This window comes from Rhinoderma darwinii, chromosome 5, assembly GCF_050947455.1.
Source record: "Rhinoderma darwinii isolate aRhiDar2 chromosome 5, aRhiDar2.hap1, whole genome shotgun sequence".
Lineage (NCBI taxonomy): Eukaryota > Metazoa > Chordata > Amphibia > Anura > Rhinodermatidae > Rhinoderma > Rhinoderma darwinii.
Window position 1 is genome coordinate 212,139,085 of NC_134691.1, and position 72,089 is coordinate 212,211,173.

Genomic DNA, 72,089 nt, shown 5'->3' on the forward strand with positions numbered 1-72,089 from the left:
TCTGGCTCCACAAAGTCCTCCTCACTGCTAGATGGTAGCCTTTGCCCAGGAGTAAGTGACCTATCATCGTCACTTTCCCCTTCTTGACACTCCATATTCTCCCCCTCCCCCACTGCAGGGTCGGGACACACATCTCCAATGCTCTCCTCATCTGATGAATCGTCACTAAGAGTGCTCTGCACCATTCCACTAGCTGTCAACACCCCCAGAAATATACCCTGGTGGGAAGCCTGGAAACCGCCCTCCTGCTCTCTGCCAGTTTCAAGCTCCCCATTACCGGCCAGTAACTCCGTTCCCACTCTCCTATGAGCCTCGTGGCTCCGTTCGGAGGGACATCCTTTTCTGCCACTATCAGTCACTATACCTGGGGTTCTCTCCTGTGTGTCAGCGTGTGACACCGTTCCCCTCGCTCCGGAGCTGCCTATGTTACTAGGGACGCCGTCCTCCCTAGCGACAGCTGTCACACTCACGATGCGCTCTCCACCAGGCACGCGTCTCTCATATATCTGCGCTCTCAGTCCTCTACCTCCTGCCACATCAGCGTAACTTTTTTGCTTTGTACTCCAATGAGTACAGCCTCTTGCTAAATGCTCTTCACTTCCACAAATATCGCATGTCTTTCTTTTGCTACATGACCTCGCATTATGACCGACCTCCCCGCAATTTTTACAGCTTTCTCCCGTTTAAGGGCACCTATCTTGTATATGTCCAAAACCATGACAGCGTTTGCAGTATTCCTCTTGGCCATCATAAAAACAAAAACCTCTTTCACCACCTAGGAAAAAAACGGCAGGAATATGTCTAACTCCTCTTCCGCCCTCCCATTTTCAAACGTACTAGATACTTTCTTTTCCCATTTAGGTATCCATATCTGTTCTTCATTCTCCATTTCCTCACGATCTTCCGCCGCAACGTACAGCCGCACTGAGTCCTCGAGACATCTTGTCGCAATTTTACAGGTCAACTTCTTTGCCAACCCGCGATCACCCCCGAAATAACGCAGGTCCCCCCGCAAGGAAGGCCTGATCACCACCCTCTGACTCCAACCAGCAGAGGTTTCCCACCACTGATCTTTGCCAAAAGGCCGAGAAGCGATAACCCGAAAGTGGCGCGCATTGGCAGAGCCTGCCCAATACAGCTGTTCACCCCTTGAAGCGATTTAGCCTACTCCTAGGCAGCTCCATGGGGCCCTGCCGGCTCAGACACTCACACAAGCAGCCAGGCGGGATGTGAAAAAAGGCCCGAGAGGAAGCTACACATGCTTTGCTTCTTTTGCTTGCACCACAATGCAGTGCAGAAAGAGGAGGAATCTACATAAAACCGCCTTCCTGGCAACGCCCAAATGCCCTCCTGCCATGCAGATAAACACTGGCAGCGGCAGCAAGTGCATGCCCACAGCCACCCCTTGTTCCTTCACGCCTTCAATCACCTGCAATCCAGTGCTGCCTGCTGAGCAGCACTGACCAACACTGCCTGGGCCCAGGCATTTATGTCGGAGGACCCATTATGATGTCATAAAGCTTGCTCTGGCTTCTGAGGGCTCCACTATGACACGCGCAAAGTTCCATCTGAACCTTATATTAGACGTTGCTGCTCAGTCAGTCACTCAGTGTTGCCTAAGAGGGCAACACTGCAACATGTGCCCACCGTGTTGTCTGCACAGCTATCTAGCTGCCTCCAGGAGGCCACAAGAGGGAGACAGCGGACTGCAAAATGGCAAATAGGCATCCACCAACTTTACAGACACCTTCTTGTCCTTCCTCCTACAACCTCCATCCTTGCACAGTTTGTTATTTTTCCAGGTAACATAGTAACAAATCCAAATTGGTGGTGTCTTTGTAGGCAAGGGTTTGTTGCAACTTCAATTCTTACTTCTTTGAAATGTAGGGAGGAGAGCTCATTCCATCACATCAATCTAGTGCACACAGGTAGGTCCATTGTGGCGGCTGATTTAATGGCTGCTTGCTGTTCCCCTACTCCACTATTTGACTGTGCTGCTGGCTGCATCAATCAGTGGCTGTGGGCTGGCTGACAGACAGACTGGCTCATGTGCAGCTCTTTCACTTATTTAGGAAGAGGGAGGGAGAGAGGAAAAGGGAAGGTGAATGAGCTGTTCCAAATTCAAATGCTGGAAACACAGAAACAACACAAGAGGTGACAGGCAATCTATTAATTAATTGCATTTAATAATGAGGTCATTATCACACAATACACAACCTGCATTGTATAAAGGCATTGTACAACAGGCGTTCAAATAATGGGATTAAAGGAGAGATCCCATCAGAAAGACTAAAACAATGGCAAACACAAAAAGTACTTTTGGAATCTGATTTTAGTGAACACATAAGGAAAGGGTGCACCGGTCCTGGAGATACTGCAATACCAGGTCAATGCGTGGAGTGGACAGAGCAAGCTCTATTTCCATCTCCCTGTTCTAAAAATCCATTTAATATATGGTCCCCAGATAGGGGACGTATCAGATATTAAACTGATAAGAACAGATAAGGTTTCAACAAAGTTTTTTATTGGCAAAATAATATATTTTACAGGCTTTTTTTAAAATTGAAACCACAAGATAAAATCAATGGCATAGTACATGGATATTTATACATTTAAATGACTAAAAAAGTAATAATAATAAGACCAGTAATACAGATGTTATAATAAAAGTACAGAACAATAGCAGGATAAAATTTATACAGGGCATAAAAGACATAAAAGAATAAAACCATTTTTATTTACAATATTATGGTATTCCACATTTGCAAACACCACATGGATGTTACTTCTTTTACCCCTAGCTGCTTTTTGTCCCTTTGATAATAAATATACATTTCACTTAGGGCATATTTGACACAATTTTTAATGTCAATAAAATCATGTTTAAAAAGCAGAATGTTCCTAACCTTCCAGATGGCATTCTTAAAACAGTTTAAAATGATCCAACAGACCATTTGCTGTTTAAAACTTGGGCAGTTAAAAAGACCATAAAACACGTATTCAAAATTAAGATCTTTAAGACCGCAGGCCCATTTCAGCAATGGGCCTACCTTCCTCCAAACCTCCTGTGCATATGGGCAGTTCCAAAACAGGTGCATTACCGTCTCGTCGTCACCACACCTGTCTCTCGGCACTTGGCTCTTGCCACCAGTCCTCGCCTATTCTGGAATTCACGGGTAGGGAGGCACTGGTGAACGATTGCCCAGGCAAGGTCCTTGTGCACATTTGCCATAAATTTTCCGAAAACATTTCGCCACACCACCTTGGACCTTGCCTGTGAGAAATTTGAAACTGCCAGTGTATCTTCCTGCCGCCTACAGGAGAGTGACACTTTTTTCTGGTCCCCCAATATGTCAGGCTCTAATTCTTGGAGACCTAGGAGCCTGACCGTTTTTTCGAGCACCACATATTGTTTTGGGGGACACAGAAGCACAGGAGAGTTCAAAGGGACACAAAACCATTGTTTAAAAACCATGCCCGTAGCGTACTTTAAAAAGTAGCTAAAAATACCATCAGGTATTTAATGTAAAAGAAGTTAAAAAGGTTAGGAACATCTCTCCCGCCATTGTCCTTACATCTGTACATAAAATCACGTTTTAGTTTTTCCATTTTGGAACCCCATAAAAACATAAAACAGATCCTGGTCAGTTTTTTAATATATAAAATTGTTGGAGGAAAAACCATAGCTACATAAAGCATTATAGGTAATAAAACAGATTTAATTATTAAAACTTTTCCCCCCATGGTGAGATTTCTCAAATTCCACATTAAAACCTTTTTTTCCATTTTAGCAATTACTGAATCCCAATTGGGTCTCCCATCGTTTTCTTGATTAAAAACAATTCCTAAAATTTGTATCTGATCCTCCTGCATGTTAACTCCTGGTGTCACAGAGGAATCCCATACACCAGTATAAAAACAGTCACATTTATCAACATTTAATTTTAAACCAGAGGCTTCACAAAAAAAGCCGGTGTTCCTCAATGCCCTTCTCATAGAAGCGGCACCTGGGCATAGGACGGTGGCGTCATCCATATAGCCTAGGATTTTTACCTGGTTCCCCCTTCCTCTAGGTATGGGCACGCCTCTGATGACTTTATCATCTCTTATTAGGGTGAACAGAGGTTCTATGGCACAAATAAAAAGGAGCGGAGACAATGGGCACCCCTGTTTCACCCCTGATAAAAGAGGAACACCTTTAGTTAAAAATCCATTGATAGAAATTTGGCTAAAACAGGATCTATATAAAAGATTAAAATAATTTCAGGAACAGCCATCTTTTTAAGAACCATAAAAAGATATTCATGGGAGACCCGGTCAAAAGCCTTCTCGAAATCTAAGGATAAAATAGCAAGGCTTTGACCGCTTTCTTTAAAATACCAAATGATGTCACATAAAATATTCAGGGACTCAGTAATTGACCTCCCAGGTACCCCACATACCTAGTTTGGATGGATTAATTTATGAATAAAAGGTTTCAAACGGGTTGTTATTAGTTTAGCTAAAATTTTACCATCAACGTTTAAAAGAGTAATAGGACGCCAGTTCTTTAACTGGTCCTTCTCACCTTTTAAAAAAATTAAGGACACAATCCCCCTCCTCCAGGAAGGGGGCAGCTCTTCGGTAATAAAAACTTCCTTATACAATAAAAACATGTCATTCTTAAAAATTTCCCAAAAAGCGTGATAAAATTCGATGGGCAGACCATCTTCCCCAGGAGCTTTCCCATTAGAAAAACTTTTAAAAGCAAATAAAATTTCCTCCAAAGTAATATTACGGGATAAAACTTCCTGGTCTAAAATATCTTACTTGACATCAAGGGAATTAAGAACATGTTCTAAAAAGGAAGGATCAATATTTTTCTTATTAAAAAGAGATTGGTAGAAATTAAAAGCAGAATTTAAAATGCCGACCTTAGTGGTTTCTCCTTCAAGGCTTAAAATGACATCTTGTTTATCCATTACCTTTTTGAAAAAGAACCGGGAACACTTCTCGCCATCCTCGAGGTGATTTACATGTGAATTAAAAATTATTTGTTTCCCTTTCTCTTCTATAGCATGTTTTATTTCAGCTTTTAGACTTAAGATGTCATCATCAACATCCATACCAATCTCCTTCAATTTAAAAAGTACATGTAAACGTTTATTAAGAACATAAAACCTGTAAAGGATCTGCCAGAGACCGCTTCTGTGTCGACGCCCGTGGGTAATCAGTCTGCACCTGCTCCTATCTCTGTGAGACTAACTCCATCTTCCACCACTCAGGATGGCAGGCTTAGGAGTGGGAGAGCCTATCACAGCCTGGCCGGACGGAGCTAGCTCCCGCCCTCTGTCTATTTATACCTGCCTTTCCTGTTCCTCCTTTGCCTGTGATTCTGCTCTGCTTGTTTCCTGGCTCTGCTGCTGCTTGAACTACAGATCCTCTGCTTGTTATTGACCTTGGCTTACTGACCACTCTCCTGCTCAGCGTTTTGTACCTCGTGCACTCCTGGTTTGACTCGGCTCGTTCACCACTCTCGTTGCTCACGGTGTCTCCGTGGGCAGCTGCCCCGTTTCCCTAGCTTGTGTGTACCCTTGTCTGTTTGTCTGTCGTGCACTTACTGAGAGTAGGGAGCGTCGCCCAGTTGTACCCTGTCGCCTAGGATGGGTCGTTGTAAGCAGGCAGGGACTGAGTGGCGGATAGATTAGGGCTCACCTGTCTGTCTCCCTAACCCGTCATTACAAAACCATTGTTTTTTCTCTTTTGCTTTCTTCTTACCTTCTCGAATAAAAAAAGCTCTGATTTTGGGTTTAATGCCCTCCCACCAGTGTAGCATAGGCTGACTGGGCGCTCTATGGGACTGCCAACACTGGTAGGTCCGCACAAACTCCTCTTTAATGATGGGGTCCTCCAGGAGCGTGGTGTTTAGTCTCCAGGGACCCCACAAGCTTTTTGCTCCCCTTCTAGCTCCAGGCGCACCGAAAGGAGCTTGTGATCAGATAAAATATTTGTTAAAAGCAAACGTTTTTTGGGAATAAAACTATTAGAAGTGAAAATAAAATCAATTCTGGAGCTCACTCTTCCATTGGACCAGGTGGGGCCTGGGTCCGCAGGCAAGAGTTCCCTCCAGCAATCTTTCAATTTAAAATCACCAATAAAATTCTTGAGCAGGTAAGAAGTACGGTTAATTTTTCGATTAAAATCCCCACCCTGCCGGTGTTCTCCATCTCGTACACAGTTAAAATCACCACCCACCAGCAGGGGGGTAGACCCAACACAAAACAATTGTAAAATCTCTAATAGTTCTTCCCTCTCCTGTTTGGTAGGAGGGGCATAAACGTTTAAAACACAAATTAAAATTCCATTAAAAAGCAAATGTATTAAAATAGCTCTGCCGGGCATCTGGGGGTAAAATAAGAATCCTCGATTCTTCCCAATGGCAAAGTTCTGGCGTGGGTGATGAAAGCCTCCAATGCCATTGGGATCCTGGCGGAACTTCACCCAATATTTCCTTTTCCCATTCAAGAAGCTCTGGGTGTTCAATATTTTGTGTGAGAAGCGGACCTCCCTGCAGTAACGACTCAGGAAGGTTTCAATGTCACACTGGACATATGGACTGAACATGCACATCACCAGCGGGACCTCTTCCTCCCCGTAGAGGAATAAAAATGTCAGTCCATTTAGCCGCTCCTCACTCTGGTCCGCATCAGACAGTCTCTTGTGCATATTATCGCAGCATGCCGCGGCCGTAAAGGATATGGTGTACCGACCGCGGCTTTCCTGGTCGTTGAGACACAGGATGTCCGCCCGCTTGAACCCCAGGAAGTCAAGCAGAATCACCTCTACCATGAAGCGGAGGTTCTTCCGCTGACGTTGGCCGCCTTCCACCTCGATGCGGATGGACTGGCGCAACCGCGTGTTCCCGGATGCGAAACCGAATGCAAATGGCATTTTCAGCGCCCGGGGGCTAAGCCTGTCCCTTATAGCAGCAAGGGCTCAGATCACACTATTAAGTGGAACCGTCACCCAAGGCCAAGGATTAGGGTACCCCAGACGCCTACGATGCCCGACAAACCGCCCTTGGAAAGCTCGTAAATTAACGCCTCAAGGCCGGTTGACCTTTTGGAAAAGGCGCGATCGCCACTCGTTGTCCGGGGGCTAAGCCTACTCCCAAATAGCAGCAAGGAGGTGAAGTCTCTCTGTTAAAAGAGACGATCCCCCAAGGCGAAGGAGCAGGGTACCCCGGACACCTCCCAACAAGACCAGATGCAGAAATTTATTTTATTTTATTTTTTTATTTTTTTAATTTATTTTTTTATTAAACCATTCAGGTTATTTTATTAAAACCGAGAAATATAGCTATCCATTACAGATAACTACTTCTCTATTTTCCAATAACTCATAATGATAGTTCTTTATTTTTTTTTCAAAATTTTACATAATCAATACATCCTATCAAACTGTCACACCAAATGCCTCCACTTCAACATTCTCCATATCCCTTCCGCATCCATACCCCTATCTAAATCCCACTTATAATAAAAAAACAATTTAGCTAACACCATTCTAACCACTTCATCCTCAAATTCTTCTCTTCTATACACATTCAAATTTCTCGTGTCCCACTTGTCCCAGCCAAAACCTCGCCAGAGGGGCAGGAGGAAGTAGCGGGACATGGCCTTGCCCGCAGAGCGGTTTGCTGTCCTCAGAGTCATACGAACACAGTCACGTGCAAAAGTGATCCGCAGCAGAGTGGGAATGTCGGGTATACCCTTCCCACCTTTGCGGGACTCCTTGTACATAACAGTCCGCTTTACTCTGTCCATTTTCGAGCCCCAGATGAAGCGAAACACAGTCCTGGTAATGGCCCTCGAGACGGTGGCAAGAGGGGGCCATGCCTGTGCAGTGTATTGTAGCACAGGCAAGACTTCGTTACGCAGGACCATTGCTTTGCCCTCAATAATGAGTTGTCAAAGGCTCCACAGTCCGATCCTTTAGTTGACTTTGGCCAAGCGTTCTTCCCACGACTTTAGGGCTGCACCTTCCTTACCGAACCAGACTCCCAGAATTTTGATGAAGTCCGGCTTGATAGTAAACGGGACGGAGGCAGGAGAAGGCAGGTACCATTTTCCGAAGAGCATGGCTTCTGACTTCCCACAGTTTACTTTTGCCCCTGAAGCGCGTCCGAACTCCTCGCAGGTCTGGATGAGTGCAGTCACCGAGCTCCGGTCAGCGCAGAAGACGGTCACATCGTCCATATACAGCGAGCACTTGACCCACGCATTTTTTTTTCTTTTTTATAAAACCTTCAGGTTTGGATTAATTATTTTAAAAACACTCGTTCATATTCTGTCGATACTTACTATCAGTATCCTAGACATTCTGAACGGTTCCATCCAATCATCAACAGGCTTTTTCATTTTGTTTTTTAAATTTTCATATAACAAAAGCAAGTACAAAAATAACAAAAAATTCCACCCCTCCACTACACTCTCACCATATACCTCCACTTTAAAACCTTCCAAATCCCTTCTGCATCCACCTCCCCCAACCTTCCCCTATCTACCAAATACGCTGTATACATCCTATCCAATACCATTCTCAAACATCCTTCCACAGTTAAATCTTTCTTTCTAAACACATACAGGTTCCTAACATCCCACAAAACCTCTTTTATAATTGCTAACATGACACATAATACCCTTTTGATTTTTCTCACTTACACTCGCAAGCCCAAACAAAACTATTTCCATACATAACCTATTAATCCCAACCAACTCCTTAAGTAACGGACCCATACCCCTCCAAACTCCCTGTGCCACCCCACAATTCCACAACAGATGCACTATACTTTCACTCCCACCACAATTCTCTCTTGGACACAAATTACTCCTCACAACTCCACAATTTTTCTGAAACTCTCTAACTGACAACCCACCATGCAAACTCTGCCATACAATCTCTCTCTGTCTATTTGTGATACCATCTGTCCTCAATCCCCTCCACACCTTACCAACACACTGACCTCTCACCATATTTATATTACATTGGACTTCCATATCTTTTATACACTTAAACACACTCTTCTTATCTTTCAAACATTCTTTCTTCACCCCTGTCAATCCAGACTTCCTCATAAAATTCTGTAATGGCAGGAAGGAGGTGAAGGGAAGAAGTGAGCCCTAATCTACCCACCGCCCTGTCCCTGCCTACTTGCAACGACCCGCCCTAGGCGACGGGGTACAACTTGGCGGCGGTCCCTACGCTGTCTAAGTGCAAGGGAGTACAAACAGGGAACACGCAAGGGAAGGGGCAGTAGCCCACGGAACGCCGCGAGGAAACGGAGTGGTGAATGAGTCAGTCAGGATCAGGATGTAGTGGAGTATACCAACGAGAGCACGGAGCAGGAAGCAAGCCAGGGGCAAAGCGAAGCAGGATAAGCGGAACTGAAGCAAGGCAGAAGCACGGCAGAAGCAGGCTGGAGCAAGGCAGCAGTGGGGCCAGGAATCCAAGAAGAATAACAAGCACTGAGGAAGAGAACACGGCAGGTATAAATGGACAGGGGGCGGAGCTAACTCCGACTGACCAGGCCGCGATAGGCTCTCCCACTCCTGAGCCTGCCACCCTGGTTGGTGGGAGCCGGTGTCAGTCTAAGAGGTCTGGCTTCAGGTGTCGACTGATTAATCCCGGGAGTATACACAGACGTAGTACCTGGCAGATCCTTTACAGTACTCCCCCTTTTATGAGGGGCCACCGGACCCTTACTAAGAGGACCCGGTTTAGTGGGGAAGAAAAGGTGGAACCTCCTGATCAATACCCCAGCGTGAACATCACGAGCAGGTACCCAAGTCCTCTCCTCCGGCCCGTATCCTCTCCAATGGACCAGGTACTGGAGGGAGCCCTGGATCATCCTACTGTCCATAATCTTGGCCACCTCGAATTCCACCCCCTCAGGGGTGAGAACGGGAACAGGAGGTTTCTTCGAGGGGGACCAGGACGGGGAGCAGCGTTTAAGGAGGGAGGCATGGAAGACGTCATGTATGCGAAAGGATGGAGGCAGCTCCAGACGGAAGGATACAGGGTTGAGGACTTCAATGATCTTATAAGGTCCAATAAATCGGGGAGCAAACTTCCTGGACGGGACCTTAAGGCGCAAGTTCCTGGACGACAACCAGACAAGATCCCCGACGACAAACCGGGGGTTAGCAGAACGTCTACTATCAGCCTGAATCTTTTGTACGCTCTGGGACGCCTCTAGGTTCTTCTGAACCTGGGCCCAGACTGTGCACAGTTCCCGATGAACGTCCTCTACCTCGGGATTATTGGAACAACCAGGAGAAACGGAGGAGAACCTTGGGTTAAACCCGAAATTACAGAAAAACGGGGAGACCCCTGACGAGTTACTGACCCGGTTATTCAGGGAAAATTCGGCAAGGGGAAGGAATGAGACCCAATCAAATTGACAGTCAGAGATGAAACACCTTAAATATTGTTCCAGGGATTGGCTAGTCCTTTCCGTTTGGCCATTAGTTTCGGGATGGAAGGCGGAGGAGAAGGACAGATCAATCTCCAACTTTTTCCAAAAAGCTCTCCAAAATAAGGAAACAAATTGTACCCCTCTGTCAGAAACGATATTGACTGGGGCCCCATGGAGACACAGGATGTGTTCAACAAACAAAGAAGCTAACGTCTTGGCGTTAGGTAGTTTCTTAAGGGGCACAAAGTGGCACATCTTGCTGAAGCGGTCTACTACCACCCACACCACCGACTTGCCCTGAGATGGAGGCAAATCCGTGATAAAATCCATGGAGATATGGGTCCAAGGTCTCTGGGGAATAGGCAAGGAACGTAGTAAGCCCGCAGGTCGGGACCTAGGGGTCTTGGACCTAGCACAAACCTCACAAGCGGCGACGTAAGCCCTAACGTCTTTAGGCAACCCAGGCCACCAATAGTTTCTGGTAATGAGGTGTTTGGTACCCAAGATGCCAGGATGACCAGTTAGTGCGGAGTCATGGTTTTCTCTGAGTACCCTTAGCCGGTATTGCAGGGGGACAAACAGTTTGTCCCCAGGGAGGTTCCCGGGAGCTGAAACTTGATCAGCCGCGATGTCAGAAGCTAAATCAGAATCAGTGGCAGAAACGATTATACCAGGGGGTAAAATACAAGCAGGATCCTTCTCGGAAGGAGGATTGTCCATGAAACTACGTGACAGTGCATCAGCCTTAATATTTTTGGACCCAGCCCTATAGGTAACCAAGAAATTAAATCTGGTAAAGAATAGTGCCCAACGAGCTTGTCTAGGATTAAGCCTCCGGGCAGATTCTAGGAAAACCAGATTCTTGTGGTCAGTAAGGACCGTTACCTGGTGTCTGGCCCCCTCCAGGAAGTGACGCCACTCTTCAAAAGCCCATTTAATGGCTAAGAGTTCGCGGTTGCCAATATCATCTCTCAACAAACAAAGATTCTCACCAATCCTTCTCCCAGGAATTCCACACACTTGATCCTCCCCAATCACCTGATCGATCACATCTCTCATTCTATTGGCAGTCATTTTAGCAAAAATCTTATAATCCACATTCAACAAAGTTATAGGTCTCCAATTCCTTACATCCTTCTCATCCCCTTTCTTATAAATCAGCACAACCACTCCACTCTTCATACTCTCCGCCAATCTACACTTTTCCCGCATAAAAACATATATCTCAATCATATCTAGCTTAATCACATCCCACATTCTCTTATAAAACTCCACTGGCAACCCATCCTCTCCCGGTGTTCTATTCACTGACATGTTTTCAATAACTGATTTAACCTCTTCCTCCCCAACTCCTCATCAGCCTATCATACTCCACTCTCTCCACCTGCTTCTCAATCACAGCCACCACCTCAGACTCCAAATCTCTATCACACTCCTTTACTGCATACAATTCTCTGTAAAACTCTTCAACCACTCCTAACACCACTTTCCCTTTTACCACATTACCATCCTTATCATACACACATACCAAATCCTCTTTCTTCCCAATCACTTTTTTTTAAAAATATCTCGAACATTTCTCATTCTTTTCTAACTTATCAAATCTTGCTTGATACATAATTTCCTTACCCTTCTTCACCATCCATTCTTTCATATTCTTCTTAACTTCCTCAATCGTCTCATCCACCTCCCAACCATTCTTCTTCAAACTTCTCAAAAACCCCAATCTTTTATACAAGCACTCATACTTTCTCCTTCTACCAGCCGCTCTTCTATAACCAGCTTTCTTAAAATATACTTTTGTCTTTTCCTTCACCCAATCCCACCACTCCAACACATCTACAAACTCATTCTTCCTTCTACACCAACTCCCATACAAATTAACATATTTCCCATACACCACCTCATCTTCTAACAAATTAACATTTAATTTCCATAAACCCCTCCCACTTATACATTCCACATCCAAAACCAGTTCACACATCACACACTCATGATCTGAATATATTACCCTCATTTGCATATAATTTTTACCCATGACACCTTTCGACACAAAACACATATCTAGTCTTGAACTATAAATACCCCTGTCTGAAAAATATGTATCTTGGGGGTCTACCCCACATAATTTTATCACATCCTTCAACTGAAAATCAAACAATATATTTTTAACCACATTACCAGACACATCCACATTTTTTCCATCAATCTCACAATTAAAGTCCCCTATCCACACAACCGGATCCTTCCCAGGTAAAAACATTTTCACACAATTCCACTCTTCCATTCTTATTAGCTGGAGCATATATATTAATTATACGAACATTCACTCTATTAAATCTCACCACCACCATCACACACCTTCCCTCCTCAATAACAGTATAACTGCAAATTTCTATTTTTATGTTTTTGAATAGAATCCCTACACCATAATTTCTATTTTTGTTTGACATTGACCATATTGCAGGCCCGTGCACCCACTCCTCCTGCCCCACCACAAACTCTAATCCCCACTCTTGTACACAGATTACATCCACATTTTGGTTTGCTAGAAAATCTAGTATGAGAGCCCTTCTGGCTCTACTTCTAAACATGGGGACATTAGAAGACAAAAATTTCAACAACATAATCAAAAAACAACCCTAAGGAAGAAATTTAAGCAATGTCATTATTTAAGGATTTTTCCCAGGCGTATTTTGGAAGTACCTTCTCCGCCAGCGCTTGTATCCATGTGGGCCTCAAATAGCGATTCGAACGGGTTCTCCAATGAAATCGCTGCTTCCTCCTCCTTTTCAAACCGTGGCTTTTTTGCTGTTTTCCTGGGGGGACGAAAACATTCTGCACCTGTGACAGTCACTTCCCCCGCAGGAGGTTCATCTTCCTCGGAGAGAGACCAGTCTATTCTCAGCGACTCCTCGATCACAGTGCTCATGGGAGATTTCACAGCTGGGCTCATCAACACCTCCCCCATCTCCACCTGCTGCTGCTGCACTTGCACACTTTCATTTTCCTGCCTTTTTTCTGCCTCCTCAGACATTCTCATGAATCTTGCGGCTTCCTCCCTCTTCCTATTAAGATCCATTAGATTTCTTTGCTTTCTAGCCTCCTCTTGCTTCTTCCTTTCTTCCCTCCTCTTTACAACCTCAGGACAGTCTCTATACATATGGCCAGTTAGTCCACACAGGTCACAGGCTCTAGGCTGTGGACACGCCCCAGCCTCATGTCCAGGATTTTTGCAATTCCTGCATAATTTAAAGAGGCTCTGTCACCAGATTTTGCAACCCCTATCTGCTATTGCAGCAGATAGGCGCTGCAATGTAGATTACAGTAACGTTTTTATTTTTTAAAAACGAGCATTTTTGGCCAAGTTATGACCATTTTCGTATTTATGCAAATGAGGCTTGCAAAAGTACAACTGGGCGTGTTGAAAAGTAAAAGTACAACTGGGCGTGTATTATGTGCGTACATCGGGGCGTGTTTACTACTTTTATTAGCTGGGCGTTCTGATGAGAAGTATCATCCACTTCTCTTCAGAACGCCCAGCTTCTGGCAGTGCAGATCTGTGACGTCACTCACAGGTCCTGCATCGTGTCGGCACCAGAGGCTACAGTTGATTCTGCAGCAGCATCAGCATTTGCAGGTAAGTAGCTACATCGACTTACCTGCAAACGCCGATGCTGCTGCAGAATCATCTGTAGCCTCTGGTGCCGATGTGTCCTCGCTCGTCTGACACGATGCAGGACCTGTGAGTGACGACACAGCGTGATTTCTGGAGAACACGGCTGTGTCTGCACTGCCAGAAGCTGGGCGTTGTGAAGAGAAGTGGATGATACTTCTATACACAACGGCCAGCTAGTAAAAGTAGTAAACACGCCCCGATGTACGCACATAATAAACGCCCAGTTGTACTTTTACTTTTCAACACGCCCAGTTGTACTTTTGCAAGCCTCATTTGCATAAATACGAAAATGGTCATAACTTGGCCAAAAATGCTCGTTTTTTAAAAATAAAAACGTTACTGTAATCTACATTGCAGCGCCTATCTGCTGCAATAGCAGATAGGGGTTGCAAAATCTGGTGACAGAGCCTCTTTAACCCCTTGGCAATCCTCCCTTAAATGGCCAAATTTGAAACAGTTCATACAGAAAGATGGCTGCCCTTGGTAGTAGAGGTAGCCTCTATTCCCAGCCACAGCAAAGTTGGCAGGTGGGTGTCTCACTCCCCCAATGCAACTCTCATCCGGTCTTAATTTTACCCAGAATTTATAGGTACCATTAAAAATATTGAGGATACTTCTTTGTTTTACCCCCCCTTTCACACTCAAAACAATACTGTCCAAGAAAATTCTTTAAGACATTGACATCAGTGAAGGAATTGAACACATGGATAAAAACCGTTTTTTCCTCTAATTCAAATAGTGGAACAAAAGTCACATTTCTCAGTACCTGGTTTGCGGCGTTGGTCTTCAGACACTCGTAAAAAAGCAAGCAGGTCCCATCCACATAAAAGGCAACATCATAAATACCTTGCTTTTTAGATTCCTGGATACAAAATACATAGTTTTCCAAGGAAATACCAGCCATTTTTTCCACGATTTCATGACCAACATACGAGATGCAGTTCTTCACACTGTCTGAGATATCCACCTTCAGCCGGACGGTCTTCTGTATACCTGTTGAAAATTCCATACTTGCCATTTTGCCTATCGGTCCAGGACCATAGGAGGATCACCACTCAAGAGGTCTCCTGCTACTGCAGGAACACTCGCACCCCCGACCCAGACCAGAGCAATAACTCTGATATGAGCCAAAAGGCCGAGAAGCAATAACCCGAAAGTGGCGTGTGTTGCCAGAGCCTGCCCAATACTGCTGTTCACCCCTTTTTTTGATTGAAAAATGCTTTATTGACAATCAATCGTCATCATACAAACATTACTGCGACGCAGCGCAAGCCATGAAGCAGCAAATAATAAATAATAACAGTCGTCAAACATAACATGACAGTATAATACACAGTACAGGCTAGCCTATGCTATACATTACACCACATGCTACACTAACATTCTTGCATTCACTAAAGCCAAACAACAAAGCATTACAGACAAGTGATGGGGTAAGGGAGTGGGTAGGAGGGGATAGGGAAGGGGGAAATCACAGGCCCGAAGCTTTATTGAAAGACAACACACAAGAAGGGAGAGTGGGGGGAAGGGGATTATCAGTCCTCTTCCTCATCGACGTCCGGGCTGTCCCAGGTGGAATAGTCTCTGAGCAGGCTGTGGATCAGCCTGCGGCAGTCCTGGACGGACACACTCTCTCTCCGCAAAATCAGACGGTTCCTGGCAAACCATATAGCGTCCTTAAAGCAGTTCATAAGGCGCCAGGCTTCCTGGATTGCTCCATCCGTGGTATTCCCAGGAAATAGTCCATAAAGTACCGAGCGGTACGACAGTCTGTTCCTGGGTACTGAGTCCTTGAGTTCATGTTCCAAGGCTTTCAACAGACCCTGTGCAAAGGGGCACTGCCAGAAAGTGTGCAAAGATGTTTCCTCCGTGAAGGGGCACCTGGGGCAGTACCGGGTCTTGCACAGGTTGCGGGCATGCATGAATGACCTAAGAGGCAGTCCTCCCTGGATGGCCATCCATGAAATGTCCTTGTGCCCGTTGGTCAACCTGCCAGAATACACGTTAGTCCAAACAGTCTCCAACGTGTCGGCATGAAGCCCTGGAACAGACTCCAGTGGGTCCTTTGCTCTGATGTGCTTGTGGATCGTCTTAGGTTTCCACAAGTCGGGCTTAAGACCCTCCAGCTGATGCTCCCTCACAAACCGGACAACATCTCCATAGAACCAGGGAGCGTGCCAGTTGTAAGGGAAGGAGCTGTCCCACTTGTCCCAGCCAAAACCTCGCCAGAGGGGAAGGAGGAAGTAGCGGGACATGGCCTTGCCCGCAGAGCCGTTTGCTGTCCTCAGAGTCCTACGAACACAGTCACATACAAAAGCGATCCACAGCAGAGTGGGAATGTCGGGTATACCCTTCCCACCTTTGCGGGGCTCCTTGTACATAACAGTCCGCTTTACTCTGTCCATTTTCGAGCCCCAGATGAAGCGAAACACAGTCCTGGTAATGGCCCTCGAGACCGTGGCAAGAGGGGGCCATGCCTGTGCAGTGTATTGTAGCACAGGCAAGACTTCGTTACGCAGGACCATTGCTTTGCCCTCAATAGTGAGTTGTCTGAGGCTCCACAGTCCGATCCTTTGGTTGACTTTGGCCAAGCGTTCTTCCCACGACTTTAGGGCTGCACCTTCCTTACCGAACCAGACTCCCAGAATTTTGATGAAGTCCGGCTTGATAGTAAACGGGAAGGAGGCAGGAGAAGGCAGGTACCACTTTCCGAAGAGCATGGCTTCCGACTTCCCGCAGTTGACTTTTGCCCCTGAAGCGTGTCCGAACTCCTCGCAGGTCTGGACGAGTGCAGTCACCGAACTCTGCTCAGCGCAGAAGACGGTCACGTCGTCCATGTACAGCGAGCATTTGACCTCGAAGTGTCCTGGATCTGGTGCGGTGATCCCTCTGATCTCTCCATTCTGCCGGATAGCCTCTGCGAAGAGCTCTATAACACAAACAAAAAGGAGAGGTGAAAGAGGACAGCCTTGTCTAACCCCCGACGATACAGGAAAGGGGTCAGTCTTCCAGCCGTTCACCAGCACCGAGCTGTAAATGTCGCAATACATCAGGTTAACATACAAACAGAACAACCTGCCAAGCCGCAGCCTACGCAGAGCCTTACCCATGAATTCGTGAGAGACCCGGTCAAAAGCCTTCTCCTGATCCAGACTGACCAGGGCCGCGTGTGTACGGCGGCTTTGCATGTAATGCACCGTGTCCCTCACCAGGGCAAGACTGTCGGCCACCCTACGGCCAGGAATGCCGCAGGTTTGGTCCGATCCGATGATCTGTCCGATGACAACCTTCAGTCTGTTGGCCAATACTTTGGCGAGGATCTTGTAGTCCACGTTCAGGAGAGAGATGGGACGCCAGTTTTTCAGGTCACATCTCTCCCCCTTCCGCTTATACAAGATCGTGATCATGCCTTCTCTCAAGGACGGTGGCATTCTACCCTCCACCACCATCTGCTCATAGAGCTCCAGCAGGTCCGGACAGATCAAGTCCCCCAGCGCTACATAGAGCTCTGCTGGGAGACCATCACTGCCCGGGGTCCTGCCGGGTCTGAAGGATTTAGCGGCAGAGAGCAGTTCCTCCACCGTCAGGGGTACATCCATAGCCTCCGTACCTGCAGGATCAAGATGATTAGTGATACTGTAAAGGATCTGCCAGGCACAGCTTCGGGGTTAACTCCCAGAACTAATCAGTCAGCACCTGAGAATACATCCCTGAGACTGACTCCTGCTTCCACCATTCAGGCTGGCAGGCTTAGGAGTGGGAGAGCCTATCGTAACCTGGCCAGACTCAGCTAGCTCCCGCCCTCGGTCTATTTAAGCCTGCACTTCCTGTCCCTCGGTGCTTGTTATTGCTTGTGTTTCCCTCCTTGTGGTTTCCTGGCCCAGCTACAGCTCCTGCTATTTTTGATCCTGCTCCATACAGACCCTGGCTTACCGACTACTCTTCTGCTTTTCGTTTTGTATCTCGCACACTCCTGGCTTGACTCGGCTCGTTCACCACTCTGGTTGCTCACGGTGTTGCCGTGGGCAACGGCCCCTTTTCCTTGCTTGTGTTCCTTTGTATGTTTGTCGTGTTTGTCGTGCACTTACTGAGCGCAGGGACCGCCGCCCAGTTGTACCCCGTCGCCTAGGGCGGGTCGTTGCAAGTAGGCAGGGTCAGAGTGGCGGGTAGATTAGGGCTCACTTGTCCGTCTCCCTACCCCCTGCCATTACAGATACCTGACAGGAATTTATCGGCGGCTTCGGGGTCAGTGGTTTTCCGGGAGTAGAGGCTTCGGTAGTAGTCTGTGACGACTCCCATCACCTCCTTCTTCCCAGAATGCATGTTTCCGGTCTCATCTCGAAGTTCCTTCAGGGGCGTGTGGCCGGCATGGAGTTTCCTGAAAAAGAACGAGTTACATTTCTCACCCTTCTCCAGGTTCTCCACCTTGGAACGAAAGACAATTCGCTTGGATTCCTCCTCAAAGTGCCTTTTCAGGCCCTTTTTGGCTTCCTCCAGCTCCTTCCTGACGTCCCAGCCGCATTGAAGGAGGTCTTGCAGGGATCGCAGCTGACGCTGCATCTCTCTGAAGTCTCTCTTCCTCTCACACGCCTGTTGGCGACTTTTTGCCTGAAAGAAACAACGAAGTTCAACTTTAACATATTCCCACCAGTCACAGGTTTTGTCAAAGAAAACTTTATCATTCCTCCAAACAATATAGGCGTCTCTAAGTTCCGCCAGTACCTCCTCTCTTTCCAGCAGGGCACAATTCAACTTCCAGGAGCCAGGGCCGGGAGGAAAACCGTGGCCGATGGCACCCTGGAAGAGAATGGCCCTGTGGTCAGAGAAGAAGCAGGGGACCATGGAGTGCCCATGCTGCTTGACTGCCCGGGAGGTGAACACAAAGTCAATCCGAGAACGAAGTGAGCCATCGGGTCGGCTCCATGAATAGTTCACAGAGCCGATCCCCATGGAGCCCACAACATCCTGCAAGGATGCTTCGGTTACCATCTCGATAAGCAGTTTGGAACTTACATCCAGCTTGATTGAAGTGCCGGAACTTCGTCCATCCTCTTCGATGGGGCAGTTGAAGTCCCCGGCCATCACCACTGCCCTAGTGGTGGCGAGCTGGGTCCGCAGGGTCTGGAATAGTTCCAGGCGCTCAGCCTTCATAGGGGGGGCGTACACGTTGATGAGCCTAATCGGCTCTCCTGCCCAGGAACTGTCTACGACCAACAAGCGGCCGCAGACGAGCTCCTGGACAGAGTCAACAGTAAATACGCCTCCCCTAATCACCTGCCTGGCCAGGTGATGATATGACCTGGAAGAGGGGAGAGTACATTCCTGCAGCATAAATATATCACTCGACTGCTTGGAAAGAAAAGTTAGCACCATCTGACATCTAGTCCTATCTCTAACACTCCTCACATTGAGGCTAAAGATGTTAAGTTTAGCAGCCATGGGGGAGAATAAAGAAGGTTAGTGCAAACGATACACCTTAGTTACCAGTCCGGTCGGGCGGGTCCTCCTCGCCTGGCGGGTCCGAAAGATCCAGCAGGCCCTCTGACAAAAATTGTTCCAGGATTGTAGCCACCTGGATGTCTGTTGTGAAGTCGATGACCTCAGGTTCAGACACGAGTTCCTCCACCATCTGCTCCATTTCCTCCTGCTGCGCAAGGGAATCTTCGCAGATTTCCACGACTTGTCGCTTTGAGGACTCAGCAGCTGGGCTGTCCCTCACCTTTCTCTTCCTCTGGATGGCACCTGAGGAGACAAGAGGGGGAAAATCCTCCAGGGAGAGGACTCCAGCAGCTGGAGGGGAAGATGTTAGTGCTGCTGGAGCTGGGGAGAAGGGAGGCTGGGTTGGGAGAGGTGCAGGTGACAGGACCCCTGAGATGGGTGGGTAGGAGAAGGTGAGAGCCTCAGTGGGGGTGACAGGGGTTGGGGACGGGGGGGTGGGGAGGGCCGGGCGAGGGAGGGTGGGAGGGGTAGGGCGAGGGAGGGCCGGGAGAGGGGGGGGAGGGACTGTCGTCTTCTTACCATCCTTCTTATTCCCGGTCTTCTGTGCTGCTGGAGCTCTGGCTGGGGCGGGGTTCCCTCTGGCCGGAGCTTTCGCCGCTACAGTTGCCCAGGATCGATCCCTCCTCGGGCAGTCCTTGTAGGAGTGGGCTGCTTGTCCGCAGAGGTTGCACATTGTCCGTTTCGGGCAGTCTTTGGTCTCGTGTCCTGTTACCCGGCAGTTCTTGCAGGCGTCCTCCTTGCAGTCCTTCACCGAATGACCCTTCTTGCTGCATCTCCTGCAGATCTGCGGCATGTCCGGGTAGTAGATGAGGCCGTAGGAGTTGCCCAGCGAGAATGACTGGGGCAGGTGCTGGAGGCCGTCTTCCGTGCTCGAATCCTTGTTCAGTCGGACGATTACCGACCACTTGCCAGTCCAGAAGCCGAGTCCGTTCAGGATGTGGGTGGGTTCCCTCACCACTGTGCAGAACCGCTTCAGGAGCGTGGTGATGTCTTTGCCGGGGGTGTGTGGGTTCCGCATTGAGACCGTCACCCGCCTTTCCTCTCTTTGGACAGGGCAGTTGCCCACAAAGCGAGAGAAAGGGGATTCAGGCCTCGCCGCTTCTGCACCTTCTGTACCACCTGTACCTTCTGCAGATGTTGATCGATGCGAAGGTCACGAATAACATCCCGGTCATGAAGGCCTGGATGCTGAAGGTCTCCGGCTTAGCGAAGCCCTGCTGTTCACCCCTTGCAGCGATTCAGCCTACACCTAGGCAATTCCATGGGGCCCAGCCGGCTCACACACTCACAAAAGCACAGCCAGGCGGGAAGTGAATAAAGGCCGGAGAGGAAGCTAGACAGGATTTGCTTCTTTTGCTTGCACCACAATGCTGTGCAGAAAGCGGAGGAATCTACATAAAAACGCCTTCCTGGCAACGCCCAAATGCCCTCCTGCCGTGAAGACAAACACTGGCAGCAGCAGCAAGTGCATGCCCACAGCCACCCCTTCTCCCTTGAAACCTTGGATCAGCTGCAATCCAGTGCTGCCTGCTGAGCAGCACTGACCAACACTGCCTGTGGCCAGGCTTTTATCTCTGAGGCCCCATTATGATGTTATAAAGCTGGCTCTGGCTCCTGAGGGCTCCACTATGACACGCGCAAAGTTCCATCTGAACCTTATATTAGACGGTGCTGCTCAGTCAGTCACTCAGTGTTGCCTGAGAGGGCAACACTGCAAAAGGTGGCCCCCGGGTTGTCTGTCTGCACAGCTAGTTGCCTCCAGGAGGCCTCAAGAGGGAGACAGGGGACTGCAAAATGGAATATAGGCATCCAACAACTTTACAGACAACTTCTTCTCCTTGCTCCTACAACCTCCATCCTTGCACAGTTTGTTATTCTTCCAGGTAACATAGTAACAAATCCAAATTGCTGGTCTCTTTGTAGGCAAGCAAGGGTGTGTTGCAACTGCAATTCTTACTTCTCTGAAATGTAGGGAGGACACTTCATTCCATAACATCCATCTAGTGTACACAGGTAGGTCCATTGTGGCGGCTGCTTTAATGGCTGCTTGCTGTTCCCCTACTCCACTATTTGACTGTGGTGCTGCATCAATCAGTGGCTGGCTGGCTGGCTGGCTCAGGTGCAGATCTTTAACTTACCTAGGAGGGACGGCGGAGAGAAGACAAGGAAGGTGAATGAGCTGTTCCAAATTGAAATGCTGGAAACACAGAAGACACAAAACAAGAGGTGACAATCTATTAATTAATTACATTTAATAAATTAGGCCATTATCACACATTCCAAAAATGCATTGTCCAACAGGTGTTGAAATAATGGGATTAAAGGAGAGATCCAAGGTGCAAGAAAAAAAACAATGGCAAAAACAAAAAGCAGTTTTGAAATCTGATTTTAGTGAACACATAAGGAAAGGGTGCACCGGTCCTGGAAATACTGCAATATCAGGTCAATGCGTGGAGTGGACAGAGCAAGCTCTATTTCCATCTCCCTTTTCTAAAAATCCATTTAATATATGGTCCCCAGATAGGGGACGTATCAGATATTAAACTGATAAGAACAGATTTTTTTTCAGTTGTCAATGATTTATTAATAAAAATTTCAATTTTACAATAAAATAAATTTTAGTTACATAAAAATAATTTTTCAAATTGTAACAATAGTAAAATCTAATTTTCATAAAATTTATGTAGGCAAATCTTTATTTATTTGGAGTTCCAGTCTGTCACAAACCATTTATTTAGAAAGATGGCATTCCTTTTTTTGTCTAATAAAAAGTAAATATACATTTCAATAAAACAAAGACCTAAAACATCATCAACCGATAAAACGTCGTGCTTAAAAAGAAGGATGTTCCTGGCCTTCCATAGAGCTTCTTTGGCGCAATTCATCGTCTTCCATGCTATTATTTTCTGATTCACGGTTGGGCATCCAAAAAGTCTGTATAAAATATCTTCATAGTTTAAGTCCTTTAGGTCTGCCATCTTCATCAAAAGAGGGAATATTTTTTTCCAAAATTCTTTTGCAAAGTCCAATAACCAAAAAATATGTCTTATAGTCTCCTCGGCCTGGCAGCCTTCCCTCGGGCAGACGGCAGACCTCGCGAATCTTCTTCTGTACTGGAATGCCCGGCATGGAAGACATTGATGAACGCAGCTCCAGGCCAGGTCCATCTGTGTATTAAAAAGATAAAACACATTAATCATTTTGAAAATAAAAGCACATTGCTGACCGTTTCACTCTCTCTCAGGTCTTTCATTAGTCTCTTGCTGTTTTTAAGTTCGTTCACGGTCTTCCCTTTTAAATTGGAGAACCACTATCTTTTCTAAAATTACGTAGTTAGCTGGTAATTTAAAAGCGTATGGTGAGGATAAAATTATGCTAAACCAACCAAACCTCCGCATAAAAAACCCAGTATTAAAACGTAAAAAGTAAGACCAATAGTGCTCTTTAAAAAGGGAATTAAAACAGAAACTAAAGAACTTAATTAAAAGAAACCTATTAAAATCAGGAAAATCTTTGCCACCCTTTGGTTTGGATTTTATTACCGTTTCTCGTTTCAATTTCTCCATCCTGGAACTCCAAAAGAAGGTAAAACATGCTTTTGTTATTTTTCGTAATAAAACTGTTGGGGGAGGGAACACCATGCTTGTATATAAAAGAAGGGGTAAAATGACCATTTTTATGATTAAAATTTTTCCCTCCATAGTGAGTTTCCTCATATTCCACATACAAATTTTATTGTTTACCTTCTGCGCCACCATGTCCCAACTTATAAAACCATTGTCGTGCTCACTGAAGGAGATACCTAAAACTTTAATAGTTTCTGACACAGGAACGGGTATGTGTCTAAAAACCATGCTTCCTATTCTTAAAATATTACTTTTGCTGAAATGTATTCTAAAACCGGAAGCACAGCAATAAAACTCAATTTGTTTTAGGGCTTTCTGAAGCGACAGGGTGTCCCTACAAAGTATCGCCACATCATCCATGTACCCCACTGCTTTAGCTTCTATGCCGCTACCCCCTGGCAGGGGGACTCCACGTATCTGTTTATCACGGCATATTGCGCATAGCAGAGGCTCTAGTGCACATATGAAAAGCAGTGGAGACAAGGGACACCCCTGCTTCACCCCAGAGTTTAAAAGAACGTCATGTGTCTTGAAACCATTTACTAAAATTTTGCTTGTGCAATCTTTATAAAAGGCTTTAATAGATAATAAAAAACCTTCAGGTATACCCATCCGCTCTAAAACCTTAAAAAGATAAAAGTGCGATACTCGGTCAAAAGCTTTTTGGAAATCTATGGATAAAATGGCTAATTTTCAGTTTCTAGATTTCGTGTCTTCTATCGCATCCTTTATTAAATTAATATTGTCCCAGATGCTGCGGCCTGGCACCCCACACACCTGGTTAGAGTGTATAATGTGGGGTACTATGGCTTTTAAACGGTTCGCACATAGTTTTGCCATTATTTTGTAGTCACTATTCAGAAGGGTTATTGGTCTCCAATTCTCTAAATTTGCAATGTCACCTTTTTTGTATAACAAGGAGACCTCACCCTTCCGCCAGGACTTAGGCAGCATCTTGGAATGAAAGACTTCGGTAAAAAGGTTTAAGAGATCATCTTTTAAAATGTCATAAAATTTGACATAAAACTCACTGGGTATACCGTCCGGTCCAGGAACTTTACCTGCTTTAAAACTCTTCACTGTCTCTAAAATCTCCTGCTCCGACAGTTCCTGCAATAAAAAATTCTGGGAGACAGGGTCTAAAACAGTGGTAATCTCCTTCAGCGAGTCACGCTATCTCTTTTTTTAAGTTGGTGATGTCTTTTACATCTATCTCATGCTCTCTCATCTTGTACAGGGTCTGTAGGCGGGTGTTGAGAATTTAAAAAAAGCTTGCTTCTCTCTGGCTTTCGCCACGCTTTTTTTAATAAAAAATTCTTTTATTTTCCTTTTCATTTTCTCCCACCATTCAGTGATGGGAGCCCGCGTGTCTCTCACCCGCCTACTCTCTTTGTAAAATTCAATAAAATCTGTAAAAACCTGTGGATCATCTAAAAGGGAAACATTTAACTTCCAGGACTTTTTACTAATAATGTTATTAAAATCACGCTTTACATAAAATCATAAAAGCTTGTGATCAGAAAAAACATTGGTTAAAACATCGCATTTAAAAGGCAGCAGATTCTCGTTACAAAAAAATAAAACCTATCCTGGAGCTACAGGTGGCGTTGCTCCAGGTAACGCCGGCTTCCTCTGGACTGCTCCTGTTACAGTCTTTGTAAACGTCTTTTAACTTAAAATCACTCACCATATCTTTGAGCAGTCCAGAGGTCTTATCGTAGTTCCTGCTTGTAGCGCTGGTAAGCCGGCGTTCCCCTCTCAGGATACAATTAAAATCACCTGCGAGGATCAAAACCACAAAAAAGGCCATACTTACTAGGTAGGTGGGTGGGTGAAAACCCGTTCCCAGCAGGACACAGACAGATCAAAAAATGCTGCAGAAGGAGTGTGCATTAAATAGTGATAGCCACTCCCACTAGTCTTGAGGGGAGTGGCGAACTAAGTGCTCAAAGGTGTGCGATAAATGAGTGTCAGTGTTAGTGTAGTGCTATTTGTAAAAAGCTGAAGAGAGCAACCCTTCTAACTTTGGACTTGGCGCCCCTCGCGTTGAGGGAGATTCCCTTTACTTCTGACATCGTGGAGATTTTAAGAACGTCTTGATTTTAAAATAATAAATAATCGTGGTACTTAATATCAGACATTTCCTCCACCAGCATTACCAGAATTCTCATTTGCGCTCATATCCCCACCCTCGTCCGAATCCCAAAGAGGGACGAAAGGGGAAAGAGGAACTTCCTTCACTGAGAGCCATGCCAGCAACTCTTATCTCATATAAGGGGAGCCCACTCTCGCTTAGCGTCACCTGGGTCTCAACTGGATGACCACGTAGGTCCATTTCGGGTGGGTCCCCCAAGGGCCCCGCCTCTCCCCCCAGGCTCTGTTAAAGCCGTCTTAGAGGGGGAGGTTGCGCTCACTTTTCTTTACGGATGTGTCCATCTTCTCCCCTGATTCCCTCCTACCAGCACGCTCCTGTTTTCCTTTTTTTCGGGGACCCACCGCTACCCAGTTCTCCTGCTCGGAGTCAGACTCCTGAGACCCAGGTACAGGAGCAGGCCCGACACCCACTGGACAACCAGCCCTCTGGGATGCCCCAGTATCATTGGTGGCCTGCTCCTTTTCCGCCTTACTCTTTGCTTGCCTTTTTTCTTTGGCATTGGGCTCCTTCCTTTCCTCAGAGGTTGCTGGCTGCGAGGTACCTGCTTCGGCTCCATTACTCCGCACCTTTGAAGCCCAAGTGCCTCGCTGCTCCTTCGCAGCCCTGGCATGCTCCTCTCCCAGGGGATGGGACTGGTTTGCTGGTGGAGCACGTGGGGGCGCCTCGGGTTGCTCATTTTCTTCGCCTCGGTACCTATGGGGACAAGAATAGTACAGATGACCAGTTTTTTTACAAAAATTAAATTTTTTCTCTTGTGTGCATTCTCTCATATTGTGCTCTTTGCTTCCACAGTTTCTACAGGTGACATCGCAGTTAAAACTGGTATGTCCATATGTACCGCAGGCCCTGCAGAAGTTTGGCATCCCTGAAAAATAGAGGTCGCCATTCACATTTCCAATTTTAAAACGAGCCGGTGGTAATCTCGCTTCTTGGATGGAGGGGTCTTTTATCAATGTCACTAAAAACTTCCACTTGACGGTCCACACTCCACACTCGTTCATAACTCTCCCCAACAGTTTGACATTCTTGAAGTAGGCAGCTAGAAATGCTGCCACTTCCATATCCTTCACATATGGGGAATACATTTTAATCACAACAAGTTTGGTAATTTCAAAGGCATGTTCTACTACCTGGACTCCCGCTACCACAAGTTCACCTTTTCTCCTCTCAGCTCGATCCATGGCATCACGGAGGATTCCTTCTCCCATAAATGTAACATCAAAGATTCCTCGTTTCGGGTAGTCCTGGATAGCCAAAATCTCGTTCTTGTGGACCGCCAGTAGTTCTTCCAAGATCTTGTAGACCAAAAACTTCACGCCACGTGGACCACCTCCACCCTCTGCCACGATAAATCGGGCAGAGATCATTAGCCGGGCATACACCGGCACCACATCAGGCTCGCCTGCCATTTCCGTGGCCAGGCCGAACCGCACAACTATCGCTTCGCCCTATGGGGTCCTGGGACGTACCAAAGGGCTGGGGGGGTTCGCAACTCGTTGCTCCGGGGCTAGGCCTACACCCAAAATAGCAGCAGGGGGGGGTGAAGTCCAGGCTATAAACCTGGACGATCCCCCCAGGCCAAGGCGAGGGTACCCGGAGCACCTTCTGACTAAAAACCTCCTGCACAAGTACACTTGATCTTAGCCAAAAGGCCGAGAAGCGATAACCCGAAAGTGGCGCGCGTTGCCAGAGCCTGCCCAATACTGCTGTTCACCCCTTGCTGCGATTCAACCTACTCCTAGGCAATTCCATGGGGCCCTGCCGGCTCACACACTCACACAAGCACAGCCAGGCGGGAGGTGAATAAAGGCCGGAGAGGAAGCTAGACAGGATTTGCTTCTTTTGCTTGCACCACAATGCTGTGCAGAAAGCGGAGGAATCTACATAAAAATGCCTTCCTGGCAACGCCCAAATGCCCTCCTGCCGTGCAGACAAACGCTGGCAGCAGCAGCAAGTGCATGCCCACAGCCACCCCTTCTCCCTTCACGCCTTGGATCAGCTGCAATCCAGTGCTGCCTGCTGAGCAGCACTGACCAACACTGCCTGTGCCCAGGCTTTTATGTCTGAGGCCCCATTATGATGTCATAAAGCTGGCTCTGGCTCCTGAGGGCTCCACTATGACACGCGCAAAGTTCCGTCTGAACCTTATATTAGACGGTGCTGCTCAGTCAGTCACTCAGTGTTGCCTAAGAGGGCAACACTGCAACAGGTGGCCCCCCGGTTGTCTGTCTGCACAGCTAGTTGCCTCCAGGAGGCCACAAGAGGGAGACAGGGGACTGCAAAATGGAAAATAGGCATCCACAAATTTACAGACAGCTTCTTCTCCTTGCTCCTACAACCTCCATCCTTGCACAGTTTGTTACTCTTCCAGGTAACATAGTAACAAATCCAAATTGCTGGTCTCTTTGTAGGCAAGCAAGGGTTCGTTGCAACTGCAATTCTTACTACTTTGAAATGTAGGGAGGACACTTCATTCCATCACATCCATCTAGTGTACACAGGTAGGTCCATTGTGGCGGCTGCTTTAATGGCTGCTTGCTGTTCCCCTACTCCACTATTGCACTATTTGACTGTGGTGCTGCATCAATCAGTGGCTGGCTTGATGGCTGGCTCAGGTGCAGCTCTTTAACTTACCTAGGAGGGCGGAGAGAAGACAAGGAAGGTGAATGAGCTGTTCCAAATTGAAATGCTGGAAATACAGAAACAAAGGCGACACAAAACAAGAGGTGGCAATCAATTAATTACATTTAATAAATTAGGCCATTATCACACATGACAAAAATGCATTGTCCAACAGGTGTTGAAATAATGGGATTAAAGCAGAGATCCAAGGTGCAAGAAAAAAACAATGGCAAAAACAAAAAGCACTTTTGGAATCTGATTTTAGTAAACACATAAGGAAAGGGTGCACCGGTCCTGGAAATACTGCAATACCAGGTCAATGCGTGGAGTGGACAGAGCAAGCTCTATTTCCATCTCCCTGTTCTAAAAATCCATTTAATATATGGTCCCCAGATAGGGGACACTATCAGATATTAAACTGATAACAAATGTTTTATTTTTTTTTTATTTTTTAAAACCATTTCAGTTAGTTATAAGCAACTTATAATGTTTCTCAAAACTTGAAAATCAAATCCACGTTGCTTCAAACTTAGCATCATTCTGGTTTGTTCTTTATTCATAGTCAATTCACATAAACAATCACAAGAAAACCAATATTACCTACATCGTATCAGGAATTTCAATATTTTGAACTTCCATATCCCCTCTGAATCTAAGCCACCACCATGCAGTCTATCCCACAAATATATAACGTAAAGTCTGGACAAAATCATCCTAATACACTTGTTCACAGGCACTAATTTCCTTTTAACCCCTTAAGGATGCAGCCTAGTTTTGGCCTTAAGGCTCAGAGCCCATTTTTCAAATCTGACATATTTCACTTTATGTGGTAATAACGTCGGAATGCTTAAACCTATCCAAGCGATTCTGAGATTATTTTCTCGTGACACTTTGGGCTTCATGTTCGTGGTAAAATTTGGTCGATATATTCAGTCTTTATTTGTGAAAAATTGCAAAATTTAGAGAAAATTTTGAAAAAATTGCATTTTTCAGAATTTAAATGCATCTGCTTGTAAAACAGACGGTTATACCACCCAAAATAGTTACTAGTTCACATTTCCCATATGTCTACTTTAGATTGGCATCGTTTTTTGAACATTCTTTTTTTTTTCTTGGACGTTACAAGGCTTAGAACATAAACAGCAATTTCTCATATTTTTAAGAAAATTTCAAAAGCCTTTTTTTTAAGGTACCTCTTGAGTTCTGAAGTGGCTTTGTGGGGCCTATGTATTAGAAACCCTGATAAAACACCCCATTTTAAAAACTAGACCCCTCAAAGTATTCAAAACAGCAGTTAGAAAGTTTTTTAACCCTTCAGGCATTTCACAGGAATTAAAGCAAAGTGGAGGTGAAATTTGCAAATTTCATTTTTCTTGCTGAATTTCAATTTTATTCATTTTTTTTCTGAAACACAGAAGGTTTTACCAGAGAAACACTACTAAATATGTATTGTCCAGATTCTGCAGTTTTTAGAAATGTCCCACATGTGGCCCTACTGCGCTCGTGGACTAAAACACAAGCCCTAGAAGCAAAGAAGCACCTAGCGCATTTTGAGTCCTCTTTTTTATTAGAATATATTTTAGGCAGCATGCCAGGTTTGAAGAGGTGTTGAGGTGTCAAAACAGTAGGAATCCCCAAATAGTGACCCCATTTTGGAAACTACACCCCTCAAGGAATTCATTTAGGGTTGTTGTTACCATTTTGACCGCACAGTTTTTTCACAGCACGTATTTGAATTGGGCTCTGAAATGAAAAAAATGTCATTTTTTCAAATAAAATGTCATTTGTGATCAAAATTTCTTATTTTCACAGGGAACAAAATACCCCATTTTGTTGCCCAATTTGTCCTTAGTGTGGCAATACCCCATTTGTGGGAATAAACTGCCGTTTGGGCCCATGGGAGGGCTCAGAAGGAAAGGAGCGCTATATGTTTGTTGGAGTCCAGATTTTGTTGGATTGGTTTTCGGGTGCCATGTCGCATTTGCAGAGCCTCAGAGGTATCAAAGCAATGGAAACCCAACAAAAGTGACCCCATTTTGGAAACTACACCCCTCAAGGATTTCATTTATGGTTGTTGTTAGCATTTTGACCACACAGTTTTTTCACAGCACCTATTTCAATTGGGCTGTGACATAAAAAAAATGACATTTTTTCCAATAAGATGTAATTTTTTACCAAAATTTCTTATTTTCACAGGAAACAAAATACTCAATTTTGTTGCCCAATTTCTCCTGAGTGCATCAATACCCCATTTGTGGCAATAAACTGCCGTTTGGGCCCATGGGAGGCCTCAGAAGGGAAGGAGCGCTGTGTGTTCTTTGGAGTACAGATTTTGCTGGTTTGGTTTTCGGGTGCCATGTCGCATTTGCAGAGCCCCAGAGGTATCAAAGCAATGGAAACCCACCAGAAGTGACCCCATTTTGGAAACTACACCCCTCAAGGAATTCATTTCTGGGTGTTGTGACCATTTTTACACCATAGTTTTTTCACAGAACTTATTTGAATTGGGCTGGGAATGAAAACAAAATTATTTTTTTCAAATAATATGTAGTTTTGGCTGAAAATTTCTTATTTTCACAAGAAACAAAATACCCCATTCTGTTGCGCAATTTGTTCTGAGTGCCGCAATACCCCATTTGTTGTGATAAACTGCCGTTTGGGCCCATGGGAGGGCTCAGAAGGAAAGGACCACCATTTGGCCTACTGGGGATTTTCTAGTGCGAAGTCATGTATGCAGAAGCCCCTGAGGTACCAGTACAGTTGAAACCCGCAAGAAGTGACCCCGTTTTAAAAACTACACCCTTAAGGCATTCATTTAGAGGTGTAGTGAGCATTTTGACCGGAGACCTACACCCCATAAACTGTAATGTGGGTTCTCCCGGGTATGGCAATACCCTACATGTGGCTGTTATCAGCTGCCTGGACACACAGAAGGGCTCAGAGGGGAAAGACGAGGGGGGATAAGCTGTGCGGAGTGCATCAGGGTAAGTAAAACTGGGGTAAATTATAAACCAAGGGATGTATGATAAATTTTAAAACACTTTCATACAGAGCTCTGGTTATTCGGGACACGTGTCACATTGATATATTGTGTCATCCATTATCGCCCTCTTATAGCAGACTTTGCACCTCTTTTGACTTTTTCCCTTCTTGCCAGTTTGGGGAACTTCTCCTGGAAAGTGTTGCCCTGGTACGATGCGTGTGGCCCCGCTTCCAGAAGTACTGGGTGCCCCCCCTTCTTGGTCCCTAAAGATTAGGTTCTTGATAATCACCTCTTGAAATTCCAGGAAAGTTCCCGTCTGGCCTGCACATCGACGTAGCATGTACGCATTGTACAAAGCCATCGGTATGATGTTCCCGGCCAGCTTCTTATACCACACCGCATGGCGCTGTAGGGCTTCAGGGCTTGATCTTACAAGTCCATCCCTCCCATGTACCTATTGTAGTCCAGGATGCAGTCTGGTTTGGGGGTGGCCTTTCCTTCATATATCCTAAACCTGTAGGTATACCCTGATGCACTCTCACAGCTTATACATCTTCACGCCATACCTTGCCCTCTTACCCGGCAGGTACTCGCGGAATTGAACCCTCCCTTTAAAATGTACCAGGGACTCATCAATAGAAATACACTTCTCGGGGGTGTATGCTTGGGAAAACCGGGCACTGGAACGGTCTAATAGGGGTCTCCGTTTATACAAACGGTCAAAACTGGGGTCATCTCGGGGTGGGCACGGCTCATTATCAGTATAATGTAAGAAGCGAAGTATTGCCTCATTTATTTATTTTTTTAGGTTCCTGTTCAGTTCTGAAGTTGCTTTGAGGGGCCCATATATTAGAAACCCCTATCAAATACCCCATTTTAGAAACTAGAACCCTCAAAGTATTCTCAACAGCATGTAGAAAGTTTATGAACCCTTTAGGTGTTTCACAAAAATTTAGAGCAAAGTAGAGGTGAAATTTAAATTTTTTTTTTGTCAGAAAATCCTCTTTATACCATTTTTTTTTATAACACAAAAGGATTTATCAGTGAAACGCAACATAATACGTATTGCCCAGATTCTGCAGTTTAGAGAAATATCCCACATGTGGCCCTCGGGCGGTAATGGACTGAAGCGCCGGCCTCCGAAGCAAAGGAGCACGTAGTGGATTTTGAAGCCTCTTTTTTATTAGGCACCATGTCCGGTTTGAAGAGGTCTTGTGGTGCCAAAACTTTGGGAACCCCCCAAAAGTGACCCCAATTTGGAAACTAGACCCCTTGAGGAATCCATTGTAGTTTTCTTGGGGTGCATGCGGCTTTTTGATTAGTTTTTATTCTATTTTTAGGTGGCGTGGTGACTAAAAAACAGCAATTGTACTATTGTTTTTTTTTTCGTTTTTTTTTACAGCGTTCACCGTGCGCTATAAATGACATATTCACTTTATTCTGCGGGGCGATACGATTACGGCGATACCAGATGTTTATAGTTTTTTTTAATGTCTTATGGCGTTTGCACAATAAAATACGTTTTGTAAACAATCATTTACTTTTTGTGTTACCTTATTCTAAGAGCCATAACTGTTTTATTTTTCAATCAATAAAGCCGTGCGAGGACTTATTTTTTGCGTAACGAACTGTAGTTTCGATCAGTACCATTTTTCGGTACATGCGACTTTTTGATCTCTTTTTGTTCCATTTTTTGGGAGGTGAAGTGACCAAAGAATTATGATTGTGGTTCGGTTTATTATTATTTTATTTTACGGCGTTCACCGTGCGGGATAAATAATGAAATAATTTTGTAGTTCAGGCCGCTACGGACGCGGCGATACCAATTATGTATAGTTTATTTGTTTGTTTATATATTTTTATTAATAATAAAGGACTGATAAGGGAAAAAGGGGGATTTTTACTTTTATTACTTTTAAATCTTTTATTTTCTTATTTTTACACATCTTTTTTTAACTTTTTTTTTACTTTATTACTTTGTCCCATTAGGGGACATGAGAGCAGGAGGCCCTGATCGCTATTCTAATACACTGCACTACATGCGTAGTGCAGTGTATTAGAACTGTCAGCTACTCACTGACAGCAAGCATAGTGGGTCCTGACGTTGTCAGGACCCACTAGGCTTCCGTCTATGGCATAGCCGGACGCCATTGTTTGGTGTCCGGTTGCCATAGTCACCATCGCCGGCCGCTATCATGTAGCAGGCCGGCGATGGCAGCTTAACCCCTAAAAAGCCGCGATCTCTATAGAACGCGGCTTTTAAGGGGTTAATCAGCGGGGACACAGCGATCGGTCCCCGCTGTAGGAGCTGTGACAGCTGCTGAACAAGACAGCAGCGTCACAGCTCCTGTATGTGTCGGGAGGACGGCCGAAACGGCCGTTACTCCCGAGACGAACTACTACGGCATGGAGCGCGAACGATACAGCTGCCATGACGTAATAGTACGTCAAGGAGCGGGAAGGGGTTAAACACTAACAGATTCCTTACATCCCACAGACTTTCCATCACACATGCCATAATTAACCACATAATTCTATCTTTCATACGACTACTTGCACCCATTCCAAACATTGCTACTTTCCAATTTGCACATTTTACCCCCGCCAGTTCTTTATACAAACCACCCACCCCTTTCCATACTTCATACGAATAGTCACAATCCCACAACATATGTCTCACACTCTCACTTGCTCCACATCCATCCCTCGGGCAAACCTCAGACCTAATAAGATCCCTTCTTTTCTGCACTTGCCTAACAGGTAGGATATTATGCAGCGACATCCACACAATATCACGCTGTCTGTTTGACATACCACTTTTGTGGGTAGCAAAAGGGAAAACAACTGCACAAAAAAGTAAAATTGGTAATATAACAGCTTTAACTCTCAGAATTTTTCCCGTCAGTGTCAAACTTCTCAGGCTCCAAAAGTTCAGCTTTCGTTCTATTCTCATACCACATTCATCCCAACTTTCAGTCCCTCTCAAATCCTCATTAAAGTGCACACCCAATATTTTAATAGCATCCATCTCACAATTAACCCCATCCATCCTCACACTCCTGTCACCAAAACACTTAAAACTACATTTACCCCAATTCACTTTAAACGCAGACGCACTACAAAACAAACTCAACAACAATCTCGCTCTATTTATCTCCGCCTCTCTTTCACTAACAATCACCACATCGTCCATATAACCCAAAACTTTCACAAATTTTCCATTACTCCCAGGAATTAATAACCCCCTCATAAATTTTTCCCTTCTAACCATACACAACAATACTTCAATCGCACTAATGAACAGGACAGGGGACATAGGGCAACCCTGCCTGACACCTGACCTTATCCCCACTTTTCCACTCAGCAACCCATTTACGAGAAACTCACTTGTTACGTTCCTATACAAACCTTTCACTGCATACACAAACTTTCTCGGAAACCCCATTTTACACAGCACACTAAACATAAACACATGCGACACCCTATCAAACGCCTTTTCAAAATCCACAGATAGGACCATACATTTCTGCTTTCTATCCATACAGTCCCCAATCATATCCCTTAGTAACAACAAATTATCAGTCATACTTCTACCAGGCACTGCACACACTTGATCTTCATTCACCACTTCACCAACAACCTCACGCATCCTATTGGCCAATACTTTACTAAAACACTTATAATCAGAAGCCAACAAAGTAATTGGCCTCCAGTTTGCCAAGTTTTTCTTCTCACCTTTTTTATATATCAGCACAACCACACCTTCTTTCATAGATTCGCTCAGCACACCATGCTTCCACATATACTGACATACCGCAAGCAAATCCCCACCCATTATATCCCACATCCTCACATATAATTCAATTGGGATCCCATCCTTCCCAGGTGTTTTATTTTTATTTGCACTCATCACCACATTTCTCACTTCATCCATGGTAATATCACCACACAAAGACTCACGATCTTCCTCTCCAAGTTTATTTTCCAAACCATTCAAAACCTCATTCATCAAATCCTTATCATACCACTTCTCTCCATACAACTGGGTATAAAAACCTTCAACTTCCCTCATCACATCCTTTCCAGAAACACACTCACCCCTATGATTCAATAATTCATCCATATCATCCTTTTTACCACATATTTTTTTGGAAAAGAATCGTGTGCATTTTTCGTCTTTGTCTAAGTTTTCCACTTTTGATGTATATATAATTTTCTTCCCTTTTTCCTCTAATAAACGTCTACTTTCACTCCTTGCGTCCCTCATCAAATCACTCACATCCACACCAAGCTTGCTAAGTTTTCTTAACCATTCTATTCTAACATTCAACTCATTATATTGGTTTCTTAGCATAGCTGCTTTTTTATAGCCCCATTTTTAAAAAAAAAAATTAATATTCATTCTTCAACCAAAAAACAAAGGGGACATCGCACCCACTATTATACCTATGAATGTATAACTGACACGTATTTTCATAAAATATTATAATCTTTATTAGTACATAATGAATAGCAATATGTGATATCAGAAATAATGACAATGATAAAAATAAGTCTGATTCCAAAGAACAGCATCAGAGTGGTATAGATGAAATTATACCTAAGGGTATACAGAAACAACCCATCTAGAGACAAAAGATGTCAAATCATGCAAACCCCATGAAATATACAGGACATGTGTAGCTGTAAAAGACAGCAAAAAATACACAGCCCGAACAAAAAATTGTAACTATAGGTAAATAAGAAAGTGAATAGCCATATATGTATAACCCTGAATAGAGTACTAACTAGTAGAAGAAAGGCATTACACTATCGAAAATAAACCATACCTATAGACATGGTGGCAGGAGATGAACATCAGCCTAGATGTGGCACAGAAAAAAGAGCACCTCGACGCGCGTTTCGCCTGACGAAGCCGGTCCCAGGCGAAACGCGCGTCGAGGTGCTCTTTTACAATTTTTTGTTCGGGCTGTGTATTGTTTGCTGTCTTTTACAGCTACACATGTCCTGTATATTTCATGGGGCTTGCATGATTTGACATCTTTTGTCTCTAGATGGGTTGTTTCTGTATACCCTTAGGTATAATTTCATCTATACCACTCTGATGCTGTTCTTTGGAATCCGACTTATTTTTATCATTGTCATTATTTCTGATATCACGTATTGCTATTCATTATGTACTAATAGTTGATTCTGCAGCAGCATCATCGTTTGCAGGTAAGTAGCTACATCGACTTACCCTCAAATGCCGATGCTGCTGCAGAATCAAATGTAGCCTCTGGTGCCGATGTGTCCTCGCTCATCTGGCACGATGCAGGACCTGTGAGTGACGACACATCTCTCGAGAACACGGCTGTGTCTGCACTGCCAGAAGCTGGGCGTTCTGAAGAGAAGTGGATGATACTTCTCGTCAGAACGCCCAGCTAGTAAAAGTAGTAAAAACGCCCCGATGTACACACATAATACACGCCCAGTTGTACTTTTACTGTAAACACGCCCAGTTGTACTTTTGCAAGCCTCATTTGCATAAATACAAAAATGGTCATAACTTGGCCAAAAATGCTCGTTTTTTAAAAATAAAAACGTTACTGTAATCTACATTGCAGCGCCTATCTGCTGCAATAGCAGATAGGGGTTGCAAAATCTGGTGACAGAGCCTCTTTAAGGATACGACATTACATTAAGTTTTGGTGCCGATACTTTGATTTTAGCAACCAAATATCCACAAACTGCCCATTTATATCTCAGCCTTTGCCTTCTGGAGGCAGGCAATTTAAGGTGAAGAAATGAGTCCCTTGACCTTCTTCCAAAAAAGGCTCATCTAAGGATATCATGGATGAAGGATATTCAACATCTCTTCCAGGGGTTACAGGAGGTGAGGTGACACAGTCAACTTGGCCCTCTTGGCTCCCATGTCCAGAATCTCATCAGCAGGTCTGGTAACTGCAGTAAAGTCCCCTTGCTCTCCAAATTCCTCTGGGAACAGCTCAGCCAGACTCCAAGAGACAGGGGGAGTCACAGGCACATCATCCTCAATTTCACCCTCACCCTGCAGCCCAGTCTGGACATCAGTTGGGTGAGGGAGATCTTCCTCGACCGGGGCTGCCTCCATACCTGCCCCTTCCTCCACTGGTACTTCTGCGGGAGTTGCAACTCCAGAGGCATGATGGACAGTAGTTGCCTCATTTGCATATCCCATCAGCCCCGCCATCCCAGGCATCTCAGACACTGATTCTGGCTGCACCTGCATATGATTTTTTTCGCAGAGGGCAGTCTTTGAAGGCGCGACCTTCCACTTCACACAGGTTACAGACAATGCGATTAACACATTCCTTTGCTGCATGCCCCTCCTGATTGCACTTGGAGTACCTGCCCGTTTTCTGACACCCTTCTTTTATATGGCCAAAAACCTTGCAGTTTCTACAAAAGGGTGGACACCTGGGAAAGAACAAATATCCCCTATCTCTTCCAATGGAGAAATTTGAAGGAGGGAAATAAAAACCTCCTGGTACCTCGATACTTTGGCGAAAACGGACACAAAATTTATATTTCCCGGTCCATAGCAATTCAGAATTCAGGATTTTGTTCTCATATTTGACATAGGCACAAAGTCTGGACAAAAAGGCCACAATATCCTGCAGTGGTACATGTGCATTATACAAAAAAAACACCAAGAAGACTTCTCCTTCATCATAGAGTAAGACAAAAGAGAGTCCAGCAAACTCAGGGTTATTGACAGTGTCCATCAAGTTATAATGCAGAGTATGGCAAGCAGGTAAATCCGTCAAGATCAAAGTATAATGACCAACCTTGTGCTCCTGCAGACAGAGAATCTTCGTCCGTTTCACCTTCAAAATTCCGAAAATAACATTGCGCACCAAATATCGCATGTCCAGGGTTTTCTCCAATCTGGCATCCACTTCAATACGAACTCCATATTTTACCCGGGTTTCCCCGGCCATAGCATGGCGCACAATTACGCCCATTGTCGATCGCCTTCCTGACACTGGCTGTCTCCCTATAGCAACAAGCAGCTTAAAGAGGCTCTGTCACCAGATTTTGCAACCCCTATCTGCTATTTCAGCAGATAGGCGCTGCAATGTAGATTACAGTAACATTTTTATTTTTAAAAAACGAGCATTTTTGGCCAAGTTATGACCATTTTTGTATTTATGCAAATGAGGCTTGCAAAAGTACAACTGGGCGTGTTGAAAAGTAAAAGTACAACTGGGCGTGTATTATGTGCGTACATCGGGGCGTGTTTACTACTTTTACTAGCTGGGCGTTCTGATGAGAAGTATCATCCACTTCTCTTCAGAACGCCCAGCTTCTGGCAGTGCAGATCTGTGACGTCACTCACAGGTCCTGCATCGTGTCGGCCACATCGGCACCAGAGGCTACTGTTGATTCTGCAGCAGCATCACCGTTTGCAGGTAAGTAGCTACATCGATTTACCTGCAAACGCCGATGCTGCTGCAGAATCATCTGTAGCCTCTGGTGCCGATGTGTCCTCGCTCGTCTGACACGATGCAGGACCTGGGGAAGTGACGTCACAGCGTGATCTCTCGAGAACACGGCTGTGTCTGCACTGCCAGAAGCTGGGCGTTCTGAAGAGAAGTGGATGATACTTCTCATCAGAACGCCCAGCTAGTAAAAGTAGTAAACACGCCCCGATGTACGCACATAATACACGCCCACTTGGACTTTTACTTTTCAACACGCCCAGTTGTACTTTTGCAAGCCTCATTTGCATAAATACAAAAATGGTCATAACTTGGCCAAAAATGCTCGTTTTTTAAAAATAAAAACGTTACTGTAATCTACATTGCAGCGCCTTTCTGCTGCAATAGCAGATAGGGGTTGCAAAATCTGGTGACAGAGCCTCTTCAAGCCCCAAAGGGCGATGCTGCAGAGCCGAGAGTTCAGCACTGGACGCCTCTGGTTGATTGAAAAATACTTTATTGACAATCAATCGTCATCATACAAACATTACTGCGATGCAGCGCAAGCCATGAAGCAGCAAATAATAAATAATAACAGTCGTCAAACATAACATGACAGGATAATACACAGTACAGTACTATGCTATACATTACACCACATGCTACACTAACATTCTTGCATTCACTAAAGCCAAACAACAAAGCATTACAGACAAGTTATGGGGTGGGGGGAGTGGGTAGGAGGGGGTAGGGGAAGGGGGGGAATCACAGGCCCGAAGCTTTATTGAAAGACAACACACAAGAAGGGAGAGTGGGGAGAAAGGGAGTATCAGTACTCTTCCTCATCGACGTCCGAGGTGTCCCAGGTGGAATAGTCTCTGAGCAGGCTGTGGATCAGCCTGCGGCAGTCCTGGACAGACACACTCTCTCTCCGCAAAATCAGATGATTCCTGGCAAACCATATAGCGTCCTTAAAACAGTTCATAAGGCGCCAGGCCTCGTGATTGCTCCATCCGTGTTACTCCCAGGAAATAGTCCATAAAGTACCGAGCAGTACGACAGTCTGTTCCTGGGAACTGAGTCCTTGAGTTCATGTTCCAAGGCTTTCAACAGACCCTGTGCAAAGGGGCACTGCCAGAAAGTGTGCAAAGATGTTTCCTCCGTGAAGGGGCACCTGGGGCAGTACGGGGTCTTGCAGAGGTTACGGGCATGCATGAATGACCTAAGAGGCAGTCCTCCCTGGATGTCCATCCATGAAATGTCCTTGTGCACGTTGATCAACCTGCCAGATGACACGTTAGTCCAAACAGTCTCCAACGTGTCGGCATGAAGCCCTGGAACAGACTCCAGTGAGTCCTTTGCTCTGATGTGCTTGTGGATCGTCTTAGGTTTCCACAAGTCGGGCTTAAGACCCTCCAGCTGATGCTCCCTCACAAACCGGACAACATCTCCGTAGAACCAGGGAGCGTGCCAGTTGTAAGGGAAGGAGCTGTCCCACTTGTCCCAGCCAAAACCTCGCCACAGGGGAAGGAGGAAGTAGCGGGAAATGGCCTTGCCCGCAGAGCCATTTGCTGTCCTCAGAGTCCTACGAACACAGTCACATACAAAAGCGATCGGCAGCAGAGTGGGAATGTCGGGTATACACTTCCCACCTTTGCGGGGCTCCTTGTACATAACAGTCCGCTTTACTCTGTCCATTTTCGAGCCCCAGATGAAGCGAAACACAGTCCTGGTAATGGCCCTCGAGACGGTGGCAAGAGGGGGCCATGCCTGTGCAGTGTATTGTAGCACAGGCAAGACTTCGTTACGCAGGACCATTGCTTTGCCCTCAATAGTGAGTTGTCTGAGGCTCCACAGTCCGATCCTTTGGTTGACTTTGGCCAAGCGTTCTTCCCACGACTTTAGGGCTGCACCTTCTTTACCGAACCAGACTCCCAGAATTTTGATGAAGTCCGGCTTGATAGTAAACGGGAAGGAGGCAGGAGAAGGCAGGTACCATTTTCCAAAGAGCATGGCTTCTGACTTCCCGCAGTTTACTTTTGCCCCTGAAGTGCGTCCGAACTCCTCGCAGGTCTGGACGAGTGCAGTCACCGAGCTCTGGTCAGCGCAGAAGACGGTCACATCGTCCATGTACAGCGAGCATTTGACCTTGAAGTGTCCTGGACCTGGTGCGGTGATCCCTCTGATCTCTCCATTCTGCCGGATAGCCTCTGCGAAGAGCTCTATAACACAAACAAAAAGGAGAGGTGAAAGAGGACAGCCTTGTCTAACCCCCGACAATACAGGAAAGGGGTCAGTCTTCCAGCCGTTCACCAGCACCGAGCTGTAAATGTCACAATACATCAGGTTAACATACAAACAGAACAACCTGCCAAGCCGCAGCCTACGCAGAGCCATACCCATGAATTCGTGAGAGACCCGGTCAAAAGCCTTCTCCTGATTAAGACTGACCAGGGCCGCGTGTGTACGGCGGCTTTGCATGTAATGCACCGTGTCCCTCACCAGGGCAAGACTGTCGGCCACCCTACGGCCAGGAATGCCGCAGGTTTGGTCAGCTACGATGATCTGTCCGATGACAACGTTCAGTCTGTTGGCCAATACTTTGGCGAGGATCTTGTAGTCCACGTTCAGGAGAGAGATGGGACGCCAGTTTTTCAGGTCACATCTCTTCCCCCTTCCGCTTATACAAGATCGTGATCATGCCTTTTCTCAAGGACGGTGGCATTCTACCCTCCACTACCACCTCCTCATAGAGCTCCAGCAGGTCCGGACAGATCAAGTCCCCCAGCGCTACATAGAGCTCTGCTGGAAGACCATCACTGCCCGGGGTCCTGCCGGGTCTGAAGGATTTAGCGGCAGAGAGCAGTTCCTCCACCGTCAGGGGTACATCCATAGCCTCCGTACCTGCAGGATCAAGATGATTAGTGATACCTGACAGGAATTTATCGGCGGCTTCGGGGTCAGTGGTTTTCGGGGAGTAGAGGCTTCGGTAGTAGTCTGTGACGACTCCCATCACCTCCTTCTTCTCAGAATGCATGTTTCCGGTCTCATCTCGGAATTCCTTCAGGGGCGTGTGGCCAGCATGGAGTTTCCTGAAATAAAACGAGTTACATTTCTCACCCTTCTCCAGGTTCTCCACCTTGGAACGAAAGACAATTCGATTGGATTCCTCCTCAAAGTGCCTTTTCAGGCCCTTTTTGGCTTCCTCCAGCTCCTTCCTGACGTCCCAGCCACATTGAAGGAGGTCTTGCAGGGATCGCAGCTGACGCTGCATCTCCCTGAAGTCTCTCTTCCTCTCACACGCCTTGTTGACGACTTTTTGCCTGAAAGAAACAACGAAATTCAACTTTAACATATTCCCACCAGTCACAGGTTTTGTCAAAGAAAACTTTATCATTCCTCCAAACAATATACAGTGAAGGAAATAAGTATTTGATCCCTTGCTGATTTTGTTAGTTTGCCCACTGTCAAAGACATGAACAGTCTAGAATTTTTACGCTAGGTTAATTTTACCAGTGAGAGATAGATAATATAAAAAAAAAAAAAAGAAAATCACATAATCAAAATTATATACATTTATTTGCATTGTGCACAGAGAAATAAATATTTGATCCCTTTGGCAAACAAGACTTAATACTTGGTGGCAAAACCCTTGTTGGCAAGCACAGCAGTCAGACGTTTTTTGTAGTTCATGATGAGGTTTGCACACATGTTAAATGGAATTTTGGCCCACTCCTGTTTGCAGATCATCTGTAAATCATTAAGATTTCGAGGCTGTCGGTTGGCAACTTGGATCTTCACCTCCCTCCATAAGTTTTCGATGGGATTAAGGTCTGGAGACTGGCTAGGCCACTCCATGACCTTAATGTGCTTCTTTTTGAGCCACTCCTTTGTTGCCTTGGCTGTATGTTTCGGGTCATTGTCATGCTGGAAGACCCAGCCACGAGCCATTTTTAATGTCCTGGTGGAGGGAAGGAGGTTGTCACTCAGGATTTGACGGTACATGGCTCCATCCATTCTCCCATTGATGTGGTGAAGTAGTCCTATGCCCTTAGCAGAGAAACACCCCCAAAACATAATGTTTCCACCTCCATGCTTGACAGTGGGGACGGTGTTCTTTGGGTCATAGGCAGCATTTATCTTCCTCCAAACACGGCGAGTTGAGTTAATGCCAAAGAGCTCAATTTTAGTCTCATCTGACCACAGCACCTTCTCCCAATCACTCTCAGAATCATCCAGATGTTCATTTGCAAACTTCAGATGGGCCTGTACATGTGCCTTCTTGAGCAGGGGGACCTTGCGGGCACTGCAGGATTTTAATCCATTACGGCGTAATGTGTTACCAATGGTTTTCTTGGTGACTGTGGTCCCAGCTGCCTTGAGATCATTAACAAGTTCCCCCTGTGTAGTTTTTGGCTGAGCTCTCACCTTCCTCAGGATCAAGGATACCCCACGAGGTGAGATTTTGCATGGAGCCCCAGATCGATGTAGATTGACAGTCATTTTGTATGTCTTCCATTTTCTCATTATTGCACCAACAGTTGTCTCCTTCTCACCCAGCGTCTTACTTATGGTTTTGTAGCTCACTCCAGCCTTGTGCAGGTCTATGATCTTGTCCCTGACATCCTTAGAAAGCTCTTTGGTCTTGCCCATGTTGTAGAGGTTAGAGTCAGACTGATTAATTGAGTCTATGGACATGAGTCTTTTATACAGGTGACCATTTAAGACAGCTGTCTTTAATGCAGGCACCAAGTTGATTTGGAGCGTGTAACTGGTCTGGAGGAGGCTGAACTCTTAATGGTTGGTAGGGGATCAAATACTTATTTCTCTGTGCACAATGCAAATAAATATATATAATTCTGACTGTGATTTTCAGTTTTTCTTTTTATAAAATTAACCTAGCCTAAAAATTCTAGACTTTTCATGACTTTGACAGTGGGCAAGCTTACAAAATCAGCAAGGGATCAAATACTTATTTCCTTCACTGTAGGCGTCTCTAAGTTCCGCCAGTACCTGCTCTTTTTCCAGCAGGGCACAATTCAGCTTCCAGGAGCCAGGGCCGGGAGGAAAACCGTGGCCGATGGCACCCTGGAAGAGAATGGCCCTGTGGTCAGAGAAGAAGCAGGGGACCATGGAGTGCCCATGCTGCTTGACTGCCCGGGAGGTGAACACAAAGTCAATCCGAGAACGAAGTGAGCCATCGGGTTGGCTCCATGAATAGTTCACAGAGCCGTTCCCCATGGAGCCCACAACGTCCTGCAAGGATGCTTCGGTTACCATCTCGATAAGCAGTTTGGAACTGACTTCCAGCTTGCTTGAAGTGCCGGAACTTCATCCATCCTCTTCGATGGGGCAGTTGAAGTCCCCGGCCATCACCACTGCCCTAGTGGTGGCGAGCTGGGTCTGCAGGGTCTGGAATAGTTCCAGGCGCTCAGCCTTCATAGGGGGAGCGTACACGTTGATGAGCCTAATCGGCTCTCCCGCCCAGGAACCGTCTACGACCAACAAGCGGCCGCAGACGAGCTCCTGGACAGAGTCAACAGTAAATACGCTTCCCCTAATCAGGATGGCAAACCCTGCAGACTTACAGTCGCCCCCACCAGACCAGTAGGACGGGCCATGGGTCCACTGCCTGGCCAGATGATGGTATGACCTGGAAGAGGGGAGAGTACATTCCTGCAGCATAAAAACATCACTCGACTGCTTGGAAAGAAAAGTTAGCACCATCTGACATCTAGTCCTATCTCTAACACTCCTCACATTGGGGCCAAAGATGTTAAGTTTAGCAGCCATGGGGGAGAATAAAGAAGGTTAGTGCAAACGATACACCTTAGTTACCAGTCTGGTCGGGCGGATCCTCCTCTCTGGAGCCTGGCAGGTCCGGAAGATCCAGCAGGCTCTCTGCCAAATATTGTTCCAGGATTGAAACAACCTGTATGTCTGTTGTGAAGTCGATGACCTTAGGTTCAGACACGAGTTCCTCCACCATCTGCTCCATTTCCTCCTGCTGCGCAAGGGAATCTTCGCAGATTTCCACAACTTTTCGCTTTGAGGAATCAGCAGCTGGGCTGTCCCTCACCTTTCCCTTCCTCTGGATGGCACCTGAGGAGACAAGAGGGGGAAAATCCTCCAGGGAGAGGACTCCAGCAGCTGGAGGGGAAGATGTTAGTGCTGCTGGAGCTGGGGAGAAGGGAGGCTGGGTTGGGAGAGGTGCAGGTGACAGGACCACTGAGATGGGTGCGTAGGAGAAGGTGAGAGCCTCAGTGGGGGTGCAGGGGTTGGGGACGGGGGTGTGGGGAGGGCCGGACGAGGGAGGGTGGGAAGGGTAGGGCGAGGGAGGGCCGGGAGAGGGGGGGGAGGGACTGTCGTCATCTTACCATCCTTCTTTTTCCCGGTCTTCTGCGCCGCTGGAGCTCTGGCTGGGGCGGGGTTCCCTCTGGCTGGAGCTTTCGCCGCTACAGTTGCCCAGGATCGATCCCTCTTCGGGCAGTCCTTGTAGGAGTGGGCTGCTTGTCCGCAGAGGTTGCACATTGTCCGTTTCGGGCAGTCTTTGGTCTCGTGTCCTGTTACCCGGCAGTTCTTGCAGGCGTCCTCCTTGCAGTCCTTCACCGAATGACCCTTCTTGCTGCATCTCCTGCAGATCTGCGGCATGTCCGGGTAATAGATGAGGCCGTAGGAGTTGCCCAGCGAGAATGACTGGGGCAGGTGCTGGAGGCCGTCTTCCGCGCTCGAATCTTTGTTCAGTCGGACGATTACCGACCACTTGCCAGTCCAGAAGCCGAGTCCGTTCAGGATGTGGGTGGGTTCCCTCACCACTGTGCAGAACCGCCTCAGGAGCGTGGTGATGTCTTTGCCGGGGGTGTGTGGGTTCCGCATTGAGACCGTCACCCGCCTTTCCTCTCTTTGGACAGGGCAGTTGCCCACAAAGCGAGAGAAAGGGGATTCAGGCCTCGCCGCTTTCACCATCTCCCAGTACCTTCTGCAGATGTTGATCGATGCGAAGGTCACGAAGAACATCCCGGTCATGAAGGCCTGGATGCTGATGGTCTCCGGCTTAGCGAAGCCCTGGTCCAGGAGCATCTTCTGGCAGAACACTTCTTCCGTCATGTCCGGCACCGTCTGCTTCATCCAGGGCTCTAGGGTTGGAGCAGCCTGGTTCGGCTTCCTGGTGGCCTGTTGGCTTGAGGAGGCTTCAGGAGGAGATGTCCTGGCCTGGGTCTGCTCACCTGGTCCATCAGCCTTCTCCTTCCGGGTGGCAGGGTTGCTGGTTGAGGCCATGGCTTCTTCCAGATGTTCTTGTCGATTTGGGGAGGATCTTCGATAGCTCTTTCCCGAAGGGGGCGGAGCTATGCAAATCTTCTCCTTGCTGGCCGAGGTTCTTCCACGAAATTTCTTCCGCAGCGGTTCCTCATCGAGCTTCTTATTCTACGGCCGAGCTTCTTCGAAGATCCCCTTCAGCAGCAGCTCTTCTCCGAAGTTCTCTGTCGCAGTTCTCCTTCTTCTTCCCGGCAGCGATCTCCCGGAGCTTCTTCCCCGATGGCGGCTTCTCCCTTCTGGATCGTCGTCTTTGCTGGTTCTTTTCCGCAGTTCGTCGTCGGCTTCGTCTGGAACGCTCTTGGATCGCTAAGCTAGTGTTAATAGCCCCCAGTGGTTCTCCGAGCTATCTATCCTTACAAGGACTGATAAGAACAGATACTACACTTGATCTTAGCCAAAAGGCCGAGAAGCGATTATTATAATTATTGATAATTATTAAAAATTTTCCCTCCATGGTAAGCTTCCTCATGTTCCACATGCATATTTTTTGATTTACCTTCTGCGCCACCATGTCCCAACTGATAAAACCATTATCGCACTCACTGAAGGAGACACCTAAAATTTTAATATTATTACACACAGGAACCTGTATATCTCTAAGAGCCATGCTTCCTATGTTTAAAATATGACTCTTGCTGAAGTTTACTTTAAAACCGGAAGCACAGCAATAAAACTCAATTTGCTTAAGGGTTCTCTGAAGCGACAGGGCGTCCCTACCTAAAACCGCCACATCATCCATGTATCCCACTGCTTTGGCCTCTACGCCGCCTCCCCCGGGCAGGGGGACTCCACGGATACACTTATCGCGGCGAATTGCGCATAACAGAGGCTCCAATGCACATATAAAAAGCAGTGGGGACAAGGGACACCCCTGCTTCACCCCAGAGTTTAAAAATACGTCCTGTGACTTAAAACCATTCACTAAAATTTTGCTGGTACATTCTCTGTAAAAGGCTTTAATAGATAATAAAAATCCTTCAGGTATACCCATACGTTCTAAAACCTTAAAAAGATAAAAATGAGAGACACGGTCGAACGCCTTCTCAAAGTCTATGGATAAAATGGCTAATTTACCTTTTCTAGACCTTGTGTCCTCAATCACGTCTTTTATTAGGTTTAAATTATCCCAGATGCTGCGGCCTGGCACCCCACACACCTGGTCAGAGTGTATAATGTGGGGTATTATGGCTTTTAATCTATTTGCACATATTTTTGCCATAAATTTATAGTCGCTATTTAGAAGGGTTATTGGTCTCCAATTCTTTAAAACTGCGATGTCACCCGTCTTATACAGCAGGGAGACCTCACCCTTCCGCCAGGACTTAGGCAGCATCTTGGAATTAAAAACATCAGAAAAAGGTTAAAAAGATCCTCTTTTAAAATGTCATAAAATTTTACATAAAACTCACTGGGTATACCGTCCGGTCCAGGAACTTTCCCGGTTTTAAAACTCTTAACAGTTTCTAAAACCTCCTGCTCCGTCAGCTCCTGTAATAAAAAATTCTGGGAGACAGGGTCTAAAACAGTAGTAATCTCCTTCAGTGAGTCACGCATAAAATTATGATCCACAGTCTTAACATTAAAAAGGTCAGTGTAAAACTCATGAACTTTACTTAAAAGACCCTGTACATCTGACACACCTTCTATATTTTTGATAATAGCCTTTTTGTTATTTTTTTTTTTTTAAAAGTACCTGGAGCAGGTCTCGTTCTCCTCCACATGCTGTATTTTCGAACGGAATATAATCTCTTTACCTTTCTGCTCCAGGCACTGGGCTATCTCCTTTTTCAAATTGGTGATGTCATCTTTAACGTCTATGTCATGATCTTGCATTTTGTACAGGGTCTGCAGACGGGTATTGAGAATTTTAAAAAAAGCGTATTTCTCTGGCTTTCGCCACGCTTTTCTTAATAAAAAAATCTTTAATTTTCTTTTTCATTTTCTCCCACCATGCACTGATGGGAGTACGTGTGTCTCTTACCCGCCTGCTTTCTTGGTAAAATTCAATAAAATCTGCTAAAACCTATGGATCTTCTAAAAGGGAAACATTCATCTTCCAGGACTTTTTACATACAATATTATTAAGATCATGCTTTACTTTAAAAGATAAAAGCCTGTGATCTGAAAACACATTGGTTAAAACTTCACAATTAAAAGGCAGTAAATTTTCAGAACAAAAGATAAAATCAATCCTGGAGCAACAGGTGGCGTTGCTCCAGGTAATGCCGGCTTCCTCTGGACTGCTCCTCTTACATTCTTTGTATATGTCTTTTAATTTAAAATCAGTCACGATATCCTTGAGCAGTCCAGAGGTCTTATCATAGTTCCTACTCGTACTGTTGGTAAGCCGACGTTCTCCTCTCAGGATACAATTAAAATCACCTGCGAGGATAAAAGGCTCAGATGTGTTAATAAAAAGCAGTAAAATCTCCAGCATCCTCGCTCTTTCGTTCTTTTCTCGTGATCCGTAAAAATTTCAAAACTGCCACTTTACACCATCAATAAAAGCTTTAACCATTAAAATACGTCCTGGTAAGATTTCTTGAATAAAATCAATTAAAACGTTTCCCTTAAAAAGAATGGCGACCCCTGCTGATCTGGACTTGTTGGATCCAGACCAGACGGATGGACCATACTTCCAATCCTTTTTGTAATTTTCATATCTCATTGTATGGGGAATGCCGCACTCCTGCAGGAAAAATACAGAGGCTGCCAGGCAAGATAAAAAATTGAAGAGAGCAACCCTTCTCACTTTTGACTTGGCGCCCCTCACGTTGAGGGAGATTCCCATGAGCTCAGACATCGTGGAGAGGAAAAAGCAAAATTCTGATTTTAAAATAATAAATAATAGGCGTACTTAAAATCAGATTGCTCCTCCACCAGCAATACCCCGAAACCTCACTTGAACTCATGGCCCTGCCCTCATCCGACTCAACTGAAAAGAGGGACGAGGCAGGAGAAGAACTACTGTCACTGAGAGCTGAGCCAGCAACTCTCACCTCATACACGGGGAGCCCAGACTCGCACAGCCTCACCTGGGTCTATCTCGGTTGACCGAATGGGTCTATGTCTGGTGGGTCCCCCAAGGGCCCGGCCTCTCCCCCCTGGGCCTGTGAATGCCGGTCTAGAGGGGGAGGTTGTGCGCATGGCGGGGTTTCCAATAATACAGAGGGTGCAGTGCCCGTCCTCCTCACCAGTCCAGGCGAGGAGGGGGTCCCAGGAGGAGCCACATCTTTCCACACAGATGTATCCATCTGCTCCTCCCCTGTCTCTCTCCTACTGGCACGCTCTTGCTTCCCCTTTTTACGGGGACCCACCTGTACCCAGTTTTCTCCTTCCGAGTCGGTCTCTAGAGACCCAGGATTAGGAGCAGGCCCGGCACCGCCTAAGCAACCAGCCGTCTGGGATGCCACAGATTTATCGATGGCCTGCTCCTTTTCTGCCTTCCTCTTGGCCTGCCGTTTTTCCTTGGCGCTGGGCTCCTTTTTATCCCCTGAGGTTGCTGGCTGAGAGGCACCTGTTTTGGCTTCGGCTGGCCGTACTCTTGAAGCCCAGGTACCTCTCTGCTCCTTCGCCGCAACAGCTTGTTCTCCTCCTTGAGGACGGGACTGCTCTGCTGGTGGAGCACGTGGGGGCACCTCGGGTTGCTCATCTTCTTCGCCTCGGTACCTATGTGGACAAACATAATAAAGATGACCAGGTTTTTGACAAAAATTGCATTTTTTCCCTTCTGTACATTCTCTCATTGTGTGTTGTGTACTTCCACAGTTCCTGCAGGTGACATCGCAGTTAAAACTGGTATGTCCATAGGTACCGCAGGCCCTGCAGAATTTTGGCATTCCTGAGAAATAGAGGTCGCCATTCACATTCCCAAGTTTAAAACGAGCAGGTGGTAGCTTCGTTTCTTGGGTGGAGGGGTCCTTTATTAGCGTAACAATAAATTTCCATTTGACGGTCCACACACCGCACTCGTTCATAACTCTCCCCAGCAGCTTAACGTTCTTGAAGTATGTAGCAAGAAACCCCGCCACTTCCTGATCTTTCACGTATGGGGAATACATTTTAATCACTACGAGTTTGGTTACTTCAAAAGCGTGTTCAATCACCTGTACTCCCAAGGCCATGAGTTCACCTTGTTGCCTCTCAGCTTTTCCCATGGCATCACGGAGGATTCCTTCTCCCATAAAGGTGACATCGTATACTCCACGTCCTGGATCGCCAAAATCTCGTTCTTGTGGACCGCCAACCGCTTTTCCAAAATATCGTGGACAAGGAACTTGACACCACGAGGACCGCCTTCACCCTCTGCCAAGATAAATCTTGCAGTATTCCTCAACCGGGCGTATACCGTCACCGCATCAGGTCCGCCTGCCATTTGCGTGGCCAGGTCGGTACCGCACAGCTTGCGCTGCGCCCTTTGGGTTCAAGGAGACACACCAAAGGGCTGGGGGGATCGCAACTCGGTGCTACGGACTAAGCCTCTCTCCCAAATAGCAGCACGGGGGTGAAGTCCAGGCGAACCTGGACGATCCCCCGAGGCCGAGAGACAGGGTACCGGAGCACCTCCCAACCAAGACCAAGGCAGCACTGATACGAATAAACAGTACTACACTTGATCTCAGCCAGAAGGCCGAGAAGCGATAACCCGAAAGTGCCGCGCGTTGCCCGAGCCTGCCCAATACTGCTGTTCAGCCCTTGCAGCGATTCAGCTTAGTCCTAGGCAATTTCATGGGGCCCAGCCGGCTCACACACTCACACAAGCACAGCTAGGCACTCGGGAGGTGAATAAAGGCCGGAGAGGAAGCTACACAGGATTTGCTTCTTTTGCTTGCACCACAATGCAGTGCTGAAAGCGGAGGAATCTACATAAAAACGCCTTCCTGGCAACGCCCAAATGCCCTCCTGCCGTGCAGACAAACACTGGCAGCGGCAGCAGCGGCAGCAAGTGCATGCCCACAGCCACCCCTTCTCTCTCCCTTCACACCTTGTATCAGCTGCAATCCAGTCCAGTCGAGTGCTGCCTGCTGAGCAGCACTGACCAACACTGCCTGTGCCCAGGCTTTTATGTCTGAGGCCCCATTATGATGTCATGAAGCTGGCTCTGGCTGGCTGCTCCTGAGGGCTCCACTATGACACGCGCAAAGTTCCGTCTGAACTTTATATAAGACGGTGCTGCTCAGTCAGTCACTCAGTGTTGCCTGAGAGGGCAACACTGCAACAGGCGGCCCCCGGGCTTTTTTTTATCACAGCTAGTTGCCTCAAGGAGGCCACAAGAGGGAGACAAGGGACTGCAAAATGGAAAACAGGCATCTACCAACTTTACAGACAACTTCTTCTCCTTGCTCCTACAACCTCCATCCTTGCACAGTTTGTTATTCTTCCAGGTAACATAGTAACAAATTCAAATTGCTGCTCTCTTTGTAGGCAAGCAAGGGTTTGTTGCAACTGCAATTCTTACTTCTTTGAAATGTAGGGAGGACAGTTCATTCCATCACATCCATCTAGTGTACACAGGTAGTTCCATTGTGGCGGGCGGCTGCTTTAATGGATGCTTGCTGTTCCCCTACTCCACTCCACTATTTGACTGTGGTGCTGCATCAATCAGTGGCTGGCTTGATGGCTGGCTCAGGTGCAGCTCTTTAACTTACCTAGGAGGGAGGGCGGAGAGAAGACAAGGAAGGTGAATGAGCTGTTCCAAATTGAAATGCTGGAAACACAGAAACACAGGCGACACAAAACAAGAGGTGGCAATCTAGTAATTAATTGAATTTAATAAATTAGGTCATTATCACACATGACTGTAAAAATGCATTGTCCAACAGGTGTTGAAATAATGGGATTAAAAGGAGAGATCCCATCAGAGACACAAAAACAATGGCAAATACAAAAAACACTTTTGGAATCTGATTTTAGTGAACACATAAGGAAAGGGTGCACCGGTCCTGGAAATACTGCAATACCAGGTCAATGCGTGGAGTGGACAGAGCAAGCTCTATTTCCATCTCCCTGTTCTAAAAATCCATTTAATATATGGTCCCCAGATAGGGGACGTATCAGATATTAAACTGATAAGAACAGATTTTTTATTTATTTTTTTGCTTTCCCTCAGATGGGAATGAATACGATCAACCCCAACCATATCCGTTCTATGACAATTTCACGAAAAAACTGTCCCATCATCATCCAGAAAACATTCTAAATATATTTTTCCAAAGGTCAACAACAAAACCAGCAACATCTTTGCATAAAACATTACAGAAAAAAGAAATCATGATGAACAATCAACAATATCAATCCATTTTTTAACCTTCCACACCCCCTCTGCATCCATTTCCCCTTTTCTCTTTTTATCCCACAAAAAACAAACATATAGCTTTCCCAATGCCATTCTCACACTATCTCTAACAGCCAGTTCTTTCCTTTTAAACACATATACATTCCTTACATCCCATAATACTTCTTTTATACATGCAAGCAACAACCACAACACTCTCTCTTTTTCTCCATTACACGCACACAACCCAAACACAAACATTTCAAAAGACAACAAACTCACCCCAGTCAACTCCTTACATAACGGTCCCATTCTCTTTATCACTTCTCTTGCATACTTACAATTCCAGAACAAATGAATAACACTCTCCCTTCCATTACAATCAGACCTTGGACACATATCACTCCTGATTAGCCCACGATTCCTCTGGAATTCTCTTACTGGTAACACTCCATGCAAACTTTGCCACACCAATTCACTCTGCTTATTAGTCAAACCATCCATTCTTACTTTCTTCCATACTTTCCCCACATCTCTTCCTCTCACCATATTTATACCACACTCAGTCTCCGCACACTCAATCATCCTATACACCAAACTCTTATTGCGCAACATCCTAACATCCACACCATGCAACTTATATTTCACAAGAAACTTATACATCCACACATACCATACAGGCACAACAAACGCAACTGGACTACGTAAATCTCTCGCACACCACTTCATCCGAATCAGGTAAGTCCCAAACAAATATTTACACATAACAGAATATTTTAAGTCTGCCCCAACTACTCTTAGAAGAAAAATACACATATTTACCCCAAAGAATACTTCTAAGTTAGGAAAACCCAATCCACCATTCCTCACAGATTTAATTACCACCTCCCTCCTCGCTCGCTCCATTTTTGATCCCCACAAGAAAACAAACAAAATCCTATTTAAGCTCCTCAAACACATATAATTAGGTGGAAACACAAAAGCAATATACAAGTATATTGGCAAAACAACACTCTTAATAATCAAAATCTTCCCAGTAAAAGATAAACTTCTCATCCTCCAAAAACATAATTTACTTTCCACTTTCTTCTTCACATCATCCCAACATTCTTTCCCATCTAATTTTTCTGTAAATTTCACCCCCAACACCTTAATTGGTCCATCCACAATGTTCACCCCTATATCCCCCCTCAACTTACTGCTCCCAAAACTTTTACATTCACTCTTACTCCAGTTAACACGAAAAGCAGACGCGCCACAAAAAAAGGACACTAACAGTTTCACACGTTTTATAGCACATGCTGCTAGTGAGATTCTTCATCAAGCACACACTAAGCACATGTCTACAAAGTATAAGACCAGTCTCATCACCCCATCTAACCGAACCATACATTGGTGTACAGTGCTACAGTGTTAAACCCTACTACATTGCTTCAGCAGGGTTCAACAGAGGAGGAAGAGAAGGATATATGGTCAATGGGAGACTTGAGGGAATGGGATAAGTCGCAGGAAATAGCAGACAGTAAATTTCCAGCCTGGTGGGAAGTTGATTTCTCAGCACATTTGATTCCCCAGTACACAGGTCACCAACATAATTGTCTTGAATGACAACAGAGATAAAAAACATTAGAAAATGTAATAGAGGATCCAATATCTAATCCAGCTTTTGAGTTTCTCTTGTAGATGGTTCCAGGTACCACCATGAAGTAGGCTACAAGACTGGGTATATACTGTCACTACTGAAACAGAGGTAATAAAGCAACAACCACTCCCATCCTCCGTTTCAGCACAGGAGGTGGAGGTGAAGGTACTCGCTGAGGTGTGTAGACTGGCTGAAGGTAAAACCGCAAATATATATATACTGACTCTAGATATGCTTTTGGTATTGCACATGATTATGGCCTAATCTGGAGGAGCAGAGATTTTGCTGGATCCACGGGTAAACTCATAATGTTGAGAGAGTGAGAGAACTGTTTGAGGCTCTGACACTGCCAAAGCAGGCAGGTATATGCAAAGTGCAAGCTCTTACTAAAGTGCAAGCTGCCCCCGAAGCGAGGGGAAACAGACTAGTAGACAAGGCTGCAAAAGCTGCGGCTCTCATGTCCCTCATAGAGGAGGACGTAGTATTCTTGACCAGCATAGTATCTGGTCCCATAGACATGATAATATTAAGTAGACTACAAAGTCAAGCCACATAAGAGGAAAAAGGACATTGGCAGACAAAAGGTGCCAGTGAAGGGGAGGATGGAATATGGAAGGTGGGTAACAGGATGTGCCTACCCAGAGTCCTCTTCCCCATGATAACCCAACTAATGCACGGACCAATGCAGGTGTCAAGAGAAGGAATGAGTGCAATGGTGACCAAATGGTGGGTACCCCCGAGGGTTCAGCAAGTGCTGTTGCCAGATTTGTCCAGAGGTGCAGGATATGTGTCTGCCATAACATAGGCAAAACTGTGCGGGTTGCAAAAAGGCATATGGTAAAGGCGGCCTACCCATATCAGCGATTGCAGATTGACTCAGTTACCAAAGGTGGGACAGTGTGAACATGTACCGGTCTGTGTAGATCTGTTCTCTGGGTGGCCTGAGGCGTGGCCAGTAACGTAGGCCACCCCAAAAGTAAAAGATGGCTCTCAGAAGTGGTATGTAGATATGGGCTCCCTGAGACAATAGAAAGTGATAGAGGAACTCACTTTACTGGAGAGGTACTCCAAGAAATCGTGCATGTCCTGGGCACAGAGCAGCTTTTCACACCCCATATCCCCAGAGCAGTGGGAAGGTAGAAAGGTGGAATGGGACTTTTAAGTTAAAAATCCAGAAGGTCATGGCTGAAACCCATAAACCATGGACTGAGCGCCTGCCCATTGCCCTCTGACCTCACCAGTTATGTGGGAGCTCTGGAGAAACAGCTCACACAGATGTATAAATATGTTTATGATTTCATTCCAGATCCTAAGTGATAGGAGGACATTGTATACAGCCGGGGGACTGGGCCTATTTAAAGAGACACCGTAAAGCACTAGAGCCGCACTGTGACGTCCGCACCAAGTCCGACTCACAACTTCCACATCCGTTACATTGGAAGGAAAGAACTTGGACACGCTAGTCACTGCTGAAAGGTCCTCAATCACGATGATGAACTGTGGGTCTCGTCAAGCTCCAGCTGACCGCCATCTTCTCTGTCATCTCTACTTTACCTACTGTCTAAATGATGAGCTAGAAGAAGAGTTTAATGACACGTTTATCAAACATCAAGTGATATCAGTATTGACTAAATTACTGGACTATTGTATATGTCTCCATTCAGAAACGATGCCATTTGTGAAGATAGATGATGTTATTGCCTTGGCCTTGCGGTCCCATCTCTTTTCCCTAGCGCTTAACCCTTACACTCCTGGAGTTGTTCCTCTTGTAATAGCAGCGGGGGTATTGGTTCCCTGTCTGTTTAACCGTGTAAGATATTCAAAGAGGGAAGCGCTGCGGAAAACAGATCTCAGGCCAGGAATACTGCCGTCCATGATTACATGTTACCCCAATGATACTGTGTGATGTGTAAACATAGGACAGGTTAATAAAAATTACATGTTGTTTGATGCTGTAAACCTCACCGGCTGTGAGGGAAGAGACACAGAATATGTATCTTGTGTGGGGGGTAAAAGCAACTGGCAGCTCCCAGTTCTCAGACAGCTATAAAATGGTTAACGCAGGGCCTAGAAGATGCAACACGAGGTAATTTAACTAATAAAGGGGGTGGCATCGATGAATGCCACCGGACGGGACATAATCTTGTTCTCCTGGATTGCAGGAGTGTTAAATCACTCCAGGGATGTGCTTCAACCCAACATATGCTGCATAGATGTGGGTATAAAGCATATAAGTAGTTGCCACCCAGGAGACCAGGAGTATGCACCCGAGCCAGACTACAACCAGCTACTTAGATAGAGACATATTATGTTTAAACTTGTAACATGTTTTATTGCAAGAGTATCAGCAGTCAAGAAAACAGCACAGGATATAAAGTGCATGAGATCCAGACCACCAACCACCCTAAGAACCGAGGTGGGAGGAAACATTCAGAGCCACCTGTTTATGTGACACTAAATGCTTCCATACCTGATAAAGTTATCTGTAAAGCCGTAGAAAACCACCAAGATAGATGGTATTGCCCGAATTGTGAAACCTGTAATTCCCTAAATCTTCAGGTGTGTACAATATGTAACACTGTACGCGCACCTATTGCTAGACACGTATCCTGAGTATTCATCTCTAGGTGAATGGCACACGGTGCCCTGGATTAGGGGAGCTAACCAGAACATAATCTCGGATGAATATTCTAATACATTGCTAAGCAATTTTATGTTCAAAAGAAGGGAATTGTCAAAAATATTTTTAATTATCTTTGTGTGAACATATATTGCTTTACATGATGGACAGTTGTAACTCTGAAACAGCCTACAGAGGGGGATGAGTATTCTATTCTAAGACTGACATGACAATGACAAAACCCAAAAACACTTGCAATCCATTTTAACTAAATACATATGTTAAGATAAGCTTGGAACTCTATGTTTTACCATATGTGGTATGTATATGTGTAAGCATGAGGTAACACCTTCTCTCTCTCTTCATTATAAATAAAGATGCATCTGCCCCCCATGGCAGAGACTGTTTGAACACTGAAGCTGCGTGTCATGGTCTCTCTCCGGCCGGCCTCTATCAGATCCACCATTGAGAGAGCATTCATTAATTTGGAACTCATAGACAAATGCAGATAATGTCCAACGTTAATGGACAATGTAAATTCTGCAGCGACATATGTGACATAAAACTCTATGGGTATACCGTCAGGGCCAGGGAGTTTACCTGTTTTAAAACTTTTGATGGTATCTAAAATCTCCTGTTCTGAGATCTCCTGCAATAAAAAATCTTGTGAAACAGGACCTAAAACAGTGCCAACTTCCTTCAATGAGTCATTCATAAAATCAATATTAATATTTTTAATATTAAAAAGATCCGCATAAAAACCATGCACCTTTTTTAAAATATTTTGTGTGTCTGTCTCACCATCAATATTTTCTAACAGGGTATGCTTATCGTTTATTTTCTTTAAAAAGTACCTGGAGCAGGTCTCATTTTCCTCGAGGTGTTTTATTTTGGAACGGAAGACAATTTCCTTACCTCTCTGCTCCAGGCACTGGGAGATCTTCCTAATTTCCATAATCTCCTTCTCCACCTGCATACCCTGTTCTCTGAATTTGTATTGGGTCTGCAGACGGGTATTCAAATTAGCATAAAATTCATGTTTTTCTCTTGCTTTCATCCTCCAAATTTAATAAAATAGTCTCTAATTTTTATTTTCATCTTCTCCCACCTAGAGACTATGGGCATGTTAGGAAGTCTTACCCGTCTGCAGCCTTTATAAAAGGTGATAAAATCAGATAAAATTTGCGGATCTTCTAAAAGGGAAACGTTCATTTTCCAGGTCTTTTTACCGGTAATTTTGTGATTATTAACTTTAAAATACAATAATTTATGATCTGAAAACACATTAGAATTAATATCACATTTAAAAGGCAGTACTTGATAAAAGCAGAATATAAAATCGATCCTGGAGCTACAATTCACACTGCTCCAGGTGACGCCGGCCTCTTCAGATAAGTCACTATTGCATTTTTTTAAAACATCAGTAAGTCTAAAATCGGTAACAATATTTTTTAATAATGTAGAGGTTTTATCGTAGTTTCTATTTACTGAGTTAGAGAACCGGCTTTCCCCCTTTAAAATACAATTAAAATCACCTGCTAAAACCAGTGGCTCTGAATCGTTAATAAAACGGGGTAAAATTCCTAGCATTCTAGCTCTTTCGTTTTTGTCCGTGGACCCATAGAAATTTAAAAACTGCCATCTAATACCGTTTATAAAAGCTTTAACAATTAGGCTGGGTTCACACGACCATGTAACGTCCTTAATGTACGGAACGTATTTCGGCCGGAAGACCCGGACCGAACACAGTGCAGGGAGCCGGGCTCCTAGCATCATAGTGATGTACGATGCTAGGAGTCCCTGCCTCTGCGTGGAACTACTGTCCCGTGTGTAATGATGCTAGGAGCCCGGCTCCCTGCCCTGTGTTCGGTCCTGGTCTTCCGGCCGAAATACGTTCCGTACATTACGGACGAAACATGGTCGTGTGAACCCAGCCTTAAAAGTCTGCCTGGTAAAATTTCATAAAAACTGTCAATTAAAACGTTCCCTTTGAATAAAATAGCGACACCTCTAGATTCGTTAGACCCGGACCACACTGAAGGTCTGAGTCTCCAGTCTTCCTTGTATTTTTTATAGTTCATGCGATGTGGGATGCAGCATTCCTGTAGGAAAAAAACAGTGGCGGTAAAAGCAGATAGATAATTAAAAAGGGCAGCTCTTCTCGTTTGCGAATGCACGCTTCTCACGTTCAAAGAAAGACCAGATAACTCAGCCATGAGGAAAAGGGAGAGACAGTCTTTATAATCTTACCCGAGGTGGCCTTAGCAGTCCTCAGCATCGCCTGAAACCTGACTGGGACTCTCATATCCTTCCGCTCTTGAGTCCACCGAAAATATGGAGAAGGTAGGAGAGGAACTCCCATCACTCAGCTGACCCCCCGCCATACCTGAGGCACTTATTGTAAAGGGGTCCCATATGGACCCTACGGGCATAATCTCGTATTCTGGAGCCTTTTGAGCAGCGTCCTCCCCTTCTATAGGGGCAGGAATCCCGCATCCTGACGTTTCAGGGACTTCCGTCACCTCGGAGGCAGCTGTTCCTGCTTCCCCCAACTGACTAGAAGGGGGGGGGAACTTCAGCTGGTGCTTTCGGGGGCAAGTCAACTGGTGTCCCTGCCCTTGCCTTGGCAGGTACTCCCATCGGCACCCCCGCTGCCACCTCCGAGTATGCCCTATGCCTTTTCGATCGCGCTGCAGCTCCGCCCGCTCCGCCCGGGTCCTTTGCCTCAGGTACAGGCAGACCCAGCATCTCTTGCGGCCCAGGCGGATCAGCTTCATCCGAACTACCCATCTCCTCAGTTTCCTGAGGGGGCTTTTTCGTCTGCTGATTACGATTACTGGCTCTTCGCTTCTGCCGCCTCTGCTCTTTGGGGTTACCTGTTTGGGGGGGTCTGCTGAAGGTATCCATCTCATCATTCACATCTCCTTGGGGTTCCTCTCCTTGTGGGGCCATGGTCTGGCCTGCTGGCTGCTTTGGACGCCTCGGCCGGGCCTCGGGTTGTTCCGACTCTTGTAATCTGTGGGGACAAGTAGCAAAAAGATGACCAACTCGGCTGCAAAATCGACACCTTTTCCCCAGAGGGCAATTTTTGGCCTCGTGCTCAGAGCTGCCGCAGTTCCTACAGGTGCTATCGCAGAACTCATTGGTGTGACCGTACTCTTGACATTTTCTACAGAATGGAGGCATTCCTGAAAAATAAGTCTCCTGCCATATCTCCTCATTTAAAACGTGCTAGCGGCAACATTATCCCTCCTGTAAAACTGGCATCTTTAAAACAAGTGACTAGGAATCTCCACTTGGAGGTCCATACTCCGACCTCATTCATTACTTTGCCAGTACATTTTATGGTTTTAAAACAGGGGGATAAGAAGGACATCACATCTTTTATATCGGCAAAAGGGCAGTACATCTTAATTACAATCATTTTATTGATGTCCAACACATGCTCATAAAAATTAACACCGTCCAGTCTCGGGTCAGTTTTTACCATATAAGCCGCCAGCAGATCTCGGAATACTCCATTCTGTACAAATGTGATGTTGTAAGTTCTTCTCCTCGGATAATCTTGCAATCGCCAAAATCTCTCTCTTCTGGATGTTGAAAATGTCAACAAGCACGGTCTCCGCCACAAATTTTAAGCCGCAGGTCGTTGCTTTATCCTCTGATAGGATAATTCTGATTGTGTTTTTAATTCGGGCATACGCCGGTATATCACCTGGATCTGTATCCATGGTGATTTTTGGAAAATAGTTGCGCCACCCGTCGGTAACGCAACGTCTACGCTCAAATCCTCTTTTCAGCCGGATCCTACTCAGAGGTATGTGGATCGCCGCCCGTTGCTCCGGACTAAGCCTCTCTCCCAAATAGCAGCATGGGGGTGAAGTCCAGGCGAACCTGGACTATCCCCCGAGGCCGAGAGAGAGGGTACCAGAGCACCTCCCAACCAAGACCAAGGCAGTACTGACTACACGTAAACCGCACTACACTTGATCTCCGCCAGAAGGCCGAGAAGCGATAACCTGAAAAAGGCGCGCGTTGGCAGAGCCTGGCCAATTTTTTGAAAGCCCGAGTCGTGCTTTCTATCACCCAAGTGCATAAAAAGTGCAGAGGTGCCACACAAAAAGTGCACAAGGATGCGGTCTATCGCAGCGCTTCTCTTAAAAGAGAGAGGCCCCGCATAACCATTCCTCGACCCTCCAAGCCTTAGGCCTAGAGAATCAAGGATCGATGATCCCCCCTCGCCGAAGCTTAGGGAGACCCAACAACACTCCAAGGCTTCTACCTGGGCTGCCACCCCAGTGTCCACCCTGGAGCCTGCATCAAAAGTGCACCTCCCCTCCGAAGAAGGGAGGCCGGGTTGCAGGGTAAAACGGAACCAGATGGCCACACATTTTCCCCCTAGAACTCAGGAGGGTCCCAAAAGGGCACCGCATCCCAAAATCCTTGTGACAAAACGTGACAAACACACAGTGAAAAACAAAATTAAATAAGTGGATTTGCGCTGTGATACAGCCTGGACATCCGCCAGGTATAAAAAAATCCTCATCTCCCAGCCAGAAGAAAAAAGGTGTGTGCTTAGAAGTGTGAAAGAAGAGTGCGTGCAAATGTGCCTTCACTCAGTGGGATCCCACCCCCAGTGAGTTAGGGCACCCCAGGGTCACCAGCCCTGGGGCACATAGCAACTCGGGCTTTCATACTACCCGACCTCCTGACCTCGATCCGGCGGTCGCCTGGTCACCTACAAATGGTACCTTTAAACCAAATGCGTACACCAGAGCGATGACCGTTGTGGTTCCCTGCCCTCTCCTCAGCGTTCTGTCATCCCCCTACGATGGCCCTACAACCACCGGCAGGGATGATTACTAACTTCAGCTTGAGCAGGTACTACACTTGATCTTAGTCAAAAGGCTGAGAAGCGATAACCTGAAAGTGGCGCTCGTTGGCAGAGCCTGGCCAATACTGCAGTTAACCCCTTGCAGCGATTCAGCCTACTCCTAGGCACCTCCATGGGGCCCTGCCGACTCACACAGGCAGCCAGCCCAAATGCCCTCCTGCCATGCAGACAAACTCTGGCAGCAGCAAGTGCATGCCCACAGCCACCCCTTCTCCCTTCACGCCTTCGATCACCTGCAATACAGTGCCTGCTGACAAACACTGACCAACACTGCCTGGGCCCAGGCTTGTCTGTCTGAGGTCCCATTATGATGTCTTAAAGCTTGCTCTCACTTCTTAGGGCCCCACTATGACACGCCCAAAGTTCCGTCAGAACCTTATATTAGACATTGCTGCTCAGTCAGTCACTTAGTGTTGCCTAGGAGGGCAACACTTCAACATGTGCCCCCCGTATTGTCTGCACAGCTTGCTAGCTGCTTCCAGGAGGCCACAAGAGGGACACAGGATTGCTAAATGGCAAATAGGCATCCTCTTCAAACTTTACTGACACCTTCTTGTCCTTCCTCCTACAACCTCCATCCTTGCACAGTTTGTTATTCTTCCAGGTAACATAGTAACAAATCCAAATTGGTGGTCTCTTTGTAGGCAAGGATTTGTTGCAACTTCAATTCTTACTTCTTTCAAATGTAGGGAGGAGAGCTCATTCCATTACATCCATCTAGTGCACACACACAGGTCCATTGTGACGGATGCAATGGCTGTTCCCCTACTCCACTATGTCACTATTCCACTACTTGATGCAGCCAGCACCACAGTCAATCAGTGGCTGTGGGCTGGCTGACAGACTGGCTCAGGTGCATCTCTTTCACTTACCTAGGAGGAGGGAGAGAGGAAAAGGAAGGTGAATGAGCTGTACCAAATTAAAATGCTGGAAACACAGAAACACTTACACAACACAGCCAACACAAGAGGTGGCAATCTATTAATGAAGTCATTTAATAATGAGGTCATTATCACACATTACACAACATGCATTGTATCAAGGCATTGTACTGGAACAGGCTTTCAAATAATCGTATTAAAGGAGAGATCCAATGTGCAAGAAAAAAACAATGGCAAAAGCAAAAAACACTTTTGAAATCTGATTTTAGTCAACACATAAGGAAAGGGTGCACCGGTCCTGGAGATACTGCAATACCAGGTCAATGCGTGGAGTGGACAGAGCAAGCTCTATTTCCATCTCCCTGTTCTAAAAATCCATTTAATATATGGTCCCCTGATAGGGGACGTATCAGATATTAAACTGATAAGAACAGATTTTTTTTTTTTTTTAAATCAAACAACTGTTTATTGAAAATACACAATATACATCTGTCATCTGCTATAAATCCACTTTCAGCAGAGAAATAAAATTTACATTACACATATCATCTTTTCGTATAAATTCTGTGTATACATTACATATTTCCCATTTGGTTCTTTAATAACATCCCCACCCCCCAACCTTAACCCCCTTCCACACCCCTTCCCCCCCTGCGCGTCCATGTCTCTATCCCTTGATATATCTCACTCCACTTTTATTGACCTCCCAATCCATAGTATTGTGCCCATTTACCCCATTGCTTATCATATTTATGAATCGCTCCACGTTTCATATATATTCTTCGCTCCAAAGCCACCGTATAAGTAACATAACTCACTAGTTCAGAAACCTCCGGGGGATACCCCTGCAGCCAGTATTTAGCAATCAATTTTCTTGCGTGATATAGTACTTTTTTAATGGATAGCAATTCAGCCCTATCTTCTTCCACCCCTCCCATGCAGCCCAACAGGTATATCTTAGGATCCAGTGGGAATTCCCTGCCATATATCCGAGACACCATTTCTTTAATCTCTCCCCAGTATCCGTGCAACCTTGGACAACTCCAGAACATGTGTTTCAGATCTGCCCCATCCAATAAACATCTTTGACATTCCATTGTAGATCTAAGCCGCATTTGCCAGAGCACCTTAGGTGTTCTATACACTCTGTGTAGGAGAAAAAGCTGCGACCTCCTATGCGCCACACTAAGGGAGAGGACTTTCGGTGACTCTAATATTTCCCCCCACTCGTCCTCTGTCAATGTTCCCACATCTCTTTCCCATTTTGTTTTAACTTCTGCCATCGGATCTCCTAGAAATTTGAGAAGCAGCGTGCCATATACTAGAGATATAAGCCCTTTTGTGTCTTTTGCCCCCAGTATCTGTTCCACCACTCCCATACTGGAACAACACATATCCAGCACCCTTGCCTGTGCTTGTGCCGCATGCCGCAGTTGAAGGTATTGATAAAATAACCTATGGGGGAGGCCAAACTCTTCCTGAAGCTGTGAGAAAGGTTTAAAAATTCCCTCATCATATAGCTGACTCACCATTCGAACTCCATTTTGCTCCCACTCCTGAAATCCCTCCAGTGTGCTAACCTCCCCAAGGTATGGATTGTTCCAGATGGGCATGTAATTAGAGCACCCCGTAACTCCCAGTAAGGCCTTACATTCCCACCAAACCTTATGAAGCAATAACAAGGTAGGTTTTCCTCTCGCCTCCCTCTTCAATTTATGGGATTCCAAGGCCTCTAGCATACTCATGCGTTGCCCCAGGTAGAATAGCAGCTTCCCCCTGGAATCCCAATCCTCTCTATCTTTCCATCCTGCAAAGTGCTGCAACTGCGCCGCCAAGTAATATACCCACGCATTTGGGATAGCCAACCCACCTTGCTCCTTTGGTAACTGCAATTTTTCCATTTTAATTCGAGGAATCCCCCTTTTCCACACCAAGTCCCTGAACAGGTTATGAATCCTCCTGAACCAATACTTAGGTAACCACATTGGAGCGTTGTGTATCACATAAAGGATTTGGGGCATTAAAATCATTTTAATTAAGTTCGCCCGTCCCAGTGCTGAGAGCGGTAACTTCAACCAAATTTTTGATCTATCTTGGATTTTTTCCAATAGGGGTTTCACATTTAGGGCAACAAAGTCCTGCACCTTTGCCGAAACTGTAATCCCCAGGTACTTAAATTCCTTCACACAGGGTATATTCACCCCTCTCACCACCACCGGCAGACTCAAAGGGGTAAGCGGCAGTAGCACTGACTTACTCCAGTTGATTCTCAACCCCGAGAATTTACCAAAGCTTTCCAGCACATTTATAACTGCCGGCAACGACCGATCTAGTCCCCTTAAAAATAACAAAACATCATCCGCATATAAGGCTATACGCTCCTCTAAGTCCCCATATCTAAATCCTTCAATATCCGGATGCTGTCTCACAACATTCGCTAAGGGCTCAATTGCTAAAGCAAATAACAACGGGGATAACGGGCATCCCTGACGCGTCCCCCTTTCCAGAGCAAAGATCTCAGACATCCTTCCATTAGCTCGAATTCTTGCCATTGGCTGTTTGTATAACAGTCGTACCCAGGTAATAAAGTTGTTCCCAAACCCCATGCGTTTCATCACAGCCCACATATATCCCCACTCTACACTATCAAAAGCTTTAGCGGCATCTAGGGATAACACTGCTCTAGACCGAGCATCTTCAGTATCTGCCTGAATATTCAGGAACAGCCTTCTCAGATTAACTGCCGTAGATTTTGATGGCATAAACCCTGACTGGTCTGGGCCAACAATGGTGGTCACTACTTTCGTTAGCCTATTGGCAAGAATTTTTGCAAGAATTTTAACATCTGAGGTCAACAGTGAGATTGGCCGATAAGATTCAGGCATAGTCTTGTCTTTCCCCTCCTTAGGAATAACTACTATGGCAGCCTCAGACATTGACCGGGGCAGACAGCCCCTCTCAAAACCATCCTGAAACACTGTCAATAACTCTGGCAGAAGCACATCACCGCAGGTTTTATACAGCTCCACTGGTATGCCATCTAGCCCTGGTGCCTTTTCATTTGCCATTGAACTCACCGCTTGTTGTATTTCCTCCAGAGTTAGTGGTGCCTCCAGCCCCTCCCTATCTTCTGCCTTCAGCGTGGCCCATGTCATACCCTCTAAATAGTCTGCCAATAGCGCTCCCGTATAGTCAACTTTAGAGCTATATAGTTCAGTATAGTAAGATTTCAACACCTTCAGCACAGTTCCTGTGTCTTTGGCCACCCCCCCTTTCCCGTCCTGTAAGCAATGAACAAACGCACTATCTTGTGCAGGCCTAGCTATAGTGGCCAACAATCTACCTGTCATTTCCCCCTCCTCATAATATTTCTGTTGCATAAAAAGTCGTTTATTAGCCGCCTGTTCCATCACATGGTCCCTCAATAGTTTCTGGGCATTCTTCCACTGAGCAAGCGTATCTGCCGTGCAGTGTGTAACATGACTCTCTTCTGTTAGTGTTACCCTATTTGACAATTCCACACCCATTTGTTTAGTCCTATTCTTAATAGCCGTAATCTCTCGTATATATACCCCTCTAATATATGCCTTCATCGCATCCCACAAGACGTCGACAGGCACCGTGCCAGAATTAAATTCAAAATACTCCTGTAGACTCGAGGCTATTTTTTCCCCCCCTACCAATTGAATCCAGAACGGATTTAACCGCCAATGCATTCTAAGTCCTCCCTCCTGAGGACCGGTGTTGACTTTCATTAGCATTGGAGAGTGATCTGACAGCGATCGCGGCAAGTATTCCACCTCTTCAACACACACAACTCCCAGACTATTACTAAATATCAAATCCAACCTGGACAGTGATCCATATGTAGAAGAGACACAGGAATATTGCACAGTAGATGGCCATTTAGCTCGCCACACATCCGTAAACCCCACCTCCGTCATATATTTTCCAAACGATGTCATCCCGGCTTCCATTCCCCCTCCATTCCCCAGGAATTTATCACGCGCCTTATCCATTATATTGTTAAAGTCCCCCATTAGTATAGTGGGGACCATCGGCCAGCCAGCCAATTTCTCGAACACTTCCCGTATGGGGACCACAGAGTATGGGGGAGGCACATACAGTATCACTATAATACATTCCCAGTTAAAAAGTTTACAATGTACCCCTACATATCTACCTTCCCGATCACTGAATGAGTCCAGGCAACTAAACGGTAGGCTCCGATGTACCAAGAGACTAACCCCTCTTGAGTACGTGGAATGAAAGGAGTGGAAACTGTGCCTAATCCAGGTTCTATGCACCTGATGGGCCGTGTCTTTGGTCAGGTGAGTCTCTTGCAATCCCATCACCCCAGCAGACTGTCTTTTCAATGAATCAAAAATAGCCCTGCGTTTTGTAGCCTCCCCCATACCCCTGACATTCCAGGACATAAAATTTACCCTTCCCCCCATCTAATCAAGACTTGGATTTGACATTGAGATATACCATATAATACAACACACTTCTGAATACGGCACGCTTTAACCTCCCACCCCCCACCCCCCCCCGCAACACATCCCCTTCCCCCCTGTTATATCCCTCAACTCCCCACCTTGCCATAAACTTACCCTCCTAAGAGGGCCAGGGCAGGCGAACAATTCGCCCTTATCGAGACATTTCAGCACCTTATTCACAGTGTATAAATACATGTAAAATATTCTATGCATTGTACTTCAGAAGCTCCGATCCTCCCGCCACCAGAATACAGCATATACATATTATCTTCACATTTCAAGTAATCATATCACGGTCAACCTTCCAGTATTCCCCCCCCTTCCTTCCCTATTTCTAAAATAAAAGGATTTCAACTCCTCTCCAACAATTCAGCGTTTCAACGTACACCCGCATTTCTTTCTCCTCTCCCCCCATCAGCAACAGTCCCATCAGGAACCTTCAGGTGCGCACAGCAACTTCTTCCCTCTCCTGACGAAGACGATCCTCATGGCTGTCCAGCCATCTGAGCACATCCTTTGGGTTTTCAAAAAATTGGACAGTCCCCAGTGCCACCACCCGCAGCTTCCCTGGATATAACATGGAGTATTGGACTCGAAGATTCCTCAGCCGTTTTTTTATATCTAGGAACTGCAGTCGTCGCTTCTGTATCTCAGCTGAGAAATCTGGATAAAAGGAGATTTTCGCCCCGTTCACACTAATATCTTGGCGTTCCCGGGCTTTCCTAAGAATCAGATCTCGGTCTTTGTAATGAAGCAATTTCACCAAAACTGGCCTGGGCGGTCTTCCAGGTGGGCCAGGTCGAGTGGGAACTCTATGTGCTCTTTCCACTGCAAACAATGGCGTCAAGGATTCTTTGCCAAACACTTCCAGCAGCCATTTTTCAAAATAAGAATCTGGATGGGCCCCTTCCACTTTCTCCGGGATCCCCACCATCCTCACATTATTTCGGCGCAAACGATTCTCCAAGTCGTCCGTTATGGACAAAAGGTAATTTACATCCACAGCCGTTGCATTCACATCTCTCCGCATGGGCAGCATTCTGTCTTCCAGCTCACTGACCCGACCCTCCACCGCCGTTGTACGTTCAGACACTTTCTGCAGGTCATGTCGTATAATAGAAATGTCCTCTTTGATCCCCCCCACCTGGCAGGTAAGCTTGGCTAGAGTAGAATTGCACTGGCTTACCGCCAAAAAAACGTCTGCCAAGGTGGGTCCAGGCACTGCCTTGTCATGTATGCCTCCTTCCGATCCGTCTGCATGGTTATCCGACACCCCTTCTCCATTTTCCTCCTCATCCGACTCCATCTGCGTCCTCAGTGGCTCAAACCGGGACCCGGAGCCTGAACCCTCCGCCATCCTCTCCCTACTGCTCATCTGCCCTCTGATTACAGCAGGCTTCGTAGGTGTGTGCCGGGCAAAGCGCTCTAACCTCGATGCTGCCGCCCCTTTCACATCTCTGTGCTCCGTGAAGGAGCCCGCGTCGGCGCCATCTTGCTTCTTCAGCTCCTCGTCCTCTGCCGCCTTTGACTTCCGAGATCGGGTCATTATGAGTGTCGGTTTTGTTCCGAAATATCGTCCCCGGGTTCTCCACCACTTCTCCTCTCGTTTTAAGTGGTTCACCGTGCAAATTAACAACTGCAGGATATAGTTTAAGGATAATGGCAGCGGGAGCTCCGGATCCTGCTTCTTCTCACATGCGCTGCTAGGCCACGCCCCCAAGAGAACAGATTTTTTGATTGAAAAATACTTTATTGACAATCAATCGTCATCATACAAACAGTACTGTGACGCAGCGCAAGCCATGAAGCAGCAAATAATAAATAATAACAGTCGTCAAACATAACATGACAGTATAATACACAGTACAGGCTAACCTATGCTATACATTACACCACATGCTACACTAATATTCTTGCATTCACTAAAGTCAAACAACAAAGCATTACAGACAAGTGGGGGGAGTGGGTAGGAGGGGATAGGGGAAGGGGGGAATCACAGGCCCGAAGCTTTATTGAAAGACAACACACAAGAAGGGAGAGTGGGGGGAAGGGGAGTATCAGTCCTCTTCCTCATCGACGTCCGGGCTGTCCCAGGTGGAATAGTCTCTAAGCAGGCTGTGGATCAGCCTGCGGCAGTCCTGGACGGACACACTCTCTCTCCGCAAAATCAGACGATTCCTGGCAAACCATATAGCGTCCTTAAAACAGTTCATAAGGCGCCAGGCCTCCTGGATTGCTCAATCCGTGTTACTCCCAGGAAATAGTCCATAAAGTACCGAGCGGTACGACAGTCTGTTCCTGGGAACTGAGTCCTTGAGTTCATGTTCCAAGGCTTTCAACAGACCCTGTGCAAAGGGGCACTGCCAGAAAGTGTGCAAAGATGTTTCCTCCGTGAAGGGGCACCTGGGGCAGTACCGGGTCTTGCACAGGTTGCGGGCATGCATGAATGACCTAAGAGGCAGTCCTCCCTGGATGGCCATCCAGGAAATGTCCTTGTGCCCGTTGGTCAACCTGCCAGATGACACGTTAGTCCAAACAGTCTCCAACATGTCGGCATGAAGCCCTGGAACAGACTCCAGTGAGTCCTTTGCTCTGATGTGCTTGGGGATCGTCTTAGGTTTCCACAAGTCGGGCTTAAGACCCTCCAGCTGATGCTCCCTCACAAACCGGATAACATCCCCGTAGAACCAGGGAGCGTGCCAGTTGTAAGGGAAGGAGCTGTCCCACTTGTCCCAGCCAAAAACTCGCCAGAGGGGAAGGAGGAAGTAGCGGGACATGGCCTTGCCCGCAGAGCCGTTTGCTGTCCTCGGAGTCCTACGAACACAGTCACATACAAAAGCGATCCGCAGCAGAGTGGGAATGTCGGGTATTCCCTTCCCACCTTTGCGGGGCTCCTTGTACATAACAGTCCGTTTTACTCTGTCCATTTTCGAGCCCCAGATCAAGCGAAACACAGTCCTGGTAATGGCCCTCGAGACCGTGGCAAGAGGGGGCCATGCCTGTGCAGTGTATTGTAGTACAGGCAAGACTTCGTTACGCAGGACCATTGCTTTGCCCTCAATAGTGAGTTGTCTGAGGCTCCACAGTCCGATCCTTTGGTTGACTTTGGCCAAGCGTTCTGCCCACGACTTGAGGGCTGCACCTTCCTTACCGAACCAGACTCCCAGAATTTTGATGAAGTCCGGCTTGATAGTAAACGGGAAGGAGGCAGGAGAAGGCAGGTACCATTTTCCGAAGAGCATGGCTTCTGACTTCCCACAGTTGACTTTTGCCCCTGAAGCGCGTCCGAACTCCTCGCAGGTCTGGACGAGTGCAGTCAGCGAGCTCTGGTCAGCGCAGAAGACGGTCACATCGTCCATGTACAGCGAGAATTTGACCTCGAAGTGTCCTAGACCTGGTGCGGTGATCCCTCTGATCTCTCCATTCTGCCGGATAGCCTCTGCGAAGAGCTCTATAACACAAACAAAAAGGAGAGGTGAAAGAGGACAGCCTTGTCTAACCCCCGACAATACAGGAAAGGGGTCAGTCTTCCAGCCGTTCACCAGCACCGAGCTGTAAATGTCGCAATACATCAGGTTAACATACAAACAGAACAACCTGCCAAGCCGCAGCCTACGCAGAGCCTTACCCATGAATTTGTGAGAGACCCAGTCAAAAGCCTTCTCCTGATCAAGACTGACCAGGGCCGCGTGTGTACGGCGGCTTTGCATGTAATGCACCGTGTCCCTCACCAGGGCAAGACTGTCGGCCACCCTACGGCCAGGAATGCCGCAGGTTTGGTCCGATCCAATGATCTCTCCGATGACAACCTTCGGTCTGTTGGCCAATACTTTGGCGAGGATCTTGTAGTCCACGTTCAGGAGAGAGATGCGACGCCAGTTTTTCAGGTCACATCTCTCCCCTTTCCGCTTATACAAGATCGTGCTCATGCCTTCTCTCAAGGACGGTGGCATTCTACCCTCCACCACCATCTCCTCATAGAGCTCCAGCAGGTCCGGACAGATCAAGTCCCCCAGCGCTACATAGAGCTCTGCTGGGAGACCATCACTGCCCGGGGTCTGAAGGATTTAGCGGCAGAGAGCAGTTCCTCCACCGTCAGGGGTACATCCATAGCCTCCATACCTGCAGGATCAAGATGATTAGTGATACCTGACAGGAATTTATCGGCGACTTCGGGGTCAGTGGTTTTCGGGGAGTAGAGGCTTCGGTAGTAGTCTGTGACGACTCCCATCACCTCCTTCTTCCCAGAATGCATGTTTCCGGTCTTATCTCGGAGGTCCTTCAGGGGCGTGTGGCCGGCATGGAGTTTCCTGAAAAAGAACGAGTTACATTTCTCACCCTTCTCCAGGTTCTCCACCTTGGAACGAAAGACAATTCGCTTGGATTCCTCCTCAAAGTGCCTTTTCAGGCCCTTTTTAGCTTCCTCAAGCTCCTTCCTGACGTCCCAGCCACATTGAAGGAGGTCTTGCAGGGATCGCACCTGACACTGCATCTCCCTGAAGTCTCTCTTCCTCTCACACGCCTGTTGACGACTTTTTGCCTGAAAGAAACAACGAAATTCAACTTTAACATATTCCCACCAGTCACAGGTTTTGTCAAAGAAAACTTTATCATTCCTCCAAACAATATAGGCGTCTCTAAGTTCCGCCAGTACCTCCTCTCTTTCCAGCAGGGCACAATTCAGCTTCCAGGAGCCAGGGCCGGGAGGAAAACCGTGGCCGATGGCACCCTGGAAGAGAATGGCCCTGTGGTCAGAGAACAGAGAAGAAGCAGGGGACCATGGAGTGCCCATGCTGCTTGACTGCCCGGGAGGTGAACACAAAGTCAATCCGAGAACGAAGTGAGCCATCGGGTCGGCTCCATGAATAGTTCACAGAGCCGATCCCCATGGAGCCCACAACGTCCTGCAAGGATGCTTCGGTTACCATCTCGATAAGCAGTTTGGAACTGACATCCAGCTTGATTGAAGTGCTGGAACTTCGTCCATCCTCTTCGATGGGGCAGTTGAAGTCCCCGGCCATCACCGGTGGCGAGCTGGGTCCGCAGGGTCTGGAATAGTTCCAGGTGCTCAGCCTTCATAGGGGGAGCGTACACGTTGATGAGCCTAATCGGCTCTCCTGCCCAGGAACCGTCTACGACCAACAAGCGGCCGCAGACGAGCTCCTGGACAGAGTCAACAGTAAATACGCTTCCCCTAATCAGGATGGCAACCCCTGCAGACTTACAGTCACCCCCACCAGACCAGTAGGACGGGCCATGGATCCACTGCCTGGCCAGATGATGGTATGACCTGGAAGAGGGGAGAGTACATTCCTGCAGCATAAATACATCACTCGACTGCTTGGAAAGAAAAGTTAGCACCATCTGACATCTAGTCCTATCTCTAACACTCCTCACATTGAGGCTAAAGATGTTAAGTTTAGCAGCCATGGGGGAGAATAAAGAAGGTTAGTGCAAACGATACACCTTCGTTACTAATCCGGTCGGGCGGATCCTCCTC

General features: G+C 46.3%; 5 non-coding genes and 2 pseudogenes across 5 annotated transcripts; all 7 read right to left on the reverse strand.

Annotated features, from left to right (window-relative positions):
- Nucleotides 1-2,349: 2,349 nt before the first annotated feature.
- Nucleotides 2,350-2,540, reverse strand: LOC142653937 (U2 spliceosomal RNA). The gene has a single exon (XR_012848774.1). It is a non-coding gene; the product is annotated as a U2 spliceosomal RNA (small nuclear RNA).
- Nucleotides 2,541-19,401: 16,861 nt separating this feature from the next.
- Nucleotides 19,402-45,542, reverse strand: LOC142652547 (uncharacterized; annotated as a pseudogene).
- Nucleotides 22,040-22,228, reverse strand: LOC142654320 (U2 spliceosomal RNA). Its single transcript, XR_012848996.1, has one exon. It is a non-coding gene; the product is annotated as a U2 spliceosomal RNA (small nuclear RNA).
- On the reverse strand, nt 28,316-28,498 carry LOC142654431 (U2 spliceosomal RNA). The gene has a single exon (XR_012849042.1). It is a non-coding gene; the product is annotated as a U2 spliceosomal RNA (small nuclear RNA).
- Nucleotides 45,543-46,091: 549 nt separating the features above from the next.
- On the reverse strand, nt 46,092-46,193 carry LOC142654481 (U2 spliceosomal RNA; annotated as a pseudogene).
- Nucleotides 46,194-51,705: 5,512 nt separating this feature from the next.
- Nucleotides 51,706-51,905, reverse strand: LOC142653974 (U2 spliceosomal RNA). Its single transcript, XR_012848807.1, has one exon. It is a non-coding gene; the product is annotated as a U2 spliceosomal RNA (small nuclear RNA).
- A 10,467-nt stretch (nt 51,906-62,372) lies between these two features.
- Nucleotides 62,373-62,555, reverse strand: LOC142653733 (U2 spliceosomal RNA). The gene has a single exon (XR_012848649.1). It is a non-coding gene; the product is annotated as a U2 spliceosomal RNA (small nuclear RNA).
- Nucleotides 62,556-72,089: the final 9,534 nt, after the last annotated feature.